The following is a 72,089-nucleotide window of genomic DNA, read 5'->3' on the forward strand; positions in this document are numbered from 1 at the left end:
TTTCAATTTGATATCTACAAACCAACACTTTTATCCAGTACCTTTCATTGTAAGCATACATAAGAATACATCATTGGCAAATTTTTTAATTTGTGAATCAATTTCCTTGTCAATCCTTGTCAATCCTTGCCAATCAAGTCGACATTATCACCTTCATTCACCCTTTGCTGAGATCGGTTTAAGTCTTCTTTTATTTTCTTGCCGAAGGCTCTGTGTTTTTAACTCTTTCATTTTTTTTTCTGCGCTCTTGTTTTTCCCAATTCTTAAGATTTTTTACAGGAACGTAATACTTTTTTACACGTTGTTTCTCGGATTTACTCTCTAAAGAAATCGAGTGAAAGTATTCACTCTTAATGGGGTGAATAAAAAAAAAGAGTGAATCTAGAGTGAAAATGTTCATTTTCACTCTTCAGAGTGACCTCAGGGACCTCTCCTAAATCTTCGAGTGATCTCTGAGCTCACCCCAAAATGAGTGAAAATGAACTTTTTTCACTCAAAATTCATTCCAATTTTACTCTAAATTCACTCTTTTTTATATTCACTCCATGAAAAGTGAATATTTTCACTCATTTTTTTTTTAAGAGAGGAAGGAAGGCTTCTTCTCCAATCTTTTCCTTTATCCTTCTTCAGTAATCGGCCTGAATCTTGGCTCTGGATTTTCCAATTTTGACCTCTTGGAACCCAAAGAGTAATGATAAGATTCCCTTAACAGAGAAATAAGAAAATCCATACTGCAAATCAGAAATAAGATATTCTTACATAATTACGTAACCTACGTTACCTCTAATTACAAGGACTGAAGTGTCACATAATGAATTTGGTGGGCTACAATCACTATAACTTTGAAGTAAATGATATGATTATTAAAATGAAAACCATTATTTTCATCATTCATATATATCATTAACGTACATATTGGATTGATTAAGAGTGATTGAAACCTACGTTACCAAGGTATTCAGGGCCTCATTAACAATGATTATTGCCAAAAAGAATGGATAGTGCAAGCCTAAAATTGAAATATGTTTTTCATTTGTTTATTTATGGATATAAGTCTCTTTTAGGATAAAGCTTTGGTGAAAAGTACGACAGTGTACATGCAGATGTGAAATTGAAACCTACGTTACCTTAAGTGAAACCTACGTTACAATATTGACCCTATGTTTAGGTTCCTTAATGTTGTATAAATATCTGAGCGAGATGGAAACTTGTTATTCTCCTCGACAAAACAAACACCAAAGTACTTGCTTATAGTAAAAAAGTACCAATATTTGAATGTAATTACGCTAAACATGACTTTGAAAATATATATACCGTTCGCTCATATACTGAGAAAGATCTCGTGCAGTCCATTCCCTGTGAGTCGTCAACGAGATGCGCCATTTTGTCGCAAGGACTGTTTCTAAGGAACTATGGGGTAAGATGGCTCTAGATACCACTTTTTATCAATGAATGGTTGCAATGTTAGTGAATCTAATTAAGATTATTTTTTCGGGGCTAACGTATGTTTCGGTAACGTATGTTACATCTGACCTTCGATGTGACTTTTTCAAGCGATTAGTAATGGCTCATAATTGAAAACTCAGTGGAGAGATTGGGGTACCGTATGCCTATGTTTGGTATCTTCCTTGTAACATTTTCATTTTTAATTTTCCATAGCGGTGGTAACGTATGTTTCATTTCTTAACCATACGGTCTGAATCATGTTAGTGCTTGTAGCTTTTTCTCTGCAGCAGATAACCAGGTGGCACAACTATTGTTTACAGCATTGGACGAGACATTTTTTTAAGTTTTTAGGACGGATAATTCACAATTTCAACCCCAGGGAATGTTTTAAAGGAAAACTTGAAATCATGGTAACGTATATTTCACAGGCCTTTGCGACAAATTTGACCTGTAAAATAATTCAACTGAATAGTTTTCAATTATATTTCTTTTTATTATAACCTGTAGACAAATGGCTTAATTTGCCTTAGAACAAGTTTTAATGGAAAAAAGATCATGCTTTCATTTGCATAATAGTAACATATCGGCAAAACTATTAATTTGCGACATGCTGTTTTCGGCGGGTTTACCATCTTTATGAATGCATAACTTCTGAAAGAATCATAACTGGATGTTCAAATTCTCGGAAGTTCTAGTTAACAATGTACTAACGGTAAGTATTACCCGAAACTTATGACAATCGGTCGTTGCTTTATTTTTTCTTTGGTAAAACTATTGCGACAAGTATTTCACTGAATTGTACATATTTAGTGGTTTTGAACCTGTAACACATTGCAGAAGCGGCCTACAATGTACTAGTATTTGGCGAAGAGGTTTCACAGCGATTTGGTAAAGTATTAGCCTTTGGACAAGGCCTGGCGCGCTGTTTGCCTATCAGCAGTGTCTGAAAATAGAATAATGCAGTGAGCGTGACAGCAGTAATCACTGGACCGAGCCGCGTCACACCTGCGGCCCCTCCGACCATGTTCGTTGCTGTATCGCAATTAGTCTCGATTCAGACACGCCTGGGATATAAGCCCAGACCGCATTGGCTAAAGGCTAGTAAAGTATCGGAGGACAGTGGCTGCCGTAGAAAACATTAGCGAGCTTTTGATCTCGATCTGCGACGCGAACGCTACGACGAGTTAACGACGCAGCATACCGGCGGGTTGAACAATGGAAACGGCTGTCTTGCGCATGTGCAGAACACCATTTTCTTCTGTTGTTGTTTTTTTTTAAAGCCTAATAGTACCGTCTGTAGCGTTCGCGTCGCAGATCCAAAGCTCGCTGCTATCATAAATCTAGTATATGTACAGTAATTGATGGTCGAAGCACGGACGAGACTCTCTCAAGATGCTTCTGTGCCACTGAACGAAGTGAAGAATGAAAAAAATATACTGTAATCACAAACGTAGCTGGCGCTATGAATGTTTTGATGCTGTCTCCCAACCACATAAACACTGCTGCTGACTATTTTAATAGCTGCCGTTCATTCAGTTCTTCACGACAGCTGCACATTATCATAGGCCTCCATGTACTCGAAAGGTATAACCCTGTTGTAGTAATACTCTGCGTAAATTTATTGATAAGTGGATAGAAAGGACAGACTAAAGATAGATGAACAAATAAAAGTATGATATAATTACAAATTGCACGTACAAAATTTAAGGGAAACTGACGTTATTAAAAACGAATGGAAGGGTTAATTGGAGGCGAGAAAAAAAAGTTTGCATTTAAGCATTATTTCGCACAAGCCACAAATCTTATGTTTCATATCAAATTTTGTACTATGCAATAGCTGAAGTGGACGGATTTCTTTCGCATGTTAAAGACCAACAAAAAATAACACAAACAGCAAACCCAGAGGGAAACTTCGGAAACTTTTTTGGCTGTGTTTCAAAACTTGTTGCGTATAATTTCCACTATATAGTCACTACAACCTCCTGAAATCCTCTCTATTCCTGTCCCCTCTCCCTCCGTCTCTCGTCTTATCTCTCCTCTTCCTTCCCTTTCTTTCCTTCTCTTTCTCTCCCTCTCTTCGTCTTCTTATTTCTTGTGGTACTTTTCTTTTAAAATTCCACGTTCAAGTTGACATGTCTTATCTTTATTCGACATCTCTTCCCGCCAAGTTTTGTTCACTCCTCACGCACGGCTTGACTCCCGCCGCTGGGGACGGGAAGCGTCAATCTCCTCCCAATAGAAAAAAACATAAAACTGTGACCCCTAGGAATGACGTCATTTTCTTCCGCCGTGATGCTATTCTTGCTCCTGCCTTCGATCCTCCCATATACACAACGAGGCATGGATATCCCTTGCAGAATTCCAATCTGTGTGAAAGTCTCCCGACTGTTACATCCTGAATCAGTTTGTTGGCGTTACGTTAGAGTGAAAATTCACTCCATGTTCAATTAAGTTTTAATGAAAAGAGTACTAGCAAACTCTCCAGACATCTAGACCCTACTGCCGAGGGGAAATATCGACAAGTTTGCCTTTGCTCAACGATCAATACCTGAGTGGAATGATCTACCAAGCTCTGTGGTGATTTCTAACTGATTCGAAAAATGGCAAGATCTCCTCAAAGGTCGTTTCACAACAACCTCTGAGTAGGATCACGTTCCTTCTCAAAACAAACTCGTGGGTCAAGTTCATCTCCGTTATAAGCCGCATAAGCTTTTTGTTTTGAAAAGTAACAAAGAAAAAGAAGAAACTAGAGGGCGGAAAGAAGTTTCATCAGAATTGGGTATGTGGAAAAGTTTTGAAAACCTTGCAAAACAGCGATCACTGTCGCATATTATGCAGTTTGAATGAGTTGATTTCGTCGCCTCTGACATTTAAGCCCTCATTTTTCTCTGTACACTCACATCTTTACTATTTAAGCTTACCGCGTTTTAAAGGGAAATAAAAGCGAATACAAGTAGATGATATCCCTCACCATTTTTTTTTTTAACAGATGTAATGAATAATCAAGGTCTGAAGAGAAGAATTTAAGAATTTGTGATGATAATTATATCGACCAAAAGTATGATTACAGTGGCAGCTTTATGTCTGAACCAGTTTGTTGTGATCTTTTGAGGTGATGGCAGTAAATACCTCGTCTAATTTGCTCATGTAGCAGAGATCGACAGCTCTGTCTATCAGTTTATAATGAGAATTTGTCGAATGTTTAGAATTTTCCATACCTTCAATTGTCACCTCGATAGTTTAAAAAAAAAGTGAATGATGTCTTGGCCTGACATTATTTCCCACTGGCTTGCAATCAAACTGTCTCTCATTTCACGATGTTTTGACAAGGAGGTTCGAGAGATGGAGTTACAACTGACTACAATTATTCAATCAGCTGTCAGTTTCTATGGATGGACAACAGAATTATACAGGTGCATTTATTTTGTGCCTTTGATGGTCGATGCTTGAAGCCGCCATCTTTCTGAGTAATCTGAAGATTCATTTTTAACGCTAACATAATGTCGGGTATATGCTGCTCGTTTATATATCAAATGCAATGAAATTTCACCTAATGATAGGGCATATAAAACAAAAGTCAATTCCGTTAGAAAATATGTGCAAAAGTGTGAATCTGAGCTGTATTTTGTGAAAGTGTTAGTAATTTTACCCTCATGGAAAGCCGGTTTTATCACTTTTCTCCTTATTTCCGCCAAATGAAACTGATATGGTATCATCTTCAAGTATAGTTCTTTATAAATCAATATGTCAGATTAGCGTACAGACACGTACAGTCGAGTAATTTTGATATCTATTTCAGCAATATTTGAGCAATTTCTATTCGCGCACCCCCGTGCCTTTACCATTGCCTACCGCCCATCGTTTGTAAGTAGGGATAGCGAAAAGTAATTACCATCACAAAGACATATCTTCCTTGGAAAGTGGCTGGTGATTATGCAATGAGACACGAGTCAATCGTCTTCGCATCTGAGCGGCAGATCCAGTTTGACACATACTTCAAATATTTTTGAGTGGCGGCTTCGAGCATGGGGTCAAAGCGAATAAGACTGTTGTGACTCCATTTCTCGAACCTCCTTGGTTTTGAAATGAACCAAAGAATAACGATAATGGCAGTGTCCTTTGGTAGAGCAGCGTCGACACTGCAGATACTATACCGTATATATATATATATATATATATATATATATATATATATATATATATATATATATAAAACACCCAAATAATTATATATACATATCTTATTACCTCTGTGTCTCTAATTACTATTAAACCTGTACCGACCTGTGGTGTGTTTGGTTTTACTCTATTCATTCAAGTCAACTTGAAGATCGAAAAGTTTTCTATTTTAAGTTGAAATATTGCATGTCTCGAGTCAATCCGTAACTATTTTGGTTCAGAAAGAGACGCACCTTAATACGAAAGTCAGACGCAAATAAGCTGCTCATCATAAACGGAGCAAATTACCGGTAATAAGTTTCATGTGGTAATAGCGTTATAAGGCCCGTCATGATATCCAAGGAAAGATGCCAAGTTTCTGCACAGACTAGAGAACGGTGACCTTTTAGATTAACATTCAATAAGAGTCAGTAATACTACATTGATAATGCAATTTTAAAGAACTGAGAGGCCGCTTCACTTAGTCTTTCTATTCCTCTATTCCTACTCACGTCATTGTGTTGTTGTCTAATAAAATGTCGCACGCTGGACTTTATAAGCCTTTTGTTTCATATTCGTACGTGCATGTGTGTGTGTGTGTGTGTGTGTGTGTGTGTGTGTGTGTGTGTTTATGGGTGTGTGTGTGTGTGATTGTTTTACTGACTCAAAACATCTGTCAATAATTTAGTTATTCCCGTAATTGGTCAAACTTCTGCCGAGTGCAAGAAGATCGTGCTCGTGAGAAAAACAGAAACAGTTTATGTCTCGATACAGTTTAAGATTATGTTATGTCATGACCACCACATGACTGATTGTACATGTTATGTTAAGCACATTCAAGCACAATCCATGATAATTATTACGCGTTTTATCAATGTGAATTATTGTTATTATTATCATTATCATTATTATTGTTATTATTATTATTATTATTATTATTATTATTATTATCATTATTACTATTATTACTATTTCATTATTATTATGTAGTAGTAGTAGCAGAAGTAGTAGCAGTAGTAGTAGTAGTAGTATCATTATTATTAGGGTATATGACAAGAGGTGGCTGAAACCTTTATGAATGCTCAGCAACTCTCAATTGCAACCTTATTTTTATTCTTTAGTATTATCTAATTCATCTCAGCTCTGCTCTCTGCGAGTGTGGTCACAGTTATGTGTTTCCGAGTCATTGAGAAATCTTTGTAAGGTCATGTGAAGTTGTTACTTTTGAAACTTTCTTGTGTTTGTTTATTTATTCATTTATTTTGCGAGGTTATGAAAGTGCTTAATAGACACACAGCCAAACTTTATGCAAAGATCGTAAGTACATATCACGCGCTGAACTTTATAAATGGTGGGCGCGCGTTTGATAAATTTGAGGAAATGTGCTAGTCGTCAGCCTGGGGCCCGTTGCATAAAACTCCAACCGGATTTTTTTCCGGTTGAAATCACAAAATTCCGGTTGAAGCTCCCAACCAGAGTTTTTATGCAACGGATTTTACCTTCTTAGGTTAGCAACCTTAAAAAATTCAGGTTGGGCAAATACCAACCTGAATTTTTGAAGGTTGCTAAAAAAGTTTTATGCAACGGGACCCTGGTATTGGGTGGGGGTGATACTTTGAGAAAGAAAAAAAAATAGTGATTCAATGCAGGACGTCTGAGATTTTTTTTTACTTGCTCAGGACAAATTTGACAAACCAAGAAAAAAAAAAAGGTAGTGGGGGGGGTGGGGGTGGGGGGTGGGGAGAAGAGATGTTCTGACTACTTGAATATCAATAAATCACGTGACACCGAGTCCCAGGGGCACCTCAGAATAACCAACTCTCTCAGGTGAATGCTTGTTTTAAGTGTTTCTACTTCATCGGCTTTGAAAGCATCAGAAACTTTTATCTTTACGCTGCCTTTCATATGCCAAAGACGTTCTTTCTATACCAGGCCTACCATATTCCAGGCTTTCAGCATTCTATGACGTATTTATGTTTTAAAAGGTCTTCGAAAGTATTAAACATTTTATCATTGCTCTGCCTTTCATGACAAAGACGTTCTTTCTTTTTGTACCAGGCCTATACACTCCAGCCGAGAAAACCAAAGGCTCAAAACAAGTTTAAGTGTTCAGCACATACTTTTTTTTTTGTTTTCATTTGAAAGCTTCTTGATGGATGCAAGGGAAATGAAACACTCAATGCAAAATTAATGATATCGATGTCACGTGTGCAATGTATGTATGCTACTTTGTTAAACGAATACCTTTTACCCATCTGCCGCTTCAGGTTTTATGGCCTTCCGGGCTTTGAGGACGGCGACGGCAACAACAGCAACATTTACAACAACAACAACAACAACAACAACAACAACAACAACAACAACACCAACAACACCACCACCACCACCACCACCAACAACAACAACAAGAACAACAACAACAAAAAACAACGACAACATAAACAACAACAGACAGCAACAACAGCAGCAACAGCAACAGCAATAGCAACAACAAATTTACAGCAATATCAACAACCACAACGACATCAACAACAGACAACAACAACAACCAAACTAATTAATTGTCTCTATCTGCCCACCTCCCATCTCTCTCTCTGTCATTCAATCAAACTTTGCCATTATGATTCGAATTAAACGTAGGAAAAACAACCAGAAATTTGAAATGTCAGTATTGGGTAACACGGAATTCAACAAAAACTTTGTCGCTCTTTTTTGTAACTTTATGTTTATTTGTTTACAATGTAACATAATATAAACAAAACTGAAAATCAGAACACAGGCGTTGTAGATATACATTATCTCTTTATTCATATCGTGATAGCCTATTTACATTTTGATTTTCACATAAGAATCCTGAATATACAGTAATATATATAATTATAATCTATTCTATACATTCTTCTTATCTATTTCAAGTAGTACATACAAACAGCTACACGCTAAATGCTATAAAAGTCAACCTGGCTCTATATAGATTTTATGATACTAATATTGATAATGCACTGTCCCTGATAACTTTTTTTTCGGCATTCATTAGTTTTAAAGACACTGGCCACACAGTCAAGATAGACATGTAAAAAGGGGAGAGGAAAGAAAGAATTGCTTAAAAAAAGAAAGAACACACAAAAAAAAAACCCACCCCCACAAGATTATCTGAATGTAAAGGGATGGTAAAGTTTCGGTTGAAACGGGGCTTCAGGTTTCCAACCTTTTTTGATAATGATTTTTTTTGTTTAAGATAATGAGGAACCTCTTAAGATAATAATGAAATAGCAAATTCTAAAAGGAATTCAAATTTTGTTTCAATGAAAATTGGTTCTGAAATGGCTGATATATCCAAAACAAAGCGATCCTAGTAATAGGTAGGACGCACTTTTTAATAGGATCGCTTTGTTTTACCTTGTTTGTTTTTTGATATCTCAGCCATTTAAAACCGATTTTCATCAAATGAACTTTGGATTTCTCTTAGAATTGCATGCTTCTTATAACATTTCATGAACACTGATAAAGGGGTTTTATATGTATCTCTCCAAAAGTCAAAAGCTAAATCATCACCTAAACCAATACTATACCATCCCTTTAATATAGCGTTTCACGAAAAGCACAAAAACAGAATATGCTAAACTCTATATTGTAATATCTGAAGGTTTTAACTCTATTGTTCTTCTGACGAATGTTGGCAAGAAGGTGCACAGAGCAACAGAAACATTGGACAGATGGAGACGACTTTGCTGCATACATTCGTCGGTCCTGTGATTTTGTTCAACAGATCGCACACCCTCTGAGCGTTGTAAATACATTATGAAGGCAGAGTGAACGTGACAATAGTATTAGGAAGCTGTAAATTATCACGCTATGGTGGCCTTAAATCAGCGGCCGGATCTTCATCTCCGTTGAGCGCAGCGAGTAGCTGTACCCGCGCCACTGGTTCCACACGATGCCGCGAGCATACTGCCGATTCGCCCCCTTCAGGTAGCCACCGTTCAGGTTGGAGTTGTGGCAGCTGGTGTACCACCACGCGCCCGTGTACTGGCGAGCGCAGTTTCCACTCCAGCGGTCGTTGTCGCGGTCGATGGTGGTGAAAGCTTGGTTGTTGTGGCCAGTCATGGCGTCCCCTGTACGTGTAAAAACGCGAGAAGAAAACAAAACAAAACACGTGAATGACTCACTGAATATTTCATGTAGGCCCTAACAAAATAGAGACATTATCAAGTTTGAGAAATATTACTAATCATAATAATATAATATCTTATCAAAAAGCTTTCTCAAATTTGCTTTGTTCCTTTTTCTTTCAAACAGTGTCGCAAAGTAAAAGCCAACTTTGTGCAGTTACAAAAAAAAAAAATCAGAAAATAAAGCAATTAAAACAATGCCGTCACAACAAACCTGTTCGATTACAGGCATAACGTACATTTTGTGTTTGATCTTTGTCAAGTAACTATTAAATACACTTTGGTCAAGAGGAACACAATGTGTGAAAAGTCGAGGGTAAAGGTCCCCGCCCACTACACGACTTTGCCACTATACCCCGATTGTTATACGGCCTAGCAACCGGAAGTGTGACGTCACTAGACTGCCAGTTTCCGGTGGCGCCACTGAGTTGCAATGTAAGTGGTGAAGTTTCGACTTGTCGACTTTTCACGACCTATCGAGGAACTTTCAGCCAATCACAATACAGTGTGTACTGACGTCATGCTATGACGTGACAAAGATAAAGTGCGCATGCTGTGTGGTCTAATCGCAAGTGTGCGGTGTCGAGTCGCGCGACTGGTTGTGCGACCCGTCGGATCATGTAGTGTGCGGGGGGCGTTAAGGATGTCCGCGTCGGGCAGGATTCGAACACAGGACTCTCCTGTTTAAGAGTCCCAAACCGTATCAAATCTACCCACAGCCCACCAACTGAAACGAGTCACGGTGTGGCCTTGCGAATCGAGTGAGCAATGCTCTTCTCACCTGCATTGGAAGACGCATCGTAGCGCTCCACTTTCAACGTGTAGTTCGAGCGCTCGTCACCCACGGAGAAGACTTTGTACTTTGCGAACCGCTCGTTCATCTGGAAGTCGCCGAGGTCGACCCTCAGTTCGTGTGGCCCCTGCATGGCGATCTTATGGATCCAGTCGTTGCCGAGCCAGAATTCGCCATTGAGGAAGCCAAACCCTTGCTTGTATTCTTGCCAGTTTCGCAGAAAGTTGAGGCGACCGTCGACCCGGCGCTGGATCACCTGTTAAGACAGACAGGATCGGCATCAAAGAAACCCACATCCATAGACCCCAATAAAAACTCATCACTGTACAATGTCTCTGCGATCTTTAAAGGCCTAAACTTTATCATGCTGTATCACTTCAGTATAGCTGCTCTGCGTTTTGTTAGTACTTCAGCTAGTTGGTGTAGCTGTGTGTATCTATGCGTGCATGTGATGTAAATTGATAAACAAATTGAATTACAGAAGTAGCAATTTTGTAGGGAAATTAGCGTGAAGGAACGAATTCCGTCTGAATACCAAAAAAAAAAAAATCACCAAAAAAACAAAAACAAAACAAAAACACAACAACTTTGCAGACAAGATGCCTTATGACCGGCTTTTAAATACACCTGGCACTTTAATTTTCTAGCCACCAGATTCACATTTAGATACAGAGTAATATAAATTGACTATGTTGATCGATCAAACGGTATTATCTTGACGCTTGAAAAATAAATCAATATAATCGCTCTCGCTCAATCGACGCCGTCCTTTAAAAAAGTTGGACGTCGAATTGGAGGTTAAAACTCACAGTCCATCCGCCGCCGTCCGTCGTCTGGTCGCAGTAGACGTTGACCTTTCCACACGAATTCAGCTCGGTGACGTAGATGGTGTAGACACCGTCACGAACTCCTCCGAGTTCCCGGATGTCGAGGCAATGTTTGGCCATAGGGATCGGCGCTGCACAGGTTGGGATAAAACAGGGGATTATTCATTTCATGTTTTCTTGCGCTTTTCATATCAAAATAGCTAAATACATAAACGTGTTGGAAGCGTGGTTGATGGTGCCTTAATATGTCGTGAACACCCGGTAAATTTGGGGATTCACGGGTGGCCATTTTTTAATTGATCTTCATTCGCTGCACCTCTAGAGTATATTCGAGTATACTGGGGAATTTTCGTCAGCGAAAATTATGCGCATCGAAACGTACGCTCATCGGTATACGGTCGACTCCAGTCGAGAATCTTCGGCTGTGTGTGTACTTACAATAGAGATCAGTGATAAAGCTATACACAATTCGTAACGGGGATTCTCGAAACGTACGTAGCCGAGTCGGGCCGGCTTTCCACTCCTTGGTATCCCTACGCTATCGGGTCTTTAAAGAGCCCTGACACCATCGCTACCTAAAATGTCTTCCACGAGATAATAGGGAGCTTTAGATTTTCGCGACGGAGACATTCAGAGGCAAAAAAAAAAAACTGTTCTGAGCATGCGCAGAAGCGTGCGTCAAGTCGATCTATTTTCAACTTGCGTCCCCAGAGTTTTTCACTACGCGTACTGGACTATTTTTACGTCCGCACAGTTTGCAACGTAGACAACTGCTTCATGCACCGATCATATGGGGGCGCCATTTTATTTTCTATACATTGCGTCCCAGCGTAATCTAAAGTTACTTTTCAACGCGACGCAGGGGAGAGGAGAACGTCCAGCGCACTCGTTGTCTCAAACGTCCGCGCGTCAAAATCTAAAGCTCCCTATTTTCTAAATGCACGATACACAAATCTTCACGATCACGACGATCAAATACGCTACATTGCGAAATGTAAAGGAAACGTTGCTCTCGATTATCAATTTCTATATCTCACTCTTTTTTATGCATCTTTATCAATTCTTAAAACGTTCTTTTATTTTTCTTCAGGTTCTTGTTCAGCGTTACCATGATTGTGTTTGAGATGACATCTGATCGTTCATTTCCTTCATTCAAAGGCTTTACAAAGCGTTGAATAACTATAAGCCACTTCATGGACGTAAGGGCGGTCAACAAAAAAAGGTTTATATTTGACAGTGACCTTCCGCGCATGCCTACGGTATGATATGATCAAATAACGACTGCTCTCTCAGTGCGGGGAAGCAATTCGGGTGCGCCCTTCCTGCCCTGTCTAGGGGCTGACAAAAATACACACCTGTTTGCAGGCTACGGGGAGGGAGCGCGAAGTGAAAATTGATGGGTTATGAATCGTAGTTGATGAGATTAGACGCCTTTTTTCGGTTTTGTTTCTCACGTCTTTTAAGAGAAACACAAATTACGGACAATTCTTGAAACGGAAAAGGTGCTTTTATCCGTTCGAAACACTCGACTGCAAATCCTTCCAGACTGTACTGAACGAAGCGAGGGTAACCTTCAGTCACGACGTGTCTCGTTTAAATACCTACTGCCAACCTCTTTCTCTACCATGAAAATATTTCTAAGCATAAGAGTAGGGAATGCACCTGTATTATTGCAAACGTTGAATAAATTAACATGAACAACGTCGAAGTTTTAGTCTGTGGTCACTGGCAAGATCTTGGTAGGCCTATAACTTTGGCCAGTAAAATGGTAGATTGAGTGAGAAATACCCTGCACACAATAGTCAAGTGATGATGACCGTCTTCTGGTTCTAAAAATTAATGTTAGGATCATCAGTTACTTAGTAATGTTACAAAGTCTCTTTTTATAGAACGAGGTACCATCTGTTGTCGTGGCGTCTCCACGGAGACCCTCAAATTGTAGCTCCTCGATTGCAAGGGATTCCCCTATTTTGACCCTCCTAAAACGTAAAGCTGACACGCATGATCATCATCATTATCATTTTGCTATGCACAGCTCTTAAAATGCATCGGAGTTTATACTGATAGTGTAATGTTTATGTTGAGCGACACTTATGATGCTACCTACTTTATGAGGTATTTTCATTGATATGGAGCGGGATACTTCTTGTAGAAGTCAATTAGCAAGAATACAAGCTCGTAAAGTTAAATCCAGGTATGAGTCAGCCCTGTGCGTCAAACGGTATCATTATGAATGTGATCAAAATGTCTCTTAACATGAGAAGATGAAATATGTTATATCAAAGCATCCCCACGTGGTGACATAAAATCTTCTTATCAAATGACTTTATTCGTTTTCTAAATATGTACCGCAGGTTAGTCACTATTATTGACATGTTCTATTCCTCATGTTCTGTACCAGAATTATGATATGAAGTGCAAGTTTTCATGCTGCCGTTACCCATTTATAGTGCTGGTGCATGGCGGAAAAGAGTTGTGACATCGAATTTCACCGCCGCTGTAACTTGTCACCGAAGCATAACGTAATTTACTCTCCTGAGCCACTATTCCGGTAAAATAATTTCCCCCACTTCCTCTGTATTCCTCCCCTTCCACCCTCACATGGGAGCACTGATGACGTCATTCTAGTCACCACTCCATACAGCGCACACCCCCATCTCCAGCCAAGCATCTAAAAGAGCTGTTTTTCCTGCATCGGCTTGAGTTAATAATAATAATAATGATAATAATAATAATAATAATAATAATAATAATAATGATAATAATAATAATAATGATAATAATAATGATAATGATAATGATAATGATAATAATAATAATAATAATAATAATAATAACAATATAAAAAATAATAACGATAATAATAATGATAATAATAATAATAATAATAATTATAATGTAATAGCAACACAGGCGGAAGACAATTCTAGTGATAAGTAAAAGTACAGATGGATAGAACTATCATTTCTTTCTGGACGTCAAAGATCTCTCGTTAGGTTGCTGCTCCACCTTCACTGTTCTTCGGATTAAAGGGGAAATCCAGTCCAAATGTAAGTTAGTCTGATCAGGTGAAAAATAAGGAAGTTATGACATTTTGAAGTTTCACTAATTCTTCAGGAAAAAGTTCTTGAACGGTCAATATGAATATGCAAATAGCAAAGTGAGCATGTCATCCTCTCACAACTTGCCATATGTAGTTCGTACATAAAATCTTGAAATTTTCAGTTTTTCATTCAAACCAGTTTTTCATTCATGCCCGAGGCTCAAATCCTGGTATATCTAACTGATTATTATTCTGAAGCTATTCATCCTGAAAAAACATCTTTCAGACTTCAATGACAGAAACATTGAATTTTCATCATTTTTGACACGATCAATGGGAAAATGTGAGTTTATGACATGGTTAGCTCACTCATTTTTGTATACATTTAAATTGCACGAGAACTGTTTGCAGAAATTAGCAAAACCTCAAAATGTCATAACTTCTATATTTTTCATCCGATCTTAATCTAATTTTTACCGTTGAACTCGTAAGCTTTTTCTCTTCATTGTGGTCAGTTTAACATAATGTCATGTTTGGACTGGATTTCCCCTTTAATGGAGATGGATCCTCCACACACCCCCTTCTATCTTAAGTCCAGACACTGAAGTGGTATTGTCTTCTCGCCTCATCACGATGACAGGGCTGGAATCTATTTCAGCGTCTTGGGAGTGTCTTCGCGTCTTCCCTTCTTCCTCGATGATGGACCTCTTCCTTATCTATACCCTTTTCACGTCTGGGTCACATTTGAACTTTTCCAAAAAGGACTCAACTTCCGGCGAAGACTTTCCGGCGAGGATGGGAAGGGGAGGGGAGCGGGGGGGGGGGGGGGGAGGGGGGGGGGGAGGGGGATAAAGGGGCGTTTGAGGGGATATGGGAGATCATATCTGTATTAGAGAGATCTACACATTGTACAACCAGTTAGTATGGCATGTCCTTGTGCCATTTATTCCACTTGCACGCAGGGCTTAGTTCGGTTCTCTTCTGTTTTCTTATATCTTTATTTGTTAATATCAACTAGGATATATCTAAATCATCATCAATCTAAAACACATAATACATACTTTCCTCTCCGTGAGACAGAATTAAGTGTGCATTTGGTATACCATCAAGCTTTTAATCATTTTTTGCGGTTTCATGGATTTGATTATGATTCTTATTCTTTTCAGCGATAAGTCCCCAAACCTCCAAACTTCTGAAATGCACTCATTTACATTTTTTTTTAGGGGGGGGGGGTCATTGTATCGACATTCAACCACTAAGGCGTTTAAGATTGTATACCTATTCATAAAATAATCGCAAACAAAGCAACATCGAATCGGCTTGCGCACTTCACGCACAACGCTATTCATATTTCATAACAATCTTTTAACGCTCACTCTGCACTCCAGACTGTCTGTAGTGCATTTGGAGTTTTCTTTGTTTGTGTTTCAGGGTTAGAAAATCTTAACGAACTTTTACCGAAGTTTGCCTCGATGTGTGCTTGGCTGTCCCCGAATTACCGAGTGTGTCGAGACAAGCTAATTAAACACATGAGCGGGCTTAAGCTCTAACGCAAGAGCATTTATGTTGAATTATTGATATATTTTTTTTTTTTTTGTTGAAAACGAGAATTCTCGCTCATGTCATCGGCTATTAAAAGAAACTGGGCTCAAACGTAGAGAGAAAAAAATGCATTTTAAGTTTCGTCAGTTCTGCACCACTTGATTATCAATTGAGGGCATCTGGACTCTCACGCGTCTGTGAGGGAATGTCATAACGTGCTGATAGCAGACCGATTTCAAAGGGAAATTCCCCTCCTGAGCAAAAGTTTGTTTGCAATGAGATTGGTGAAATAAGAGCGAGAGATCAGTAAAAGCGTTATCCCGATCTAGGGGCCGAATAGCAAAGTTTACGAAAGATTTCATAGAGAGTGAATCAACGTAAGCCTACATAGCGTTCTCAAAGAAATTAGAGAAATGATTGCTAGACTTCGAAACTTAATATCTTGGAAACGCTCGTGTTTTTTTTTTTTTTGTGTGTGGATAGTAGCAAAATAGAAAACATAATATTCTTTGATTCTCTCTTTTTCTTTAATTCGAGCTAAAAATCGTATTTTTTCTCGTCCTGGAGAAAGCGTAAAACTAAACAACAACAACAACAACAACAACAACAACAACATAGTGTCCCTGGAATTACTTGGACTGACGCACGACCAAATTCTTTCACGCAAGATTGGGAAAAAATTGTAATATTTCATGGACGAACGAGATGAGATGCTTAGATCTAGGACATCACAATCACATTCGTCATGTTCCAGCTGAAAATTGTGTTTTTCTTGTTCTTGAGAAAGCGTAAACAGCAAAGTGTCCCTGGCATCACTTGAACTGATGCATGAGCAAATTATATCTTCCGTAGAGTCGTAAAAAATAGTAACATTTCATGGACGAAAGAAATGATGAGGATCAATAATTTGGGACGTCACAATCACATGACCAAAATCGCAGGTGCTTATTGGAGGCCATACACATTGATGTTGAAATGGTCGTAACTCACAGTCATTTAAGTAAGCTACTTGTGCTGTAGCGTCATGGTCACAAGTTATGTTTCCTTCTTTTAATGTTTTGCTCAAGTTCTTGCTTATCCAGCTGCATCTTTCTCACTTCAAGTTATTAGATGACTGAAAGTTCTACTGGGTCGGTGCACAGAAATCATATCTGGTTCCTGTGACATAAAAACTACGCATTTCCACGCGCTGAGCAGCCGTCAATTGCTTCCATCTGTTTTTTGGCTGCTCCCAGACATGCCATCAATTACCCCTACTTCCTCATCCCGCGGGGACTCAGCGGAAACATCGCATCCAGATTATGTTTTAGGGTTGTTCTATTGGACGAAGGGAGGTGAGTGTGTGTATGTATACAAGTGTGTGTGTGTCTGTGTGTGTGCTTGTGTGAGTGTGAGGGAGGGAGAGAGAGGTGTATTTTACTTCTCTGATTGGACGCTTGTTTCAATCGATGGGAAACGTAGTTGAAGTCGGCATTGAAGTATGTTTCGTTTTGTTTTTGTTTTTGTTTTTGGTCAAGTTTTTGGTTAAAGTTTTTGGTTAAAGTGAAAAGCCACCCTGACGCCCCGTGACGAAGTCGACATCGTAGGGAAACCGATTAAATAGGGAAGCTCAAACAGTTGAAGTTTCAATAAAACTTTGCCATACAGTAGATAAATATAATGATTGAGAAATCGCCTCTCACGACTCCGATTGGCCTAAAATATCGCTACCAACTTTCATTATCGAAAAAAAAAGAATAAACAATAAAACGCAGAAAAAGAATAAATCGTGCCTTTTGCCAATCCAATCGTAATAAGTAAATTATGGCGACTTGTACTGGGAGAGGGTCGTAGTTGGATAATTATCGACAAATATTGTATTGTTTAATTCATCAAGTTTTACCATAATATATACACAAATTTAAGATATACCATTATTGTTATACAAGTGTAATATTAAGACTTATTGCTATATCAATTGGCAAGATTTCAAAAGTTGTCACAATTCTACATTATTAAAGTTACAAGATGAAGATGACGAAGACAAGTTAGATATGGATAGATAGTGTATAGTAGAGGGAGTTGAAGAAAGGTTCAGAAATTGCCCAAAATACAGAGGGATAGAGAACAAATGAAGTAAAAGAGAAGATAAAGAAAAAGTCCTAAAGTGAAATCAACAAGGCGGAAATAAGTGAGTTAAAGCGGAAGAGGAAGTAGACGTCTTACAAAAGCGTAAGAATGTAGACACAAAGAGGTAAAAACAGTGTAGATGAATACAGTAGTCTCCGTTTAACCGGGTACTGTCGGGCAGAGCACTTTTTAAAACCCGATTAAGAGGTATACCCGATTATGCGGAGACTACTGTACCACAAACGGGAAATGGGAGACAGAAAAAAGTGGTTGGTTGGATGAATGTCTAGACCTTTTCTTGAAGTTGTCTTTTGGAGATATCTTATCAACCATGACATATGATCTTGGAGGTCTGCTTTGTAAGTTTTGGTAACAGGTACTTTTGCTTTGATTTTAATATTGCTTTCTGATTGGCTAGATGTGGATTTGCGTCATCATTTGCGTCTGAGATTTTTTTAGTCATGCACGACGAGCTGAGCCTCAGATGGTTTGTATTTTTAACAAGAGCTTTGGACATACTGTCAACATGTTATCAAAGACCGTGCCAGGAGAATAGTCCTGGAAGAAATAATTTCCATTTTTATTTGTTGTTTGTTTGGTTTTTTTCTGGCTGCATGGATTTATCTTCCAGATGGCCAATGAAGATAGTTGTTGCAATGTATCTACTTAACTTGAATAGGGTGTCTAAAAATAAGCTCAGCGTGAAACGACAACTGACTATCGGTAAATCTATTACCTGATTCTGTTACTGCAGCGTTCAAATAGGAGATAACACTATTATCTTACCAATCGAACTTTAGACGCTGAATACGCGAAAGAATAAGCACACAAAGCAGTGCCTACGAATCGCCAAAAATATACAGTATTTCCCCTTCATGATAATTTCTTTGTTCTGTTGATTTTAGGTTTATTGCGATCAGATTCATCATCTTTTTAAACTTTGCAAGTATTTGTTTCTTTCGTGAAAAACCGATGTTATGGTTGTGACGTCTGCTCCCTATAACCAAGCGCCTTGAATGTTGCGACAATGCTCTATCTACAAACACACACGTCCTGCGCCGATCCTAAATGACAGTTGTGATTCAACTCGGCGGTTTCATTGAGTTATTCGATCACTGCATTGGCGGGAAATGGGATTCGACGCTATGACGTAAAAGATGGATCGTCATACGGTCTCACCGCTTTTGTTCATACTTTGGCTTCTTTCCCCTTACTATGATAATAGTCTCCAAGGATGCAGAGTGTCTAAAGACAGCCATGATGCGTTATCGGACGGACATGAACTGGGAGCCCCTGAGAGCTTTTGTCAACGCCATCCAGACGTCTGCCCTTTAACCGTGACTTTTTGAAAATAGCTATTTGGACCCTCCGGATCTCCACGGAGCAATGCATCCCCCATCAGTTGTGACGTATCTAGCCTGTGTTCCAGACTACTTTAATTGCTGTCTGATGTTTTTCACGAATATTATATTTTGTTAGCGTGATTGATAAATTGCTTGCTTGCTTGCTTGCTTAATTGATTGAGTGAGTGAGTGAGTGAGTGTGTAATCGAATGTGTGTGTGTGTGTGTTTTGTGTTTGGGGTCTGTTTTGTGTTTTGTGTTTTCTAAAACTGATATAATCATCAGTCTGCGAGGAGACTATGACTGCCAGCGGTGCGTCACGCTTGGCTGCAGGTACCCGGGGGGGGGGGGGGGGAAGCCTCCAAGGAATACTTTATCTTGGTGTATGTCATACCGACATATAATTCATCTGGTTTTTGTTTTTGTTTTTGTAAAGAACACAGATCATGCGTATAGATTGCTGAGTCTACAACGTTAACGCCTTAGATCAGAAGCGAGAGGAGACATTTATTTTAACTTCAAGATAGACAGGCCTAGTCTACTCATCATCTTGTAAGAAAATCTTCTCCAAAACATCTTCTCTACCGGACACCCAAGCAAAGCACTTGTCTATAAGAATCCAGTCTGACTCGTCAGCACACAAATACCGATTCGATTGTGTAAAATAATGACAAGAATAATGATGAAAGCGATGATGGTAAGTAACGTGATTGAGAGATTTTGTGTCATCTCCATCCTTAAGTAAAACGTAAATCAGATAATTCTTTGATCCTGGTTTAGTAGGACCAGCGTCCGGACTTTGAATTGTAAGGGCGCAGGTGGATGAAGGATCTTCCAACATAACAACTTCATCCGGCGCCCTCCTGGCAACCCCTGAACACCCCGGGGCAGTATAAGTCGCATAGATGGCCGCATCACGCACCCTTACAGTTAGAAATGCCGCCCGACAAAGTCGTGGACAATTTCTACGTTAAATATGATGACGAATTATCTGTGTGATTACCACTGCGTTCAAATGTTGTCAGAATGACAAGCAAACCATGAATAACATTCCAGAATGATGACAGCTCAAACATCCAACTTGGATTTCAAAGGATCTGAAATCTGTCGTGACAATCTTAAAGAATTTGAATTGTTTTAGCAAAGACACAGTATCGAAAAAGGATTCTTAATATCATGTTAAACTATAAGTATCCACTCTTCGTCCATGGTATTTATTTTCATTTGAAGTACACATAATCATGTAAAAGTGCACGAACACAGTAGAGTGCATCCAGTGACGTAGCTTGCCAACCGCACTATCTATTTCCACCCTTCTGCCTGTGGACTTGTTCACGGCTTTAGACGTACCTATTCTCGTTGTGTCGTGTGAGTGCCACAGGACACAATATTATAAGACAACACAGCATATATTGTATAGTACAAATATAAACAATAATTGAAATGAATTATAAATTTAGGATTCACTACTAGCGAGCGCAGGTTATGTCTTCGGTTAACAACATCTTTGCCCTCACTTTTATAGAAACTGTCATTGATGACTGATACATACCACACTGACTTGCTGGCCGAGAAGAGGTTGTAATTCCCAGGATAGCGATCGAGATCTAAGTCTTTGTTAACATTAAGACAATTTCCATTTCTTTTTTATTAACTCATAAAAAAAAACCCAATGTAAACGTGTAGAACCATCTTCAATATCATCTGCCATAACAACAAGTGTTAGATAACATTGTTGATGCCAATGGGGATTGTAACGATTTAGATAAAACGGGGCTAAAAGGAATGTTAAAAAGAATCTTGATAATGAAAATGGTCAACAGTCAAGACAGTCTTGTTAGTGGTCTCCGATTGAAAACATCGATACTCTAAAAGTGTGAGGTTCCAAAGGACGGGGGGGGGGGGTAGTAAGAAGGAAGTGGGAGATATGTCTAATGAGAGTGGCTGTTAGGTATAGGGCAACTAACTTTGATATACAATATGCATCCTGACTTTCACCATGGTTGGTATAAATACACGAATTATCAAAATAGAACGCATTTTCATTCACCGATAAGGAGTAAAACGTTTCGTTAAATTTCTATTATGGAGTTTAACATATAAGTTTTGAGTTCTTTTTACACAGCTGGTGGCGTAGTGGATGAGACAGATGCCATGTCATGATTGTTTAAAGCATTACTACAAAGAGAGAACTTACTGGTTCCAGCGGCACCTCCGTAAAGGCTGACATCACCGCATGTCATCATTGGAGTAAGGGGCTCCCGTCGAGGAATGAATGGCTGGTTCCATCCTGGACCACCCTGTCCACCACGCCCCGCTTGGCCCCCCTGGCCACCCTGTCCGGGCCTCACGCCTGGTCCGATCCGCCCTCCTTGCCCCTGGCCTTGGCCCTGACCGGGATTCCACCCTTGTCCACCCTGGCCTGGTCTAGCCCCTTGTCCACCCTGGCCTGGCCTGGCCCCTTGTCCAGGTGTCCAGCCCTGTCCGCCTTGCCCCGGCCTGGCCCCTTGTCCACCTTGCCCCGGTCTGGCCCCTTGTCCAGGTGTCCAACCCTGTCCGCCTTGCCCTGGCCTGGCCCCTTGTCCACCTTGCCCTGGCCTGGCCCCTTGTCCAGGTGTCCATCCCTGTCCACCTTGCCCCGGTCTGGCCCCTTGTCCACCCTGGCCTGGCCTGGCCCCTTGTCCAGGTGTCCATCCCTGTCCGCCTTGCCCCGGTAGGGCCCCCTGTCCACCTTGCCCCGGTCTGGCTCCTTGTCCAGGTGTCCAACCCTGCCCCGGCCGGGCTCCCGGACCGGGCTGTGTGCCGGGTCCCGTTTGCCTCCACTGCGCCGACGCGAGGTGTCCTCCTAGAACCAGACATGCAATGATTGCAGTCAAGAAATGTTCCCTTTTCTGGAGCGCCATGGCGAAGACTTCTAAATTTCACCGGTCCCTTTTTGTTTTCAAAGAAAAAAAATCCCCAGTCAAACAGACACCTGTCAAATTCTTTACGAATTACTAGCCACAATTCACTCTAAGCTGAGGGATGCTCCGACTGAAGTTTGCTGAGATGTCACAGAGGTTTTCAAGTCTTCCCAGTGCTCGCTCAGTACATCCCAACTTTTAAGTCCGCAGATAGCCTTCTGAGAGGCAAGCGGTCTCTTGCAACTTGGAAGACCAAGTTCACATACCCTCTCCGAGACTCTGAAAGTTTGTGAACTGTCTGGTTAGACTCTTTGGACAGTCGCGAAATGAATTTCCACCATACTCCTACTGACACTATGGTAATCGATGAGCAATCGTGCCACGATCCCCTGTTCCTCCGGGAACCCAACCACGTCACAAGCTACCTGTTGCGTTGAAATCTGCACGCCTGACTTTCACTCAATGTTCCCTCCCCTCAGTGTCTGTTCATGCAGGGAGTATGATCTTGGAAGTATCAATGAAAGAAAAGAAGGTGTGAAATAAGGGGGAAATGAAGCAGGATGTAACGGGGAGAAACGGAATGTTGCTCCGAAAAGAGAGAGAATGACAGGGAGATTGGGAAAGACGAGGAGACAGAGGAAGAAAATGTGTGAGGTTGAAACAAAACATGATTCGATCATCCAAAGAAAACTTTGTAAATGAATCGTATCAATTAACGAATTTGTCGAATAGCATCAACACGGTCACTTATATTGACTTTAAGGATGTAAAGATGCTGTAGTACATTGTACCTGTAAGTGTGTATTACTTTTACCTTTTTTAAACATCGAAACTGCAGTGAGATCTTTTATAAGATGTATTACGGATTTTTGAAATTAATTCTTATTATGGAATGATAAATTTGTTATCATTATTTGATAATAAAAGTAATCAAGGTCATGCAAACGCATAAAATCGAAAAGAAAGAGGGTGAAGGGACGGAGGGAATGAGTTCTCACTTACAAAAACAAACTCTTACTTTCAAAAGAATTAAATGATTGGTCGCGTATAGACGACTGGGCCCGAAGTCTGTCATTGTTGTTTAAATTGACGTTGGATGACGAGAGGCGGAATGACAGTGAAAGTGACGATCGTCGCGTGCCAAACTAGGTCAATCTAGTTACCCTATGTCACCTCGAATCTCTCACCCTGGGCTTCGGCCTCTGTTCTTTGACCCTAAACCTTTGTGACGTCATGTGTCCGCTTGCATGACATGAAATTCTTTTAGATCGACAACCTCTTATCATTTTTTTTCCAAATCTTGGTGTCGCGAGCTTACAGTCAATCAAATGGTTGCATGTTATAGGATTCATGTATTTCAACTTTAAAATTCGCAATATCTCTTTCAGAAAGAAAAAAAAAAGAAGAAAAAGAATGAACTATACTAGTAAAAAAAAAAAAACCGATGCTACTGTTACTGATGATGATGATGAAGGTGATGATGATGACAATGATAATTATAATAAAGATAATAATAGATGTTGAAAACAAATAGTGATGAAGACTAAAAGACATTTATCATCAATAAAAAACAACAACAAAAACTCCTTCTCTCTCACACACACAACACAAAACAAAGAAGAACACAACTTAACATTAAGCAAAGACAAAATGTGTGTCAAGCTGTAAGTATCAAGCCTATGTTATCTCCTTGTAAATAGCACAAAATAGTAGGTTGAACTTTTTCCACCAGGACAATTTTGGTCAGGACGATTGTATGCATTTCAACACATCCTCGGACATGCACGATGACAATGCGATTTACTACAGAAAAAAAAACTAACAAAACAAAGCAAAACCAAACCAAAAACAAAAAACACCAAACCGAATATAATAATCAAAGTTTTATTGTTTATTAGACGCCAACGAATATCTAAGATCTTATCTTACTCAGAGGAAAGAAAAGAACGGAGCCATCGAACAGAGTGATAGACTTAAAGGGATAATCTCATCTTTCGCTCCTCACGCTGCGCCATACCTGATTCATTTCCTCTCCCGTTTTTAGAAAACTCCTGCCAAACTTTGCCGATTAAATCTGATATTCATTCATAATCATCGAAGCTTATACTTGTCGCGATGATCTCATTTTTTGAACACGTCGAGTGAAATGCGTTCGTTTCTGGGACAAAGTTTGTGTGACTATTTACTTGATATTTGTTTGTTTATATATGTTTTTGTTTCCCTGTATAAAGAATAGCGTCGTATTTATGACACCAAGTGAGGACATTAAACTCCAGAACTGAAGTCGTTAACGTGACCGAAATTTCAACCCTCTATATTGAACAGCTAATCTACAGTCTCATGTCTTTAAAACTGATCTACTAGAATGAAGATGATATGGATGTCATACTGGTAGATTGATATTAGTAGTAGAGGCAATATTGACAATGATTATGGTAAAAACCAACATAGAATATCGACATAATATCACAATGACAATGATAATACTAACGAAATATCACATAAACCAATATATTATCATTGTTAAAACTGTGATTGTCATTATGAAGGAATCGGTGTGGCAGCGGTTGCAGAAGAATAATTAAAAAAACAAAGTTTTCTTTATATGTTTTGTACTTGTTTGTACGTTTGTCTGCTCCTATCCTACTATTATTACTATTAGTTGTAAAACATCTGCCTTGACAAGAGCCCAGACGGCATCAAAATATCACGGAACGTTTTGATACTGACAGCTTATAAAAGACCTTGACACAATTTGCTTTCGTTTTGAACGTTGACTTTTCGCTAAGCCAGAGTTTGAAGAGAACTTCAAAGCGGAAAGAAACCCTACACCCCGCTGCGCTCAGCCGCAAAGCGGGTCGCGTGCTGACGCCTTGAGCACGCCTATCTCGAGGACCGATCGCAATTTGGCGGGAAACAGTTTCAATTATTTAAAGATGGGACGCAAATTACGACCTTCGTCAGGATTTCCGAAAGACATATTGCATAAATATCTCACGACCTATCTGCCAACTATAGGGTAGCACAAAAAATCCAGCTGAAACTTTACTGCTACTTTCTAATTTACTCTTAACTGTAGATGACGCAGGTTTTTTTTTTAAGTTTTGATGATATGAAAAACAAGCAGTAATATCTAGTTCTGTACTACAGAACGGACCACGCCAAACAGCAGTCGTCACGTCGTGGCAGAATAATGTGACGCTCACATACCCATACCACAGTGTCAAATTAATCTTGGTCAGAGTACAACCAATCTTTCCAACTCCCAAGTCAGACAATAATAATGTTGTACTTATTGTTTCATCTCTCCTTCTTTTTGAGACATCGTGTTCACTTTAAAGTATACCGGCAATGGCTACTTCGATATGCTGTATCATAACATATCTATATCTTCTATATATCTCGATATATCTCCAAGTCCCTTTTGATATCATCGCTTCTGCAGACGGAAGCAAATCATCACTTGGACAACGAAGTCGAAAGGCCGTTCGGATTCGGGGGTAAATCCATTCGCATCTCCTTCTTCTCCGATGAAGGAAATTTCATCAGATACTTATCAGAATCTAATTTACGGACGCTTATCCCCTGTCAATAATTCGGTCGTGACTTTGCAAGACTCTCTAACTCTAACACCTCAGTGGTCACATTTCGTACACTCTCAAAGATCGTGCCGCATCAAAAATCATATATTATGTCTATGAATATTATGCGTTTCATTGACGAAATTCAACACACATACACATTAACACACACACACACACACACACACATACACACACACACACACATATATATATATATATATATATAGCGAAAATTTATGAGCAAAGAAAATATGTATATGATATATATATATAAATATGTATATATATATATATATATATATATATATACATATTATGTATGTATACATATGTGTCTAGATAGAATACAGTCATACACAACAAAAAGGTAGCTATCTTACTTCCGAATCAGAATAGCATGAAATTTTAATTCAATTCATTCATTTTTCATTCTAGTATATATTTCTTCCAACAAAACATAACTGAGAGTAAATCAGGAATTATATTATAAGCATGATTATACATTGGAATGTGCGAAAGATAAACAATGATAAACAAAATCATAGAGATATACATACATACTGGCAAAATACTAAGTTTATGTTTAGAGGGGGAAAAAGAGAACTGAGAGGTCCACTAAATAGCAATGCTTGCTTATTGTGAACCAGTTCAAGAATTTCTTTAAAAATACTTACTGTAATTACAAATGAGATGCAAAGTTTATTAATTTCTGTGTGAGAATAAAAATTATTGATTCTGTTCAGTCATGCATGAGAAATTACACGTTTCAGACAATAAATGGTCATTTTTCAAAAGCCACAAGAGTTACTTTTTTTGGGGGGGGGGGGGAGGGCCTGTGGAAAATTGCTTCTGGTACATGACTTAACAGATCACTCTCGTTTTCACTGGAGTTATGCTCTGTTGGAAAGTTTTAAACTTGTATAAAAATAATGCCACGTGCTTTAAACAAAACCCCAACATTTTGATGTTGTATTTCAGGACTCTAACGGTGCAAGAACTTCTAAAATCCACTTCATCTAAAATTATTTCACAAATTATGATTCGCCAAGCACCAAGAGAAATTATGTTCACACGGTATCTTTTTTTTTTGTGTGTGTGCAGTCCCTTTCCTTAATCGGATATAAGATTTAAAAAAAAATTATCATATTGATCACACAGACACAGACACCATACGCACACACACAAACAGACAGACACACACACAAACACCCACACAAACACCTACGGGCAGCTGCTTAGAGGAAACAGAGCCGCAGGGTGGTCTACTGTTATATTGGCATCAGTATACCTACCACAACGTATTTCACCTTTTCCCAGAAAAAGTGTATCATGTATACGCGCTTAGAAATGTCTGAAAACAGCTGTTTTACATGTATTTATGAGTTATATAGTGGTGTATTTCATACGTGTCATCGCATCTATCATCCAATGTCAAACAAAGAGGGCTTATTATTAAATATAATATCTGCATATGTATCTATTATGAGTATATGACTGTATAATGTATAATTGGGAACTTTTTTCTATGTAAATATGTATGTATGTATGTATGTATGTATGTATGTATGTATGTATGTATGTGTATGTATGTACGCATGTGGCTATCCCTATTTGTATAAACGCCAACAGAAAGAATTTCCTATATCGGACAATATATCTGAATGGGAATCTGAATATAATATGGTCTGTATAATTACGTGACGTAAGATACTTTGCGGATAGGTTATGTGCTTCCTTACATTTACGGAGGAAATTATAAAATCTTTCTCATATCTATTTTTGATATAAGATAATGTTAAGAGAGTAACGTGGATATTTTTCCCCATATCATCCCCAATCAATGAAAATTCAATCACTGTTTGATCTTAAAGCAATGGTTGCATTTATCTGTTCTTGTCTCGTTTTCACCCTGTTCATACTTTGTTCAATCTCATTCACTCATTCATTCAGTACCATATTACTTGCAGTCTTTATTCCATTTATTCTTGCATTCCTTCATTTATCTGTTTGTTATTTATTTATTCACTCATTCATTTATTTATTCATTCGTTCATTCTTCATTTATTCATTATTTTTCATTCACTAAAATGTTATTTATTTCTTATTTATTTATATATTTATGTATGTATGTATTTATTTATTTATTTATTCATTTATTTATTTATTTATTTATCTATTTATTCATTCATTCATTCATTCATTCATCCATATACATGTACACTTGTACTACCTTATTCCCTCTACTATAACTATTTATTCCCTTTCTTTTATCCCCCAGTAGATCGTATCATACTGTCAAAGAGAATAACGCGAACCGTATTTTTGAAGTGTGTAGATGGACTGTCATCATCTCTCCTGATTCTTATCACAGACCAAATTCCTGCCTGACTGCAGTTTCCTTGGGGAAACCAGGTCAGACTTCGGGTCAGTGCACCAGTCTCGATGTGTATCCACACTACACACATTTATCGTCCACGAAGGTTTATGGACGGTCACCCTTTTAAGATTTTCTTCTGTTTTCTGAATGCTTTGCAAACAATCTCATTTAGAAAAACAAATTCCAGTACACCCGATGAAACATAAGCACTCCGATTATTTTGTGATAAAACTTTACTTTGAGTGTTTGCTCTCTTAGTACCACCATGATAGTGTTATATAATGTTGTGTATTGTTATGTATGTATTAAAGGTACTGCATGCCATTGGGTGCAGTGATATAAAAATATTCAAGTTATCACTTTTGATGCATAAGGGTAGATCAGTTGTATCACAAAACATCTTACCATTCAAAGATTTCTCAATAAAGCCTAAAATGGTAAATAATACCTTTAAGCATTATGTACAGATATATGTATATCAATTTTGCATAAAATTGCGCTGACACTGTCAATTTCTACTTTGTGATTGTTTTATTGCTATGGAATGTGGAAATGAGAGTGAAGTGAACTGAACTGAACACATTTTAGTAGAGTAAATAACTTGGATTTGAATAAGCACTACAGAACTTCACGTGAGATCAATGCACAAACTCGATGTTCTTAAGATCACTTGTAATACTAGACGGGGTTATTCGGATGCTTAGATCTACTACAGAAGAGGAGAGAAAATTCTCTGATAACCGCTCTGCTTCAAGATAAAGTTAAAAAAAAAGATTTTGAGAAAATTAACAAACCAATAAAAGGGTCAGCGAAATCAGACAAGAATAACAGCGAGATCGGACAGGAAAGAAACAAACATCATCAACAACTATTTAAGTTTTCGAAATTTACAGTAAGTTCTCACCTCGTAATGTTCTCATAAGTATTTGTTCCTGGATATCATATTCGAGGCAATCATATTGACAACAATTAGGTAGCTCTCCACTTCAAAATGGAAATACAACCACTCGTCGATTCATGGCAAATCTTAAATAATTCAAATTGAATTCAAATTTCAACTCATACTACTACTGCTACTACCACTAATGAGGCTACTACTACTACTACTACTACTTCTACTACTACTACTACTACTACTACTACTACTACTACTACTACTACTACTACTACTTCTACAACTGAGCACATCTAGAATGATATTATCTAATATCATGGAACTGATATGATTTTTAAGGAGAAAAAATCCCTTCAAGATTTGTGTGGCAGCCATATAACGGAGAGACGTGTGAGGTCATGATATCGACAAGATTGCCGCCAGTCATCACTGTTTCAGAAAGTGATGTCAGTTTCAGACAATGTTACAAACAGTGTACTTGAATGACCCACGAATATCTTTAAGGGAACAGTTATTAATCGGATATGTTATTCCTATGATTTTGACGCCATCAGCATTGACCATCATCTGGAGAACATAGAGTCCTATCCGAGGGACAGGCTGTTGATCTCTAAAGACACTGCAAGAGAGGGGGCTACTTAAAGGAGACCTCCGGATGATTTTCAGACTTTTACATTTGAACAAATATAAATTAGTTATACTAAGTACAAAGTATCAGAATTTATAGTGATTGGGATGAAGAATAAGAATGTTTTCAAAATGTATGACAAATTGCAATGAACAAGGATGATGACATGGCAGCCTCATCATAAGAATGCATGAGTTGGGTCTCAATGAACCAGAAGAAAAGAAGAAGGCATGCAAAGAATCTACATAGGTGAACTTGTTGAGCAAGCGGTATTGTAATGGAATTACACTGCTACATTTCTGAAATATTATGAGGCTCATATGTCATCAACTCTGTTCAGTGTAATTTGTTTAAGATTTTCAGAGTATTGGTGTCTCTGCTCAAGGACCACAATGAATTCCACAAACCTATACATGGAGCTGTCGATTTATGTACTACATGATGTGAAATTATGATAATCGTCTGGAGTGCCCCTTTAATAACACACCATCTCGCTCAGCAAGACTGGGGTGCGAACCCGAGCCATCTGATTGCAAGGCAGACGCCAAACCACTAGTCCTAGCACCCTAGCCACCTTCGTAGTCAACCACTGAATGATTTTCACGCACGACATGAGGTGTTAATTCCGACTGCTTGCCAGTAGGACGCCCCCTTCGTTAAAAAGATTTCTCGGGTTCATGCATTTGCTCACTTTGACCTTCATTGAATTACTGTCAATGCGGACTGTGGTGATCAAGGGGTAAACATTCGAGACTCTGCATCGTGAAATTGTCGCCACAAGAGCGATAGATGGCGCTAAGCAATTGGAACCAAGATTAGGCGTTGGGTATAAATGACGCGTAAGCGTAGATACACCAATTAATTGGGATCACACAACTGAATATTATGATTATACACACATGCACACATATTGCTAAATACGCATATCCATCATGATGGTGCCAAATTATGAATAGTAACGAACGAGACAGAAAGAAAATATGCAGTGTCTGAGATGAGATTTCATATAATAACATAATACGTGTTTATAAAGTTAAATCTTCTTCGTTATAATTATCCAGTATATACATGAAATTTTAGAATGCTTGTCGGATTTTGTACAACTTCTTTTTTCCGTGTAAGCCGAAGGAAATTACAAAACTTACAAATCATGAAAAGAGAAAAGTGCTTTCTTGAAATCCGCACTGTCCTATTATGCTTGGATTTACCGTAGACTTTATGCCATATGCCTCGTCTCATTCTTATGGTTTAAAAGATGCTTTTAGAATTTGATTTCAAACAAAAATTGAACAGAAAACTAGGAGAAATTATTTTCTTCTAAAATAGAGTGACGGTTTTGCTGCCCAGGTGTCCACAAATTGTGGCGATTACAAGGTGTAGACAGGATGTGCGAAAATATAAGCTTTCATATTCTTCTTTGATTTTTCAGTACATTATAGGATTTTCTCTACAGTTCGTAAACGGTCCATCACTGTGCATTGTTTGATTTTCGTTTGAAAAAGAAATCGAAAGAAAGAACAACAACAACAACAACAGCAACAACAAAAACCCTCTTCCAAGACTTGGTGGCAACAAAGTATTTTTCTAGCAAGATTCCGTAGAGGGCGCTTTGTATGTTTGTTTTAAATCCTGGCATTACACAATAACTCACATCATGGTTTGATTTAAATGAAGCAGCAAGGCAACTGCATGACATATGATTTTAGTATGCGTTGGTTACATGACAATAGATGTGCGCAGGTGTCACATTTTACCATCTCTTACACAGAGTTTGGGGAATGAGAGACCATTGAGTCATTTTGGCAGCCGAGTCTTTAAAGTCCATCTAGAAATTGAAATTGAACTTGAAATTTGAATTGAAATGCCAGACAATGAATTCTAAAGAATGTAATATACACATGGGTTATTAGTCTGCTTATTTACATCTTTGGTTCAATCATTGAAAAAAAAATGCTGCTGGCAAAACCAGTGAGATGCCGATTTAAGGCAATAAATAATCACTTCACGTTCAATCTAGTCCAAGTCCACTGATTGATAGTTATGCCCTGGTATCACGGCAATGGGTGTGTGGTCGAGTCTGTACACCCCATTAAAACGGCGGAGGAAGCGGTCTGATCTTCATCTCTACGAACTTGAGGGAGTAGCTGTACCCCTTCCAGGGATTCCAGACCACGCCCTTGGCGTATTCGCCCGTGGCTCCATGGAGGTACTTCCCATTGAGGTTCGCCGTGTGACAGCTGGTGTACCACCACGCCCCTGTGTACTCCAAGGCGCAGTTGCCGCTCCAGCGATCGCGGTCTCGGTCGAACGTCGAGAAGGGCATACCGCTATGAGGGCTGAGGCCGTCACCTAGGTAACGGGACGCAAGCGAGGGGGGGGGGGTGGGGAGAAAGATGAGGAAAGAAGATGTAAAAAGAGAGAAAAAGCCAAAGATGAACAAAAAATTATGGATATCCATTGATTGATTCTATTTTTTTACATACACAATGCGTACACTTTTCACATTGGACTGCTCACTATAAACGCAATAAGAAATTTTTCTGTAGAATTATCATGTTTGAAATTTCATGCAATTGCCGTGGTTACATTAGGGTTTTTTTTTCATCATTGTTACTTCCTTGATCTGCATGGAGCCAGGCACACAATTCATTTGACCTTTCTCATTTCTCGAGTGATTGCTCTACATAAATAAGCAAGCATTAATTTCTTTTGTCTTTTTGCCTTTTTAATTTTAACAACATTCTGTAGTCATAAGTGCAGTGCAGGACATCACGCATTTGCTGAGAAATTAATATTGATTATGATAAATTCTATTATGAATTATAATAGTTTTATAATTTTATTATTATTCTTATTTTTTTTTTAATACCAGCAGTCTTTAAATCATTGAAGTGGCTGCCATAGACTACCAAATGAAAACAAAAGAGAAACAACATCACATAAACAAGTTTTGACCACAAGTCGTATTGCAGCAAAAGCACGAATCGATCGAACCAATGAGAAGGGCCTCTCCCCTTGCTGCATGATAATAGGTCCGTTCACACACAAAGGAAAAAGTGAGATTTAAAAATCAATTTTCTTATCGCGATCAACATTTCGAAATTTTTTCCTGTGTTAACAGAAAAATCTCACTAATTTTCGCGATCCTAATTGCGATCCAACTCGCACTATTAGTGCGATTTTTCAGAAAAATCGCGATTATTTTGCCAAGCGCCGTGTGTGTGAGCCCGATCGAGATTCGGAAATCGGTATTTTAATCCCATCGTTCGTAGCGCGTGAACGTCAACATTATTGGGACCGCGGGGTCAGTCTTCGGTCATGCAAGTTTCGCGCATGCTCAATTTGGCCACAGCTTTCCTTGCTGTGAAGTGCGATTTTTCCCTGTGTATGAACGGTCGAAAAAAAAAAATCGAAATTTGGATCGCGATTGTGATTTTTATTTTTGTTGTATGTGAACGGGCCTAATGTTGCACCAAGTTCAGTTAGACTAACCTGCGCTGGATCCCGGTTCGTATCGCTGCACGGTCAGCGTGTAGTTGCTGGTCGCGTCGGAGACAGAGAAGAACTGGTAGTGGGCGTAGACCTCTTGGAACTGGAAGTCTTGGAGTTCGACCCGGACCTCCGTGGGTCCCTGGTGGGTCAGCAGGTGGATCCACTCTAGGCCCAGCCAGAACTCCCCGTCCAGGAATCCGAACCCCTTCACGTAGTCATCCCAGCCGCGGAAGAAATTCAGGTTGCCGTTGTATCTCCGCTGGATCACCTGCCATTGCACAAAGGGGTTGGGATGGAATGGTGGAAGAGCGAAATTTAGCACAATCTTCTCAGTTCATTTCTTGAAACAGTGTTCTCACAGCAACAACGGAAACAAGTCGATTTCTTGTCATGCCAGTGTATTTTTTTTTATTTCATGGTTCTGAAACAATGTTTGTGGTTGTTGAAGATATATCATGTTGTGCCCTGGAATGAAATTGATATAAAAATCTTTAACTTTTTAGCATGTAGGAATATTTTGATATGTAAATCACATCAGACTGAAATAGTTACGTTCAAAGGTAAATGAAAATTTGCTTCTACATAAACACTCCATGCAAAAATAAATATGTCAACACTATACTTTGGAGGATTTTTCTTGGTCCACAAACTTTCATCTACGAATCAATGTAACCTCGTAACTTTCTTGATACAAGCAGATTCTATAGATGCAGGAAAACTTGATATCTTTCTCTTCTTTCAAATCGAAATTCTTCTCATAACACTCCAAATTCTCAGCCATATTAGTTGTGGTACCCGTGTGGGACTTTTTAGCCTTGCAGCTGCGGTTGCTGCCCAATTTTGTGGTCTCCAAAACAATGGCGCCCTCTATAGCTGTCATACCGCGATATTTGACATCAAACATGACAGTGAAAGATCTTACATACCATACTACGTAATCGTGATACTCCGCGATTAAAGAAAGTAACTTCCATTAAAGAAAGTAATAGTTCCTGTAAGGTTCAATAATTGATGTTTCTCTGTTCAAATTTACATGCATTATCATTGCCACTGAAGAAAGTGAGATTTACATTTACATAAATCAAACAAACAAACAAACATATTGTTTTACTGTGGAAAAACGAAACAAATTTGAATTTGAATTTGAATTTGAATTTGAATTTGAACCTCTTCAGCTGACATCGACTTACGGTCCACCCTCCGCCGTCTCTCTGTTGGTCGCAGTACACTTCCCGCTTGCTGCAGCTCTCCAGGTCCGACACGTAGATGCTGTACACGCCGTCCCTTCCGCCGCCGAACTCGCGGATGTCCAGACAGTTTTTGGCCAGCGGGACTGGGGCTACATGGTGTAGTACAAGAAAGAAATACGGTCATACATGACGACTGAGAGTGCTGGTGATAATCTGTAAAACGAGGAATTTTCGCGTGCACTTTAATTTCGCGAATTTCGCGAGCGCCAAGATTCGCGAAATTAAAATGCACGCGAAAGTCCTTGTTTACACTATATGCATTGAACGCCAGTGGCACTTCGCGAATATTTCATGCCACGAAAAAAGGCTGTCGGTTCCAATTCGCGAAAAATATCATGCCGCGAATATATCATGTTTTACAGTAATACTATGTTGACAGTAACGCTCTTCTTTTGATGAGTTGACATGATTATGTAATCGTCTACCGAGAAATAAATCAGTTGATCTGTGTTTTACTCAAGCAGAATCTTTTACATGCTACATCTTTTTTTTTAATCTTCAATAAGTTCTTGATGCTAATACTCCACTGAAAACTGAGCACAGTTTTCTTTTTATCTCAATTACCATCACACTTGTTTACTTCCTTTGTTTTTTGTTATCAGTGTATTTACATGTATTTTATACAATATTTTGCATGCTTGTGCAAGTCTGGTTGTTATCACTGAATTGAATGGCTTGTACATGATTTACTTCACTGAAATATGAAACTAATCATATACACAAACAGGCAGGCAGATATACAGACATCATAGCTCAGATTAACATGACTGTATTATTCTTCTTGACTGAGAACACGTTGATTATGATTAGTTTAAATCCATAACTAAATATTCGTGCCTTCTTTGTTTTAATTAGTTATCATCAGGTTTAGAATGATCCGTAGAAACGGAAAAGATGAAAAAAGAGACAAATGTCCTGTCTTGATATTACGATAGCGCTCTCTCTCTCTTTAGAATAACAAATACAGCATACAGAGAAGTATAAATCAAGCCAATTTTAATGCTTACAGAGTGTAGCAATGTCATGTGATACTTGGTAATTTATGAGATGTTGCTCAGTCAATGCTGCGGCATACTCGTTGCTCAAACTAAATAGTATGCTGAAGACATTGTCAGCTTTCGTTTTAAAGCAATATGAACGTGCAATTTGAGATGCTGGTAACGTATAGTGAAGAAAAGAATGCTACTATTTTAATGACGAAATGATAATAATGACGAAGCAATACGAATTAAATCATACACAATGACCATGATGACTGACACTCGGAAGAAGAAGAAGAAGAAGAAGGAAGAAGAAGAAGAAGAAGAAGAAGAGGAAGGAGAAGAAGAAGAAGAAGAGGAGAGGAGGAGAAGAAGAAGAAGAAGAAGAAGATGGAAAAGAAGAAGAAAACTTTAATACAGTTACCTGCGCTTCCTCCATATCCAACACTGCCGCGACAGCAGGAGTCTCTCTTACGGGACGGTGGCCTCGTTCCCCAGCCGAACCGCCCGGCTCCTCGACCTCCGCCGACGTCTCCTCTCCACTGTGCGGCGGTTCCGCTCACAGTCACGAGTAGTACTGTAACGAGGATCGACATTGGTAGTACGCTTGTCATTGTTTTTCAGTTTCTTTGGTGAACGATCGCTGAAAGTTCTCTCTGTAAGACAAATAAATCACCCAATTCTCTCCTCACAGTACACATGAAAACGCGAGAAGGCACACCAAACTTGAAACTCTCGCATGCTTTTAACCAAAACGATGTTGTGGAAAGTTTCTTAGCCTGTTCCCATGCACGTGAACAGTACCTCGTGTGTTGCGGGATATTTTTTCATGACTCACTGTAAAAGGGGATATTCTAATTTGCCTCTTAAAAAACGCGACAGTCCTCTACAATAGGCTTAATGCTATTACATACACCTGCAAGGTAGATGAACAATTTTTGATAATTGATATCCATATCCGGGAAAATTTGCAGGTGTCACATAATACTTACCACAACGTTAATTTCTTCCATTTTCTCTGTGTTCCGCAGCGTTAAAGCCAGTTAAGTACGCATTGTATGCTCGCGTCAGAAATTAGACCGCTGCTTCACGTTTAAGTTCAGTTTTGCGAAATAAGTATAGCAGCGAACTAACAAGCTTGGAGAAGTTTAGTCAAATATCTAAGATTCCATATGTTTTTTTTTTATCCCTAGCACGAAACAATCATTTCAGTTGCAACGAAATTTTTTGCAAAGGAGTTGGGGGATACTTACGGATGTACTGCCTAAAAATTTTCTAATTGCTTTTGAAAAAAAAAAGATGAAAAACATAAATCATGATTTGCAAATTAGCATGATTACAAACCTTAAGAGCCATTCCCCATAAAAGTGAAGTACTCTTCAACATGTTATTTCTGCGATTCATTTTCTTTATTTCTTAGAAATGAAATGACCTTACCAATACTTACTTGTAAGTCACTAGAAATCATGACAGACGATGACGTCATCAACGCCTCGTTCTCTCTCAGTGAACTGGAGGAGACATCGCCGTGACTCGTGTGACACGAAAGACCAAAAGAACGGCTTGCGATCTCACCAAGAAGGCGACTCCATTTTTCTTCTTCCGAGATGTCTGCAAAGAAGGTGTCAACCTTTTTTTTTTCCCCGGAAGTCGCGGACACGTCGTCGTCGCGACGTCTTCTCAGTTGCGGAGACATCTCCACATTGTCGCCGGTGGGTCGCTGTGAGTCTCCGCAAGGTTGCTGAGACGTCGCTGAGACATCTCGGAGAAAAACTATAATTAGTCTCATATGCAACTTATGAATAAAAAATCTCAAAAAAAAAATGAGCATGTTCAATTTTTAAGCGACCCCCAGAAATCCGGCCATAGGCTTCAGGAGACATCACCGCAACCAACGAGACGTGAGAAGCCACTAGGGCCCCATTTCATTAATAAAAAAAAAGTTGCCTTGATGTCAACTCTTGGCTGAAATGGCGGTTGCCATGGTAACAACAAGAATCCAGCTTCCTGAATGGCTGTTGCTACGGGAAGTTGCTATTCTAGCAAGAGTTGCTATCCTAACATCTTTTATGAAATGGGGCCCAGGTTGCCACCTAATCTCCAAGCCAATAATACCCACTTTTGAGACTGACATGTTTGTTTGTTTTTTATGAAAACACGCGAACTTCAAAATCTTCTATTTTATCTGTATTTTGAAAACATATTTTATCATTTTATCTTATTGACAGTAATACACTTCCGGATATTTCAAATTGTTCCATTGTTTAATTCATATTTTACTCATTACTTAAAAAATTGTAAAAAAGAGAAACACTCTGATATAATGCTGTACCATAAAGAAATCCCCAGACAAACTGCCGTGTCCAAGAATTACGCATTATTCTTCATGAGTGTGCATGTTAACATGAGTACGCAGACATTGTCATCACCGGGAGAAATTATTTGTAAGTCATCAGCAGAACTTTGATAATGTACTAATATAAAATTACAGAGACATTGTACAAATTTGGACAAATTAAGATCATACATTTGAAGGGAAAACCCTTGCTTTCTGCGTTCTATTTTGTTGTTTGGAGGTGATATGTTTAGAGTAATAAACCACGGTGATCAATCTAAATCTCTATTGCTAAATTATTGTGGAGCTCTCATTTCACCAGTTTTTATCCCGTTAGCGCAGTAGGAAGATGATGTATCGAGGTACCTCCGATTGTCTCTTTATATACTTGAGTCGATATTTTTTTTTTCTGGCATCGAAATTCAGAGCAGCGCAGTCTTAAAAACTTGCGGATACTGAGTATCCGAGAATATTTTTGGGGAGGAAATGAATCTAGGAAATCTGTGGGCTTGTGCGAGTTTTCAAGAGGGGAAATAAATGACGCTAATATGACGACCTTTCTTCACCAAAAAAGTGTGTGTGTGTGGGGGGGGGGGGGGGGACTGCCTACTCGTTCCTCATATAAGTTTGTGTTCGCTAACATCTGAAACTGAAAATTAATGACAATTTAGGCAATGGCAGCAAAAACAATCGCGCCTAATATCAATGCCAGATGTGACCTCCAAAGTCAAGATTCAAGATTCAAACTTATTTTCATTTCCATCAAATAAACAAAGAAATTATGTACAATGTACAAGCAGCTCATATTTGTAATAATTGCAAATTTACATGATTTGGGTAACAAAGTACATATGAAAATGAGTAAGAAATGAAGAAAACAAACCAAATTGGCAGCATATCGAAATTTTGCGACGATGCCATTTCTGGCGCTTGACTGCAATGTCCTTATAGAATGATACGCTGTTGTCACTCCGGCGTGAAATGTCAATCATAATATGACCTTCCAGAGAAACAATATTCCACATTATTGTGTGTGTGTGTGTGTGTGTGTGTGTGTGTGTGTGTGTGTGTGTGTGTGTGTGTGTGTGTGTGTATGCATTTTTTCCTTTATGGTTGGTTTACTTATTTGTGTGTGTGTGTGTGTGTAAGGGGGGGGGGGTGTACTTTGTGCATGTATCATAGAACTGAAAACTTAAACAACAGCGTTAACAATGCAAAGGTCATTAATACATAGATTGAGAGAGAGAGAGAGATAAAGAAAGAGAGGCAGATAAAGGGAAATATAAGTGTATATAATTGTACATAGAGAGAGAGAGAGTGAGAAAGAGAGCGAGAAGGATAACGAGAGAGAGGCTTTGCAACCTGCTAATTGTTTGGATATCTTGTGTGTGTTTCCCCTCTGAAGAAACAAAGTAATTATTGAATTTTCATCTTCTTTCGGCCATCTCCCCTTGCCTCGGGGACCAGAGGGAATGTTCACCACTCCCTTCCCCCCCCCCCCCTTTCTGTCCGGGAAGTTATCTAATTGCGCCTTTAGTGGAGGAGTCTCTCCAATCAATGCCAATGCCAATCAACTTCACAGTACTCATCTAATCATGCGACCTGTACGGGTTATAGCAAGACAAAAGAACGAATTTGATGATTGTTATAGGCAAAGGCATCTTTGCACGCGTCCCTATATCCCCATTTCAGACATGATTTGTTTCTCAATATTTTCATATTTTTCACATTTCAACGGTTTCTTTTTTTTTATTATATTGTGCCTCGAAAGTCTTTGACCTTCCATTAAATGTATGAATTATGAGTTATTTGTTTCCGATCAGTTCAAATCTGTAATGCAGCTTCCTTCTTTTATCGAGGAAGCAAAAGACCTGAGGGCTTCTCCATGTCCTTTTTGCCTCATTGGCCCGAATTCACGAAGGTGGTACAAATGAAACCATGGTTTAAACCACAAAAACCGTGGAGCTCCAAGTGTCGCGTGGAATATTTCTTTACGAAATCAGTCATTTCGTCCATGAAATGATTATTTTGTAACGAAATATCAACATTTTTCAAATAAATGTATATTTCGTCCACGAAATGATAATTTAGTAAACAAAACTGTCATTTTGTCGACAAAATTATCAATTTCGTAACGAAATATTTCGTCCGACGCTTGGCGCTCCATGGTTTTTGTCCATGGTTGAAACCATGGTTTCATTTGTACCACCTTCTTGAATTCGGGCCCTGGTGTCTCCTGGGTTTTCTTTTTCCTCTTGCATATATCCCTCATGATTTTATACATTTTTGTTATTCGTGTTAATACCATCAAATTGACTACCATTATTATCATTAAAGAAGTAGTTAAAGTATCATTATTACCGGTTGCAGTTCATTATCCCGGAAAAAGGAATAAGGTTCACTATTCCGAAGGTTCGTTAATTCAAAATTGAAATAAGGTTCTGTATTCCGAAGGTTCGTTGATGCGAAAATGGCATAAAGTTTATTATTTCGAATCTTCCTTAATCCAAAACATGATTAATGAATGAGGTTCACTATTCCGAAGGCTCGTAATCTGAAAACGAAAATAAGGTTCGTTATTACGTATCTTCTTTTCATTTTAGGATTAACGAACCTTATTTCATTTCCGCACATCACACATAATTATGGTGGGCACTTTTATGGTTGTTATCAATATCTTTATTACTATGATAGTTGCTAGTGAAGTTTTACATTAATGTCACCTTCCACGTCCCTAAACTTATAAAGACTTATCCTCTAAAGAAATAAAGGGGGAGAATGTAGTGTCATTTTATGCTTACTTCGGGTAAACATTCATTTACACATTGATTACTGGATCCAGGTAAAACCTATGGACAGTCGATTGAGAATGCATAGATACCGTCGGGAAAAGGTTAATAAAGAACACAACAAAGCGATCATGAAACAGTCCATAATTTGTTGTATAATTTTGTAACCATTACAACTCTACACCTCTGTCAAGATATATAAGATATGCACATAAGAAACATGTTAAAAGTTATCTACTATTCAGAACTACATTGAAATTATGCTTACGCCTCCACTCATGAAATTGAGTTACTGGGAAAAGAAGGAATAGAAGAAGAAGAAGATGATGAATATTAGAGCACACATGCATGACTTGTCCCACCCCTAGTAGACGAAAAAAAAAGTCATTGCTTCAAATTGTCTTCACAACCCTGCAGATTGATCTGTCAGCAACCGACCCGATTACCGTATAACTCCGGAACGTATTTTCTTTTCCTTCCTTCTTTCTTTTTTCCTTTCTTTCCTGGGCCCTGGATAATTTCCAGGCATGATTCATCTTCCTCCTAGAGTTCGTTCTTCTAAAATTAGTCCAACTTTGGAACCACTATTCGAGCCAGCGTCGCGATTCCTCTCAAAAAAGTCAAGACGGAGGATGTTCAAAGGGGTAAACAAGCCCGAAGGATTACGTAAAATTAACGTTTCCTCGACGTCCCACGATGACTTGGAAGCCCTCAACTCTCATACTTTCTCTATAGTACATGTACATACTCGCTTGGAACGTTCGTGTTTGCCAATGAAGATTTCATGTGACCCCCTAACAACTGTTCTAAAATGAAAGTATAGAATTTCAATGAAAATTCTCATAGCCCTATCTCCTTCCGACACGGCTGAAGTTGTAATCACCGTGAGAGGAAGATCAGTCGTTTTGCAAAACCGTCTGCTCAATAAAGTAGCTATTATTAAATCCAATGTAGCATGAGCAATGGTCTCTTCGAAGGAAATTGTCTTGAAACACTTCTACTGGAAATCTCCGTGTTGGAAAGCGTAGATTTTCTCTTGCAACTGCTTTCTGGTTGCTATTGGTTTTGATTTCACCCACGTCGATATTCGTCGTTTAAACAAAATTTCGATGACTTTTTTAGTAAAGTTGCAGGACGTATATTCAAAGACTTCTTTGTTGTTGATAATTTGTCAAAGCTTTAATAGAAATCAGCTCTTGATTTTTTTCAGGATCAGTTTGTTAGCAATGATCAAGTCTTCATGGGTTTGCACCCATTACATTTCTGCTCTGTTACGAGTGAAAGCACAGCTGTTGCACGTATCATTTTGCTAATGCTATTTTATATCTCCAACACAGGCGAAATTACAACCAAAATGATACAAAGTGGTTCTTGTCAATTGTTTATTTTATGACCAAGTAGAGCGTACGGAAATGCATAGGTTAAAGGATGAACATGTACATGAATGATTTGCACGTAAATAGCTGGCTAATCTACAGTCTTACAGGCCTACAATTATATAGAAAAAACACTCGATTAGATCGGGAAGGAAAAAGAACAATAACAACAGAGTGATGTTGTACAATAAGGTTGGGTTATTTATATAATTCAAGAAGATTTCACAAACATTTACATCCTCCCCATCTCCCCCTCTCTCTTTTCTGTGGATTTTCACTTTAATGACAGTTTTCTAGGAAATGCAATATGCCATCTCTTTATTATTGAAAACCAAAGTATCACTGAAGAATGCTTTCGCAAAGAGGACGGCTTGTCAAAATATTCACTCACTTTGGACTGAAAAAATAATGTCACACTATAAATTGACGAGAAACCAACTCATTCAGACAATGTCAGAGTGGGAGTCTAAACTGGGTCCAAGTTGGCATCCACGAGACGAATTGAATTAAATCATTAAAGTAAAGTAATTATGTAAAATTCATCAGAACTGCACCTGAAGTAAGGCGAGTTTATCATGTTTCTCGAAACAGTGATATGAGTAGTAACAACATTGTATGCACATTGGATAATGCGAAGATATCACCGCTTCACAGTTCTCTCATTGACCATGTTGACTTGCGCAGAAATCTTCACTATCTCTTCTTTTTTTTTTAATTTGACGTGGAATCGAAAAGAACTTGAACCCTTCCTTCAAATTAATGTCTATAATATGGAGAAAAGAAATGTGTAGGACCATCGACAAATAACAGTATGATTTAATAATTTTCATGTTTACTAATCAGTGAATGATTTGTGAGTCAATAACATCATCTTTCATGCTACATATGCATTGACTCACATTCTTTTCTGGTAACAATAGTAACGTCACATGAATATAATAATCATCATAATGTCACAGATTATTAACTACAGAAAAAAAGACTTGCTGTATATAGGCAACAACCACGGATATTCAAATCACTGAACAGTTATTATACTAAATAGAAAACAAATTTCTTAAGGCTCTGAAAGTTCCGAAAAGGGCACAATCACCCTTATTCCACACCATAAGCTGTGATTTAGTCAATTATATGTGTCAACCAAGATTATCTCTTGTATTTTTGTACTCTTTTAATGATAAAAAATGGATGCACCAGTGACATTTCACGAGTAAAATGTGAATATGCAAACCTATCGATTGCAACTGATTAACAAATTGCCCTTCATCGACGTAAATAAGCACTGAACACTAAACACTGATCAATCCAGTGCTTATTTAAGTCAATGTGTTTAAGGGCATTTGTAGGGCAATTTGTTAATCAGTTGCAAGAAAAACAACTCAACGGAAGACTTTCATGAATTTGAAACCTATCGATGGGTCACCATTGGTCTTCCCTACCTTCGGTTTACAGTCTCTATTAACCTCATTGCGAAGAGTTTCCCTTAAAAGTTTTCAGTTTATCTTTCACTGGTAATTATCCCTCAGAATGTGGGTAACAAAGAGGCATCTCTGTAATCTAGTCTGTATTGTCTTCAACATTTTCTTGCAAGAGACTTTGTATTATGTGTACAAAGCTATAGAGTTTTCTATGCCAGTTGACACTTTAACCACATAAAGGGTTAAGACATCGCTTTATCATCAGTCACAAAGCATTTTACAGGAAGAAAATATCTTAGGTAATTGTGATGTAATTAATTGAAGCCCCCAAATTACGAAATATTCAGTTACATCCTGTTTAGTATATGTAAGGACTTCGATAGCTGTACCCGATTTTACATGGTATTTGTACAACTTTAGATAAAAATTGCTGATAGGCATGGTAGATAAGAATGAAAGTGATAACTAGATTGATATCAACCCGTTGAGGACGGGCTGATTTTGCTACAACACGCATTTCCCCTACACACTTGCGCGAGTTAATATAAATATGCGGATACTTGCGTGACTGGGATTACTGTTTTAAAACATATCCCTGAATAGTCATGTATATTACATAATGATTCTTCTTATCAACGACTTTATTGTGTGAAAGTTTCCAATTATGGTATGTATCTATTTTTTTTTTTTTAAATCCGGCTACGACACTCAAGCGACGAACGCTGAGGACCTGGTCTGCCTCTTCATTACGTAATATTGAATACAAATGAGATAACACGCAATCACTAAATATCGTCTTTGGAAAGTACTTTCTGTTCATAGACATAATCAAAGCCATGGGCTCCTTTATACTAGCGGTCGGATCTTCATCTCGACGTAGGGGTAATAAACCCTCCTCCCGTGCTGCCCCCAGGCAACTCCAGCGGGCCGCCTTCCGGCGCCAGTACCCATGAAGCGGTAAGCCATGTTCAGGTTGGAATCGAAGCAGTTGTTGCCGCGGTACCACCAGCCGCCGCCGTGTTGACGCGCGCAGTTCGTCCCTGGCACGCGGTCGTTATCGCGGTCAAACGTTGAAAAGGGCGCATTGCTGTGTTGCTGTAGCCCGTTACCTACAACACGATCATAGGATGAAAAATAAAAACCTAAATCAATTGTCATGCTGGTTTCAATCATTCTAATGTGTTATAAACATATCAAAATAAAATGAAGCTTATCCAAACATGGTTAGAAGCCTTGAGTGTTAAATACATTTAGTCATGGGTTTAAGGCGTGGTATACCAAAATAAAATAGGCGGTGAGTCGGTAGCGCGTCTGCCTCCGACCCAAGACGACCCGGGTTCGAACCCGAGTCTGAACTGAGCAATGTTGTGTGTAATCATACCGTCCCCTCTAGCAAGAGGCAAAACACTCTGTCCCTCAGATAGGATATAAAATGGAGGTCCCGTGTGTGAGAGAGTCACAGCTCATGTACGTAAAAGATCCCGCTTCATTCATTCATCGCAAAGAGCAGGATGGTCCTGCCTCACATCAAACACCGGATCCCATGGAAGACCAGCTTAGCATAGCTGAATATGGGCTATCCAGCTATCTTCTCAGATGGAAAACAAACAAACAAACAAACAAACAAACAAACAGACGTTTTCATAGATTAACGGCTATATCATGCACGTATTTGCTCGTGACTCGAGCTGGAAGTTTCAGACTGACATTTCAACTTACCTCCATTTGAATTTGGGTCCATCTCAGTCACTTTCATGGTGTAATTCTGACTTTCATCACTCAGAGTAAATGTCCAGTACCTGAAAACCAACAACACACACCAATGATAATGAGGGAATTTTAAGGAAAGCATCCTGTTAATACAGTATAGTCTACAATGTTCCGCATATGTCTCATAGAATTTTTAAAATTGTTAAATATTTTATTTTTGGTTATCATCAATCATGCAAACCTGATGTTTTGTGTATGATGTTATGTAGTTTTATTGGAGCAGAGGCAAACCAGCCGTCATAGTAATTTTTATAAAGTTTTGATTGTTTTGACAAATGTGGAATATGTTCTTATCTTGCATGATATATTATATCGGATAATGCTCAACTTATTGATTTGCTTAATTATGATATTTTCCCACTCAATTCTATCACACGTGCAAATGCTTTACTCTGTAACCGTCTGAATGTTTGAATTTGTATGTATATATTTTATGTAATATTAAATGCAATTTAGCCCTCGGGCTACGAGATGTGATATGAATAAATAAACCTTTCAATTCAAAAATAATATAATTTCTAAAAGCGTGTAAGAGGAAACAAATGTCTTGTGCCAAATTGAGACCTCTGACATTTTCAACCAAGATGTATTTACAACAAATAGTTATGAAAAGTTCTTAATTTATAATTATGTACATTTACAGTGCATTGTTTGTTTTCTCACCTTGCTTTTATGCTTTTCTCCGTTTGGTTCATGTTTGTAAGCGAAAGTTTATAAACGAACAACGTTGCGATTGTGCAGCTGGAAGTATGTGATTGAATTGATGGGGGCGTTTTCCTTGTTTGAGGGTTGGTATTGGATATGCACTTGATTGTTTGCTTAGCTTGTTTATTCTTAACAGAAATAAGCTTTCTCCATAACCAATGATATTTATGTTCCTTTCTGGTGTCCGAATAAACTCTCGCACAGACAGACAAGTCAGAACGAACAAAGACTGACAATTTTCACGCCCTACCTCTAATGACACACTGCGAGTAGACCTACATTTTTCTTCTTCTGTTTTCCTATTACATCCATGTCTGAAAATAAACCTGCAACCTTCTGATGTCAGTCTTGACTTACTTTGTGAAGGTCTCGGTCCACTGGGAGTCCCTCAGTTCGATCCTCAGCTCGTGTCTCCGCTGCATGGAGATGCGATAGATCCAGTCCAGCCCAAGGAAGAACTCCCCCTGCAGGTTGCCGAACCCCTTGACGTAATCGTTCCAGGGTCGGTTGAAGTTCTCCCTCCCTCCCCATCGCCGTTGGATGACCTGTATCAGTGGTGGGGGCGCAAAGGGATCATCAGAGTCTAAACTCCGAAGCTTAAAAGTACTGAACGATGATCACAACTGGTTAGCAAAAAAAAAAAAAAAAAAAAAATGACACTGAATCTCATTTATGAATCAAAGTTGTGTCAATGACGTTCTTAACAAGAAATGGAATTAAACTTTTAAGAGCGTCAATAATGATAAATAATAACTTGTCAACAAGAGTGACTGGCACATTGAGGAATGTATTATGTATATGCAACAAACTGTGACCAGGCGTATCTCGCATTGAACAATTGGTGATTTGACTAAGGTGCATTGGGCAGCACGCGTTTGACACAAGTCATTGCAAGTGGCATTGGGTTGGAAATTAATTTTAACCCTCGGCCCAAACTAATGATTAGGACGACCACAATGGTAGTCAATATAGGACAAATCGATTTGGCAATGCCACTGATTTTGACGATTCCAACGATGACAGTCATTGACATAATGTTGATAATGATGGTGACGGGAATGACGACTGTGATGTCAATGATGCCAATGACCAGCGAGGTGTGTGTGTATGTATGTGTGTGTGTGTGTGTGTGTGTGTGTGTGTATGTGTGTGTGTGTGCGTGTGTGTGTGTGTGTGTGTGTGTGTGTGAGGGGAGGAGGGGGTACCTATCTAGTAATGACAATGGTAATGGGGATAAGGTTAGTGCCACTTGTGATGGGTGATAGGAATGATGATGATGAAGATGGTGGTGGTGATGATGATGATGAGGAGGAAGTTGTACAATAATGTAGTGATGTGATGATGACAACGATTACAACAGTCAAAATGCTGACAATAAAAGCGTTTTACGTTTGTACAGTTTTATAAACATTATGCTAACCTGTTCGATTATGCGCTGAAAGATTTCACTCAACACGACACTACTGCAGCAGATACGTGACCACTCTGTCGGTCGTTTTGAAACTCTTTGATTCCCAAAGCATCATCGCCACTGGTCATGATTAATCACCATATTACAGCACAAGATCCTCGCTACCGACATCTCGCTCCTTACGGTCCCCGTGGCCATTTCATCCGAAAGTTCATCTCATGAATAAACCTTGTTGCGTAAAAGTGCTATTTCAAAACAACCTGATCTGTTAGAAAACTACTGGCTGTCCGACACTCAAATAAAGCAGTCGTGTACGATTTCTTGTCTCGAAGTAATTTACTTACAAACGCACACACACACACACACAAATGTGTGACAGTTATGGTATTGATTGAAAGCTGTAAGATATGTATTCGTAAGGATAACGATGATCATGGTTACACTGAAGAGTATGGGGACTGTAGTCTTCATGGTAAGGGATCGGTGACTGTGTTGACGAATCTGTTTTTATGAATGAACGTCCTGTTTTTTTTGTGTGTGTTTGTTTGTTTTTAAGACTCAGTTTCTAAGTGATCATCTGACTATAGACATATTCAGATAATTATAAACATGGTCATTTCTGTTCTATCTGGGGTAAAAGGTGAAAGGTCAACTCACCGTCCATCCTCCCCCATCCTGCTGTTGCTCGCAGTAGACGTCCTTCCGGCCGCACTTGTCGATGTCCGACACGAAGATGGTGTAGACCGCGTCACGCCCTCCTCCGAACTCCCGGACGTCGTAGCAGGTCTTTGGCAAGGGAAGAGGCGCTTGGTGACGAGAAAATTCATCATAAAACATGAATTTGCTAATCCAGCAAAGATTGATAATGGTAAGTCAGCAATTAAGAATGCAGAAGGTCAGGTGTCGCCGCATTTCATGGAAAGAACTTTTATAAACTCTCCTGCCATCAATGTTTCAAGGTTTGTCACTACATGACATGCACGTAAGAACAAAATTCATATCAACAACCATAACAAAAATATGACAAATTCTTTCTAGCGAATGCTAAAGCTATGGATACGTTTTTCCTATAGAGACATGGACTCATGTATAGATATGCGATTGACCCTGATGAAAGAATTGGCCACTATTTTACAACCAGACGAAAATTTGAATACCAGTATATATAATTAAATGTGCACTGTCTTTTCAGTCACGTGTTTATTACATTCACCATATTTAAAGCTAACATCTAAAATTATGCATTTGGTGGCATTGCAGATCTGTTCCTTGTAGATACAACATCAAAGCAAGAACAAAGTCCTAGCAACAACAACAACAACGATAAGAAATTCTATTCTTGCCACTTTGTTTCTTGTTTGATTGTTGTTGATGTTGTGTTCTGTATGGTTATTTGTTTCACAACTGCATGAACTCACTTGTTCCACTGATCCCACCGAATCCGCTGATACCGCAGCACGGGTCGTCTTCGAGGGATTCCACCAGCCTGTTGCCGAGTGGCCACAACCCGTCGCACCCCGCCGCCAGTAGCATCAACAGGAACAGTGCTCCGGCAGTCTGAGGGCCTACCACCATTTTGTTTCTTGTTTGCTTAATGGTAAGCAAACAGAAGCAGTTTGGCAGGTTGGAAGACGTAATGATATACCCTTCCTGATACTTGTTCTATCGGTAGTTTGTCAAAAGACTCTACAAAACTTGTACTCACTTAACTTTCAGTGACGCAACGTTCTGCGAGATCCTTATGATTGCGCGTAAGCTCGATACGCATACACAGCTTTCCTTTTCGCTCCCTCCGTTTCTGTTTCTCTATATTTCTGTTTCTGTTTGAGCTAAAAGGGTAATTGCTGCTGATTATTATGAATGGCATAAGCGAAACACGAACGGGTGGAAGGAGCGAATCAAAGTGCCGTCTATCATTAACCGCTCTACCTAATTTTGTGCCCGGGGTAAATGTGGGTGCTGAGTCCCGCATAGGCTTGGGTCTGTGAGAATCGCTGCACTATACTTCAGAGCTGTCGCGCTGATAATAGGAACTAATTAATCTACTACCTGCTTGTAATTGTACTGATGTCATCACTTGTCTGGGTAAATATTTTCCCCTTGACAGACAATTCAGGCCAAAACAATGAGCACCGTTCTAATTAGTATTGATGATGTGCACTTCACACATGTCACAATTCGCGTTGCGGTTTGATTTCAGGTCATTGACCTTGCGGAGTTTGTTGAAGTCTTTTTTGTCTCAAAGAAGAACAAAGAAAAAAAAATGAAAAGAATTCTGAGTCATGTATGAAATTATGTCGAAGAAAAGAAATCAAACAAAGAAACAAACAAAGTAGATGTTCGAGTGCATACCCCCCCTCCCCCGATTTGTATTATGGATGAGTGTAGATACTGAAATTAATAAAATATATTGTACATGACATACTAAAGATGACTTTAACAGATTGATTGTAAGATTTATGTTGATTAACTAAGGTATGGCTAAATATTAATATTCCTTTATAATATATGAATAAGTCTTGCTAAGTATCGAAAATTTCAATTTTTATGATTTACTAAATTCTTTCAAAAACCTATCGGAAATAGATGCAATGACTACAACAAGAACTTTTCTAAAAATTATTATAACAACGATTAAAAAAAAAAATATGACTAGCTTTTCTCATAACATTAACTTATCTATTTCGGCAGCAAAAGAAAAGAATCAAATCCGTCAAAAGATGATGACTCAAACTTTTAGAAAAATAGCAAGCAAATCCCCAAATTTCTTTAAGAGCATGTCAGCATATTTTGTGCAAAGAAAGACGTAAAATCAAGTTAGAAGTTAAAGAGAGAGAGAGAGAGAGAGAGAGAGAGAGAGAGAGAGAGAGAGAGAGAGAAGCTGCACAGGTAACTGTCAGATGCTCACAAATACTTAGTATCGTGTGGATTAGCGCCCTCTTTTGGTTGGTTCTTGTCGCATTCGTAGGACGTAATGCCCATTATTTCACTGATCTCCACCACCGGGAAGGTCATTTTCGTTACGATGCCTTTTAATAATTATACTGCACATGCAAATATTTCGCGGTGTTTCATCTTTGCGAATTTCGCGAGTCGGTTGCTACTGACGATTTTATCTTGCCAAAATTTTATTTCCGATCTCAACATATACGTGAGGTGCAAGTGTATAATTATTGTCAGTTTACTGTTGTACTCCACAATTGCGAATTTAACCACTAGCGATAATTATTGTCAAGAACTTGCGACTCCCGAAAATATCAGACCAGCTAACCAACAGCGTTTTAATATCTGTTAAAATGAATGTGCGCACGCACCTCTCTCTCTCTTTCTAAACCTCTCAGTTCACTCATGCAGTCCGTATGTGTTCTCAATGGAGAGACTTACGCTACCGACAACGAATCCCCTCCCAAATTCTATTGTCTTGTAGAACGGGTGAGCTTGGATTTGAAAAAAGTGTGTTTATGTGTGTGTGTGTGTGTGTGTGTGTGTGTGTGTGTGTGTGTGTGTGTGTGTGTGTGTATGTGTATGCGTGTGCATGTATGTGCTTGTGTGTAATAATTGCTTTGTTTGAATGATGCAAAGTTAACGTTAATATATATTTTTTTCTTTTAATTTTAAAAGAGTGAATAAGCGTATCCCGGTTTAAAAGAATACCAACAACGATAACATTATTTCATCATAAAGAAAACCCTTTTATAGTTATGAAAAAGATGATAAAGATTGTAGTAATGTCAATGATACTAATGTTACCACGGATTGGTGACAAGGATTTATATAATGCTGTAATGATTATGAATAAAAATTCAAATAGTTAAGAAATTGGGCAAGAAAGCAGGAAAAAAGAGACTTCGAACGAAACTGAAGTTCATGTAACAGATATCAAGCCAATCTGTAAGGTGTAATAGAGTACAATGAATCTGTCTGTATTAATTAAAATCAAGTTGATCTAAACAAGCAAGTAAAATCAGCCCAAATGACAAAATAAAGAAAAAAAACCAACCCTACATCAACACAATCATTGTCATCATCGTTGTTGTCATCATCGTCGCCATCCTCCTCCTCATCATCCCCCTCATCATCATCATCATCGTCATCATCATCATCATCATCGTCGTCGTCATCATTATCGTCATTATCATCATCATCGTCGTCGTCATCATCACCGTCATTGTCATAAATAATCATCACCATGATATTCATTTTTATCATCATCATCATCATCATCATCAACATCATCGTCATCATCGCCATCACCAACATCGTCTTCATCGTCATCATCACCGTCATCATTATCATCGTCGTCGCCATCGCCATCGTCATCATCTTCATCGTCATCATCGTCGTCGTTATCCTCATCCTCATCCTCATCGTTATCAGCAGCAACCAAATTAAGCCACACAACAGAGACGAACTGTTGGCCATGACTGTCAGTAGGACCTTAATCTGCCGCCAGCGAAATTATCTACTCGAGCTGTGCAGCTGTTAAAAGCCGAGTCCATCAAAACGTCGCCAGTGCAACCGCGGCTGGGATAAAGAGAGGCTTCAGACCCCCTGCAAGATCACCTCATCGATAGTAATTGAGAGCGTCAAATCGCATCATTCAGTGTCAACAGTTGAGCTATATCTGGGACGCTTTCATCCATTTTAAGGAATATTCCTCCCCAGTGCGCAATAATGAAAACAACAGCTCGCAAAATTAGAACAGTGATTATAGGTATATCTGCGCGCGCTTTTAAAAGCTGTCTCCGAAACTATTGCAAGATAGATGAAGCTTTGAGGCGTGAAATGGATTGACCGGTTGAGTCGAGGGAATTAGGAGCCACGAATAATGATGTGATTGTGTGTATTCTGTGCCTGTGGGTGCTTGTGTGTGTGTGCGTATGTGTATATACATGCATATATACACACATATATAATGCGTGTGTGTGTATGTGTTAACCTAGTTTCCAGTTTTGGATCGGTTATGGAGGAAATAACTCCAGACGGAGTCCGATTGGTGATGCCACAATATAAAAACATATTCATTTTGATTGGTTTCTGTATATGGTGTTCCAGTTTTCGTGTGATTGTCACATTACTCTCTGCATAAAACGAACGAACAAACAAACAAACACACACACAATCATTCGTTATCAAATGCAAAGAGGAGATGGGGGTAACCAAAAAGCACAAAAACTTCATTTTTGAAAAGAAACCCAAACCATACACGACAACAAGAAAAACAAGAACAAGATTAACAACAACAACAACAGCAGCAGCAGCAGCAACAACAACAGCAACAACAACGACAACACGAAAAATCATAAGGCTGCATCACCGCCGAACAATAAGAATCGACAACAACAAAACAGCAGCAACAACAACAAATACAACAACAGCAGCAGCAACAACAACAGCAGCAGCAGCAGCAGCAGCAACAACAACAACACCAGCAACAACAACAACAACAACAATATGACAAATTGTAAGGATGCATCACCGCCGAACAATAAAGAAAAGAATCAAAAACATGCACCTTTATTAATTTTCTCAATTGCGATAGTGCGTGGTCTCCCTCTTTCCATAATCTCATCATCCACGTGGGTTTCCATGAATAAATGCATAAATACATGCATTTATATATATACTTATTCATAACCTTACAGAAAAAAATCATAGATAAAACTTTTCTTTTATTTTTCTATGATTTTGTAATGATTTATGGGGCAAACGTCATAAACAAAGTATCCCTGATATATTGCACCCTATAGGTATAGGGTAGTATTGCAATATGAAATTTTTAACATATCAAGTCCAAATAACACACATCTCATGAACAATTTTTCTGACTATTTAGCAAGATAAAAGTGAAGGAAGAAGGAGATTCCCGCAGTAGACCACCGTTTATATTAAAAACAAATATCAAACACATAGAACAAATAAATCATTTTAGCATAAAGCTATTCGAAAACAAAATACGATTATATCCCCCAAATGTGCTTTTATAACGATGACGACCCACTTATATAGATAATCGATAGAATATTAAGATTGTTTTCTTTTTTTTTTTGCCACTGTTCAATGCAATCTATTTTCCACAGAACATAACACAATATGGAACAATTACAAATGATCTTGAATTTAAAATATAATCATCATAATTGACTGTATGATGAAATTAGAGGTGATATTGTTGACTTGTATGTATGTATATATCCGGCTTGGTATATATAATTCCAAACCAAACTTATTGCATTATCCATGCTCTGTGGAAAAAAAAATGAAAGAGAGAGGAAAAGTTTGAGGCGTCCACTGAAAAGATGGTGGCATTAGAAGGGTTAAGATGCCAGAAAGTCTTTGCTCCTAGAACACCCTGCAGTGAGTAATAGCCGTGAGTACTCTCATGGGGTAATCCAAAATGGCTGATTAACCCAGTAAGTCCGACTTTTCCCCCCATTGTGCCTCTTCTGTCTGGAGCCGGGGTTTTAGTAGGAGTAAGTAGATTACTACAAAATTCCATGATGGAACTGTCCTGATATGCCCTTTCAGCTCTAAGCATAGGACTCGTTTGCAAACGCGTTTAGGAAAAACATTTCGTGGTAATCGAGTAATAATTGAATCATGCCTTCCTCAACGCGTTCCTCAATGGTATTTTCCAATCGAGTTGGCGTCGATTTTGGATGTCCATTTGCATTAGGCGCGATCTTGACCTCGACACAGCGCGTTTAAGAAGGAGTAACATAGCTTGACCTGGTATTCACTTCCGGCATCTTTCATACATTTGTGACTGACAAAGCATTTCGTATGTGATTAAACTGTTACATGGAAAGTCGTTTGCAGTTTCAGTGAATATATACTAATGTTTGTTGACTCTAAGCTCGTTGCGAAAAGGGATTCAGACGAGTTAGAGGTAAATATGAAAAAACCCTCACATCCGCAGTGATTTTCCCCAGCACCATAAGTAACACACGCCATCTCGACCAAACAAACGTCAACGACCCCTTCTTAGATGGAGAATATACTTGAATTATCCATGAACTATGGAAACCTCTAGAGGGTGGGGGAGGGAGGGGGGGGGGGGCACGACGGAAGAGCAGTTTTAGCTCTCAGCTGCAGAAGGCACATTCTGAACGGCAAATGCTTCTTTATGTCCCTGTTGAAATCAAAGTATGAGCATAAGAGATTATATCCTGCATCAGCCTTCCAATAGTCATAATGATAAAAGACATAATAGCAATCATATTTTCAATAGATTGGTATACGAATACTGGCTTTGACCGATGGCGATTTGTCTTTTTGTGTGTCTTTTGTTTCTTTTGTTTGCATCGTTGTTTTTCACTCCGATTTTTAAATGCATACAATGTAAAACATCTTGGACATTGATTTACAATCTCCTTGTTCTGTCTCCATTGATGTATTTCAAAGAATGCGAGATATCTACTGATAGTTCGCTAACGACTGTCCATCATTTAATGACCTTGTGTTACGGACTCTCCTATTATGCTTGTTTCCTGCAAAGTTGTCTACAATGAATATACTGTCTTGTCACGCTTGTCGTCAACTTTGTTTTCATCGTGTGTGTGTGTGTTTGCAGTGGAACAAGGACAGTATACTTTATGACGTTATTATCTTTATCCAAGCGATTTTCAAAAGCTCCACTGTCACAAATAACACACTTACAATATGCCGAATATAGTCTAAACAAAAATTAAACACGGAATTGATGAAACCATAGTGAACTCAGTTTGTTTCCTCGTGCAGTTACATTACATTGATCTTTGTAAGAAGTGTGAAGAGAGATTAACAAAAGATTGCTATGTAAACAGCCAATAAGACTACGTGTTGATTCTGCATGGAAGAGCGTTTAGATAGTAACTTAGGTCTATATGATACAAGTGCACATTACTAGTTACAGCCATCAGACACTAACCTTTTTTTTAAACTTCATCTGTTCATGGTGTAACGTTATGCACGGGACATAGGTTTGACCATCATTAGCAGGAAGATGACCATATGCCCTTTTATGTAGTGATATTGAGAAGTCAAACAAAATCTATTCAATAAAACGTCATGGAGATGATATAAATAATCTAGATAAGACTTGAGACTTGCTGTTGAGTATGATCCAATTGTGACGTCAGCACTTCATTTTAGTCACATGGTGTGACTTCTTCGATATTACCTCTTCTCAAAGTGATTTGAACGACATTCTTAAATCAATGTACGCATTTGTTAATGTAAAAATGATTGTATCATTGGCCACATTTCCAATTACTGCACTGATTTGTTTTCAGCCATATATCTTGCAATGAATGCTCGACCTGCAAACGCGAGAAGGTCAAAAGCTAGACGTAATACTGGACTTCTACGTTTCCTCCTTTTCTTTTCACGTTTACTATGACTGTGCATTAAAATGGAGTAATCCACACCGAATCCATACAGAAGTCAATTTGTGCATAAAGTCAGGTTGCGTATTGATATCGAACTGTTCACCCCGAGAACCAAAAAGTAGAGATTTGCCGAGGAAGAAATGAAAAGGGAGAAAGAGAGAGAGAGAGAGAGAGAGAGAGAGTCAGAGACAGACAGACAGATAGACAGACAGTCAGACAGACAGACAGACAGACAGACAGACAGACAGACAGACAGACAGACAGACCGACAGAGTAATACTTCGGCCGCCACGGATTTTCGCAGAAGCAAAATTGCCGAGAGCGATATCGGCAATCGATTCCTGGTTGATTGCATTGTTAAACCTATCCCGTGTTATCAAAATTTGTAGCAGTATATAGAATCATACACACCAGGGCCTACAGAATAGGGCAAGCTCCCACTCTTGGTTCTAGAAAGAAGTGAAAAGGAAACTTGAAAAGAAAACACAAAAGAAAGACGATATTGTACCATCAAAGGGGGGGGGGGGAGCTCCACCACCCCATCCCCTATTCCGGTGGGGTTCCCACACAGTTTAAAAAAAAAAAAAAACAACGAAAAACCGAAAAAAAAAGAAACAAACAAACACACAGAAAAACCCTGTAATAGCACGTAATAATGGTAATGATATGGCCTACCGGTATATAAACATCGAGCAATATGCCTGATGGTCAAAATTGTCATATCGCATCTCAACCTGTAAAAAAGATGTGAAGATTTTAATCGCAAAAGGAGTCAACTCTGCTCTTGCTAACTTGAAATATTTGTGATAAAAGCTTCTAAACAACCGAAAAGAAATAAGCGAGGTATCCCTGAAAATGATTCATGTTACTCCATCTGACGATGGACTCATAAAATGACGCTCAATTCGTTTCGCGAACAAACTCTCCATGTTTAAGAATGTGTTTTAAAAAAAGGGAAAATACACTATGCCAATCTAAGTAAAGGAGACCTTGTACTCGATAGTTCCACGGTTATTACTGTTGTCTCATTTCATTTCTGTGACTAAAACCTTCAAAGTTACACTCTTTGCATCCTTCGTCTTTAAATTTCCTTTTATCAGCGTAAAAAGTCAGCAAAATTATGATTGTTATCAGTGTTTATCATATGAAGGCTCCAGTGATATCAAACTAAAATATTATGATTGAATGCACATAGTTTTACTGATTTGAACAAACGTCCTGCTGATGTCAACAAACCTTGAGGAAGTATGAATACTTTTCGCGATCATGCAAGAAAAATAAGGACAACAACTACTTGCGAAATGAGGGTATCGTACAATGTGCAAGTATGTTCTTAATTCAAGATTAAAATTTGGGAAATCAATTTATTGTCACGTCATTCATTTCTGACACCTTAAAAAGAAAAGGAGGGAAAAAATGACTCCTGTCATACCATACGTCCTGCTCAGCGATGGAACTTTACCGTTACATGATTCATCGAACTTTTTATCACTTTTCAGCACAAATTTAATTCAACCACTTCAGCGGCCTTAAGAGCGGCTTTAAAATCGCTCGTAAACGACACTCTAAAGTCACACTGCGCATCGGTCCTTCTCGATGCTCGAAAGGCGGGAAAGTGTGAAGGTAAATAATTCGAAATGGGATCGAGCAGACGACAGATTCATGCTATTAGCGTAAAGAAGTCGGAAATGATAAATACAAAGATTCATCATCTGCCGAAAGGGGGGAGGGGAGGGTGAGCTATAACGGACAATTTAAGAGAGAGTGTATGAAGGGGAGAGAGAGAAATGTAAATGGAGGATATGAATGACATGTATGGAGATAAAAAGTAAATTGATATTGTGCCATCAATCACAAAGCATTAAAGGTCAAATCTGAGTTGAATGCGAAATTGTTCATTGTTGTTTTTTTCCTTGTCAACGCGTTGTGTGTGATTGGAGGTCTATCTTTCATTTTCCGATGTATGATGTACTTATGCAGTGGCGGATCGGGGAGGGGGGGGGGGGGGAGGGGAGAGGGGGCGCACCGGGGCGCGCGCCCCCTTTATTTTTTGTTAGAATAAAAGAAATAAAAAGAAAAAAATTTGCCCCCTACCCCTTTCCGGAATTCCTGGAACTGCCCCTGTTATGGGTGAAACTAGCTATAGGTAATAAGGCTGATATTGCAATGTGTTGTAACAATGACTTTGTATTGGTGAGTAAATATGTGTGTGTGTCTGTGTGTGCGTGCTTGTGTGTGTTTTTTTGCGTGTTTGTGAATGTGTGTGATGGAGAAAGAGAGAGTTTATGTGTGTATGTTCCATGCGCTGAGTGTTCACCTCAAACACTTGTGATCTTAAAATCTCGCAATTCCGGTCAGAAAATATAAAGTTTAAGTCAACAGTGAAAAATTGTTCCAAAATTCGCATTAACATTGTACCCCGATAGTTCAGTAAGAGCAGTAACTTATCATTGAATTGTCTACGAAGACTTCGATTTTTGAGAGGTTCCGTGGACTAAACGTCAAAGCATAATATGCTGCTTATGCTCGTTCGCACGCTAACTCTTCCGTTTAGTTGACCTCCAAGAATTGTCGTGTGGCGGCGCTCTGAACCATCTCAACCTTTGTTTATCAAGTTTAGATGTGAAAATGGCAGTCGACATTTGGATATCAATTTGAAAACTTAACCCACCTACAGTGGGAGTCAAATGAGTGCTGTGTTCATTCTATTGGGTTTTCAGAATCTTGGGGAAAAAAGAGTTAAACTAAAAAAAAAAAAACGGTTTTGTGAGACAATGTATCCTGTTCTCTAAATTCAATTAATGCTATTCAAAAGAAAAATGTCATACCATCTCCAAGTCGCGTGAGATTAACTTTTTTGGTGTCTTTACTCGATGTCTGTGAATGAGTGATATTTTAGCCTGTTTATACCACTTTTGTGAAGCCACGTTTGTGAAGCTAGGGCACGAAGAATCAAAGAGAAGAAGGGGGGGGGTTTAGATATTTCATGTGGGGAAAAGATTTCTGCAACAAAGTTTCTTTTCTCTTTTTTCATATTTTTCTCTTACTCTCTCTTCCTTTCTCACACTCTCGCTCTTGAACCTCTCACACACCCTCACTCACATACCCCTACACACACCCACACCCACACACCCCTTCACACACACCACTTGCACACACCCACCACACACACACATATACACACACACACACACCACCACCACCGCCACCACCACCACCAGCACCAGCACCTAAACCACAGGAAGCACACACACTTGAACGCACACAGACACACAGACACACAGACACACAGACACACAAACTCACGCACGCACGCACACACACTCATACACACGTACACACAAACCATCACCACCACTGCCACCACCGCTACCACCGCCGCCACCACCAACACCATCATCAAAACCACCACAAGCACACCACAACAGTCACACGAACACGTGTTGACACGTACAAATGGAGTGACACACACCATTCACCGTGTTTATGATTTCACGATCTTCTGTCCGGTATAGGGCCCACACCTCCCGTCGGCGCTGCCGTGACATTCCGCGGATGGGCACCGCGAAGTCAGGCAGCGGAGCCTTTCATTGCCGTGCTTGACACCTGTTCGTAGTTAATGTGCGATTTAACGACATCTTCATCGACGGATACTTAGACACATTTCCATCGCTCTATTATTTCAAGGAAGTAATCAAATTTGTGACTATCCCTTTTGGACATCAGGAGCAGAGGTGAAGGGAGACTAAACCTCATCATCTTTATTTTTTTTTTCACGCAAGTGTACCCACAAATTAGCATTGGTGGAGGAGGACACGCTACGTCATAATGTTTCTCCGAAACGCCTCAACGGTGAGTAACATTCATGCCTTGCCTATCCAGTCTGCATTCGTGTTGTGGCCAGATGATGGAACACTGGTACATGATCAAGTTTTCTTTTGGAGAGCAAAATTCTGTTCATTTTTTTTTTTTAAGTTTGTACTGGTAAGATTTTTCGGTATCTGCCCTTGTATCACGCTATCGTGGATATATGTGTGCGTGTGTGTGTGTGTGTGCGGGTGTGGATAAGTGTGTGTGTGTGTGTGTGTGTGCGTGTAGACAAGTGTGTGTGTGTATGTGTGTGTTCACATCTGTATTTCAATCATTTATTTTTTCCGTATGTAGTTCATCTCCTTTTCTGAGGGACCTTATAAAGTTACACCACACACGTTTTAAGCTTTTTATTAGGTTCCCCCAGTACGACGAATCTTAGATCCTGAGAAACAGGTTGGACTCGTTAAATCATTCTCTCACCGCAGGTACGTTGCGTCACCGTGATTGATCTCTTGAACTTAAAAACCAAAAACACCACTCTGTACGACTGTACTGATAGTCTCTCACACAAATATTATGAAGATTGGTCGTTTTGTTTTCCATTGTTTTCCATAATATACACTTCTAATTTATACCTGCTACATGAAGTCATTATGCCATGTGTTATTTTTATGTCATTTTCTTTTTATTTTCATGTTTTATGTGACACGAGAAAAAAATATGAATGTGATATATTTTTGCCTTATATATGCTTATATAATCTAGGATTTTTTTAAACATAATATATATGTATAAAAAACTGAGATAATTCACATCAAACATATTATGCCTGTATGAGCTTAAATAAACTAGATTAGCGAAGCATACTTTAGCATGGTTGACCTTTGTGCAACGTCCACGCGACAATTGTCATAACTGTGCTAATAATTATCATGAATCATCAGACGGTAGTTCGTGAGTGTATGCCTTTGTGTATATGTGCAAAGTTAATGTTCTTCCGACGAGGAAGCATCTGTGTACACATCTCAAATCGATCTGGAAGGAGAGAATGAGAGATTGTAATGGCATGGACACGACGGAAGAGACTGTTGCGCTAATTATAGTCTCGCCTCCAGATATCGAGACGCGAAATAAAGATAATGTGCCAACATTCAATCCACACGCCCTAATTCATACAAGAGGGTGCACACGGCGATTTTAAGTAGGGCGGAAATTCCACAAATATACAGAGACGTTTCTAGATTATCTACAACCAGAAAGTGACGACGAACGAGTATCTGTTTAGATGTCTGTTACGCTCGTGCCACGAAAGAGGTTATCAAATTGAAAAAAAAAGAGTATAATGTATGATGTTTAAAGTCACAGTGCTAATGAATTTCATTATTTCAACTTAGTGTTTTTTATTTGTATGATAACGCCAGTATTAACATTTATAACATATTGCTGGATAATGTTGACAGCGTCGCAATCTTTCTTTCCACCATTGCTACGTGTGATCTTTTTTTAAATACTATTTTCCAAATGCTAAGGGGCGAATTATTAATCTCTTATCACGGTGCCAGAACTCATATGTGTCCACCCACTTGAATACGCCATAGTCAAATGCCTAAACTTAAACCATCATCCGGAACAGCTACGAAGCTATTGGGGAACCCATCTTTGATATTTTTATTCATTTTCCGATATTGTGTCCTCTCCTTTTAGCTCCATATGCACACTAACCACTTGAGCGTACATCTATATGGGAAGACATTTTCTTCCCTCCCCCAGTATTTCATTGAAGTGAAAAGAAAATTTCACTGACGTTCTATTCTCAAATATGATCACGAGATATTTTTTATGTTTATCCTTGTATGTGGACCTTCTGCAGCTTCGTTCGGCTTAATTACGTGAGCATGTCCTCCCCTATATATGACAGGAGCTTGCGTATCTTGTATCAACATGTTCCTGCCTACACTGACATCTTTGATGCAAATAAGTGAACAGCCGATTGAATCGACATCACTCTTAATAAACTGTTGGTTTAGAGCGAGCGAGAGAGAGAAGATGTAGGTAGACAGAGAAAGAGAAGAAGAGAGGTATATAGAAAGAGAGATACATATATTATAGAAAGAGTACAAGAGAGAGAGGGTGAGAGATAGAGCAGAAGAAGAAGACATTACAATGGGAAAGGGGAAGACGAGAGGAACTGATGACATACGGTGACAACTGTGTAACTAAGATATCAACCCTTTGTAATCAACTGAGTCTCCTCACGTATGCACATCACCCCTTCTCTCTCTCTCTCTCTCTCTCTCTCTCTCTATATATATATATATATATATATATATATATACATATCTTTCTCTCTCTCTCTCTCTATATATATATATATCTTTCTCTCTCTCTATATATATATATATATATCTTTCTCTCTTTCTCTCTCTCTATATATATATATATCTTTCTCTCTGTGTCTGTCTGTCTGTCAATATGTCTGTCTCCATTTTTCGTATTCATTTCAGATTCGTGTTGCTATATTCCGACCAAGAAATGAATAGTGAAGTGTTATGTCATTGGGAGAGTGAGCATGCATCTCTGGCCTCTTTCGGATTTCGTAATTCTATGGTTATATCAACACAGGTACAGCGATATATGCGGAGAATATTCATGATTATGCATGAGACCTGGTTGACAGGTCCCATTCATGTATATCTACGTCATGGATGATCGCCACGTTGAGTGGAGTTGGAGACATGAATTTGTTATGTTGAGTATATGCGTATGTTCTTATGCTTGGAGATAGATAGATAGATAGATAGATAGATAGATAGATAGATAGATAGATAGACAGATAGATAGATCGACGTGTAGATAGATAAGTAAATAGATGAACAGATAGATAGGTAGACAGAAAGAAGATTAGATAATTATATGGATAGATAGATAGAGAAATAGAGAGATAGAAACGTGGAAAGATAGATAAGTAGATAGATAGATAGATAGATAGATAGATAGATATGTATGTATATATGGATAGATAGATAGATAGATAGATAGACAGATAGATAGATAGGAGATAGGTATAAATAGATACACATAATTATAGGGAGGGTGAGAGAGGGAGAGATTGATATGGTAAGGTTATACAGCTTGTTTGACAGGTCATGCAGGGAGCAACCTACAAACGACAAACCATGAAGGCATTATAGATGATAATGAACCAAAGGGGGACAGTGGTGGCGAGGTGGCTCAGTTGGTAGCGTATCTGCCTTGTAATCAAATGGTTCGGGTTAGGGTTCGAATCCCAGTGAGTCTCTCTGAGCAATGTTGTGTGTTATCATGCCGTCCCCTCTAGCGAGGCAAAACACTCTGTCACTCGGATAGGACATATTAGAAGTCTCCCGTGTGAGAGAGTCACAACTCATACACGTAAAAGATTCCGCTTCATTCATTCATCCCAAATAGCAAGGTGCGGTGTCCGGTGAAGTGGTTCGCCCTATTATAAAAGTAGAATACATGCAACTGGACCACATGGACAATGATGGAAAACCAGCTGAACATGGACTATCTAGCCATCTTGTCAGATGGAAAATAAAAAACAAACAAACAAACAAATGGACTAACACTGGAGGGTGCGTCTGCAAAATCGTCACCGACTGCTCGCATATTGAAATAAAATGTGGCAACAATTAATAAAAAATGGAAACAAACAGACAAACTATTGTGCTTGATAAAGTGGGGGTAGGGAGACGTTTAAAGACGCGTGTAGCCCCTTTAAATGGCGGAGACTGATTAAGAACAATTTCGCGGTGACAATTTGATGACAATTTACAACAGGGCCCTGATGTTGACTGCCTTCGTGCGGGACTTAGTACTGACGAATGCACGGTGAACACATCGTCTTCATGCATTATTCCTGCTTCTCCGATAATACCAATCCGTACTTGGAGCATGATTGCCGTATCATAAATAATTTGTCCAATCCCCTACTTTTGCCACCCTGTTATCTCTCTCTTCTTCCTTCAGAAATTACAATCCCGTCTTACTCTTTGCATACTTTGTAGGGATATCACGAAAGTCTCCGGATTATAACTGCTTTATGATTGTATGTTAGTCGTGTAGTGCATATCACTGCAGCGTTGTCACTGATTCTGTGATCACTTCGTGGTCTCTCCCTTGAAGCCGATGCGGCGCCCAGCGACCCTCTCTGCTTATACTAGTATAGCTGAAATATGCGCGTATGCATTATTGAACATGACCCCCAAAATTCGGAATGTGGATTTGATTCAAAGAGAAACGTGTATGACATCTCAATCCTTGACAAGCGTATCGCTATCAGTGAATATGGAATGACATGATTGCTAAACATTTGTACCCGTGGTACTCGTCTGTAGCTGGAATGTGACCCATCACACTGATGTCTCCATGGCGACTTCGTCTTTAGCTCCTCCTCCTCCTCCCCCCCCCAGAAGAGCGACATCTTGATACATCATTTCCTTTTAACTTCCCCTAATAAAAGAGAGATTCAGATTGTCAGCATGCTAAGACCAAACTGTGCCGATTGCACTACACTCAAAGCATCATCAGTTCATTGGATACAGTTTGTTCTTGTGAATTATTGTCTCACAACAAGCAGATTATTATTATTTTTTTTATAACGTGCATTTGTTGGAATTTTTGAAAGTTAAACACGCCTGTAGGGATAATGATAATGACTTGTATCTTAAATGAACATTGACATTTGAAGCGCGTTTGTATTTTGATTTTTTTTCTTCTTCGTAGGATGTGTGTGTGTGTGTGTGTGTGAGTGTGTGCGTGGGTGTGCGTGTGTGTAGGAGGATCTCTGTCTATTCGGTGACACCACATTTGCTCCTGCGACAATTGCTCGGGTCTTATTTTCTCTAAGGGTTAGAATAAGGGTGTGATATGGCTTTAGGTTTAGTTTGACGTGAGGATCAGGATTAGGAGTAGGATTGGGGTTATGTTTTTGGGTAGAATTTTTTTTTGACCAGCACGTCAAATGTGATAACTCGAACCATTTTTTGATCACTGCTTCTTATGGTAAACAACACCTTTAAACCTATATGTGTCACATTTATTACCTGTCCATAGGTTTGTGTGTGAAATTAAAGCGCATTCAACTCACTGGCATAGAAAGGGTTAAATACCGAACAAGAAAAAGGCGGCAAACGCAGACAATCGGTTTCTCTATAGGGTAGAGTTTCGTCGACTCCTGCCGCCCCAGCCTTTGCGCGTCACAATCATCAGCTGTCTATCTTCAGTATCCCTCTAATGAACGCCGGTGCCGTCGGCAGTGACACTGTTGCTCCCTTTTTAAGTCGCCACCACAGGCCCAGTTGCGCACACACGGTGAAGTTTATTTTGTTTACAAAAATGTATAGTCGCAAAAGTATGATGCTGGACTATTTACTCATTTTCGTTTACTGGTGTTAACATCAATTCTTTATAATCGTTCTTTTGTCCTTTTTTTTTGAACCACAATGATTTCATTGATAGACACTTTCCGAGAATTTCACACTGTATTTCCAAGAGGTTCAAGTTGGTTTTCCACTTTATTCACCTTTTCCATGATTTCAGTCCGTTTAGTTTGTCTATTTCGAACCCTGATGAACAGTTAGAAAGAATCTGAATGTTCACCGAATCTTTAGTTCCTTAAAGTTATATAACTACTCAACTACCCTACTTATTTTCATACATTTGTGCTTCATCATTTGTGCTCATAAAGGGGGGGGGGGTAGAAAGGGCACTCTTATGCAATGGCCTATTTTTCGAACTGTCCAAGAACACCTCTGATAATGTAATTTGTGTACCATTCTGTGAAGTTATGACAGAGGGAAAGGATAGGACAATGAATACTTACCCCTACTTCGTCTCTGAGCAAACTGCTGTGCGTAAAGATACATTGCAGAGTGATACTTACCCCCCCCTCCCCACATAAACTGTTTTATGTTTTTAGGTTCGTTCTTCTTTTTTTTTGGGGGGGGGGGGGAGGGAGGGAGGAATTCCAGCGCATTTGAAAGTTAGTCTGAATAGAAGTTCAATTTTCGTAGCACAACAATGAAACATATAAATATGTATCACCTTTATATCTCTTGCCATGGAGGTGGTGTGTAAACGACACGATTAGGATGGAGCACAATGAATCCTGCATGGCAGGGGGGGGGGGGAATGAGGAGGATGAGGATGAGGATGGGGTTGAGGACACTCAGTGAAAAAAGAAAAAAAAAACTCTCAATGTTTGGTACTCCACGAAGGCTCAGAGATAATCGTTAATGTGGCACACTTTAATCTTTGTGATCCATCATCGTCAGCGGTAGACGTAAGGCCCACGAAAAGAAGATTGAGTTGGGAAAGGTACGAATCCATTTGAGAGAAAGTCAAAGCCCGGGGGACGAGCCCTTTTTTCCCTTTGTTTTTGTTTTTGTTTTTGCTTGCGCTTTATCAGCGCGCAAACACTGCAACATTATGTCTGTGTCGCAATGTGATCACCGATGACTTGAACGATCAATTATATTATGGAATACGAACACCCACAGTCACAAGCAACTGACAACTTTTATCTCACGATTGAACCTGGGATCTTTCCATTTTCATGCAACCGCATGAAATGTTCTGTGCTTGGTTTTATTCAGTAATTCACCCTTAAATTCACCCTAAATTCACCCTTATTTTATATATGTATATATATATATATATATATATATATATATATATATATATATATATGTATATATATACATGTATATATATATATATATATATATATATATATATATATATATATATATATATATTCATATTCAGTGCCCATAAAAAAAAGGTTATCCAACTTTGGAGGGTTACTATTTCATAATTGTCAGCTATGGAGAGCGCAATGTTAGTTGTAAGGAAAGTGGTCTGCTCTTCTTGCCATTGATACCTAATTATGGTGACAGATGTCATGCATGACTGAGCACATGAACTTTAAAGACAACAATGACAAATTGCACTTTTTCCAAGTTTGAATGTTATGAATGTTTGAATGGACAATGAATGTCTCACGGAATGGATGAGATCTGTCAATGAAAGTGATCAAATTAACAGAACAGCCTCCACGACTGTAGGTTTGTGTTTAGGGTTTCTTCTAACCCTTTAAGGTCCATAACTTTTAACAGGGCCACATTGTTGAAATCTTGGTCACTCCCACGAAGGCTAAACCATTATCCATTTTCTCTCTTCATATTCAAAACATGGTTTGTTGCAGAAAACTAAAAAAAAAAACAAAAACAAAACAAAACAGAAATGTGGACTGTGTGGGTTGGACTTTATAGTGGGAATGACGAAGTTAACGCATAGGTGGCCACGCTAAAGGTTATGGGTTATGGACCATAAAATGCTAGAACACACCCTAAACTCAAACCTGCCTTCGTACAGGCTGGCCTATTTATTATTTATTTTGGTCACTTTCATTGACAGATCTCATCCATTCAGTGAGACATTCATTGTTCCTTCATGTGACACTCAAACTTGGAAAAGTGCAATTTGTCATTGTTGTCTTTAAAGTTGATGTGCTCAATCATGCATGACATTAATTTGTCAACATGATTAGGTATCATTGGAAAGAGGAAGAGTTCTCCTTTCCTCAAAACCAACATTGTGCTCTCAATAGTTGACAATTATGAAAATAATGATATCCTTCCAAAGTTTGATTAATTTTTTGATACGCACTATATAATGTAAAAAAATCTAAGTGTCGCTCAAATCTGATATTCGATTGTTCAAGTACTCCAACAAGAATATCACATTCTGCGAAAAAAAAAAGAACTGGTAGAACCCATCAACTATAGGTATTGTTTTGAGAAAGTGAAGTTTTTAAATTGCATCTGGAAACCTCAAAATCACATCGGATTTTTCATATTAGGAATGCTTACCACGATGGATGCGGAGAAAATTTGGGACCTGTTGCAGTAAAAGATGCAATCAAAAATAAGTCAGAAAATCAAACATAAATTAAGTATCAGCCAATCAGAATTGAGTATTCAGAAACTTCTGTTTGATTTTCTGACTTATGTTTGATCTCAGCTTTTACGTAACAGAGAGCCCATAGCAGTTATTTTCTAAGTACAATGTTCGCATAAAATAAAGCCATCAATAAATCTTATAGCAGTATATTTCGGACACTGGAGAGTATCAAGTAAAGTTTCAAGCGTACATGTAATTCGAAAGAAGAGTGGAATAGTTGTGCAAGTGGACATTTGGATGTGTTGGAGCGGTAGCAAGACGTGCTGAGGAATATTATTGCAGTCCTTGAAGTCGAGTCCGTTGATAGTCCAATTTATTGCACTCAGAATCTCCGGCTCACGCTGGTCAAAGACTGTAGGATTACGATGTGTTGATCGTAATCTTCTTTCATCGTCGAAGAAGCTCGAGAAAATAAAACTGCAAGATCGTGATTTAACCCTTTCAGAATCGCTACCTTAAAATGACATTGACATCGTGCATAATCATTTTACGGACAGGACTGAGAGAGTTAAAACACAGCAACCACAAGACGAAGCAACCAGGGACGAAGTACAATGATCCAACGGGATGCACCAACGTCAATGGTCTAAAGCCTCCTGTGTTAAATCTGCATTTTTATCAAGGTCGTGTTTTTTTAGATACTTTGTAAGGACGACAGTGTGCTGCATGAGCTGCGGAGAGAAAACAGACAGCGGGAAAGAGGGGAAAGGAGAGACAGACAGACAGACAGACAGACAGACAGACAAACAGGCAGACTAACAGACTGACAGACAGACAGACAGAGAGAAAGGATAACACTCAATCTAATTCTAATTCTACGTCCACGCCAACAGGTACCAATGCTTGGATGAATAGCCCGTTGCAACGTGTGTGTTGTGTTTGTGTGTGTGTGTTTGTGTGTGTGTGTGTGTGTGTGTGTGTGTGTGTGTGTGTGTGTACGTGTGTGTGTGAGTCTATGTGATTGAGGACATTACAATCTAATTACTTCATATGCGAGAAAGAAGAAGGGAAAATGCTCGTTTCTTTCTCTCCAACCAATGCTGCACAGAACAAACCTACCAGTGACGCTCCTTCAATGATTATACCAGTGACACAATAATTCATCGCAAAAAGAGAGTATCCCATGACATTTGCTCCTGCGACAATTGCTCCCATGAAATATCTGCACGCTAAGCCAAACATAAAACCTACCCACAAGCATAACCATTGATAACCCTCACCCTATAATCCCAATCCTCACATCGAAACAAACCTGAAACCCTATCACAACCCTATACCTAAGTCCTTGGAGAAACGAAGACCGGATCAACTGTCGCAGGAGAAAAAAATGTCGTGTCACCCCCAACACATAATCGACTTTACTTGCTAATATCAATAGGCGCCACTTCCAACTCCAGAGGATCGGGCCAGCTCTTGTTGGATATATCGGAAACCCTTATGGGCGACTCCTTCACCCCATCATATCATGAGAGATAGCAAATGAAGAGTTTGATCGCAAAAGGGGATAAGATGCATATTTGACAATTTTGAAGTAAGCTAAATATCAGATAGAGAGCAAACTAAAGTCTTTCCAATGACACCCATTTGTTGCATATAATACGTAATATTCCTTAAGTAATGATACAAATCTCATATCTTTTTAAGTTTTTCTCTTTTCCAGTGAGTTTAATCGCAAATATCTCATAGTGTTGAAATATGGAGTTAATTCGTGTTTTTTTTGCGATAAACTCAAAATAGTCTCTGTTTCCTCAAAGTTGCCCGCAGAAACAATTTTGCTACAAGGGCAGGGCTCGTTGAGCTTAGAGTCAGCTTATAGACTGGCGTGCTGACAAGTCATGCCATTAGTAAGGAAAAAACATAACATGAACAAACAATACCACAAAAGACTCAGGAATAATATCAATAATACGCTATCCCTAACCAGCAGCAGGTAAACGTGTATAAGCTTTATGTGCCTTCTCAATTTGATATTATGCTTGGGGTTTGCGTGTTTTGTTTTTGTTTTTTCAATCAAGTTAAATTCGCGTGATATGCGTTTTATGATGTATCGATCTGCCGTAGATGTGATATTGGCGATGGAGGAATCGCAGTGACCCATAATACTAGTAACCTTAGGAACTCTTTGCTCTGTAACAAGGGGAGGAGGAGGGGGACGGGGGAGGGGGAATATGACATGACATCCGCTTCCTCTTTCTTCAGAAATCTAAAAAGAGAAAATGCTTGATATTGTGTACTTATACTTATTTGAACTCTAAATTTGACTTGTCTGAAGAAGTTTGAAACCGACGTAATGCAACTCCCCCCTTTCGAACAAGAAAACAGAAAAAATGTGAGGGATACTTAGTATCAAGTTCGATTATAGAATGAGAGAACGAAAGAGAAAGTCATGTTGAAAACCCTTTAGCTGCTAAATATCGATTTGATGTCTTGCAGAAGAAGTTCCCATCGATTGTTTTCTCTCCCGTGTAATTACCTCAATAACCCACTCAAGGACATGAACGCAGAGATTAAAAAAAAAGAAAAAAAAAAACGAAGAGTGGGAGGGAATGAAAAAAAATGTTTTGGAATTTCATTGATAAGAAGAATCATGAGAGTTCGAATATTATTAATTATGCAGAAAACTCATTTTGAGCCTGTAATTGCATTTAAGACCGAATTACAGATTTGGATTAGTTCGTGAAGAGTACGTATAACACGACCAGAGGCAACTCTGAGTTTGAGTCTTTCCCTTTGAGCGTTAAAGACATTATCTACCATTTGCAGATGAAACCCAAAACCAGCTTTACTGCTTCAAAATAGTTCCAAAATGTGATTTCCGGATAAAACAACCAGTGTACAAACTTGAATCAGTATAAGTAATGTTAAGTATTGTTAAATATTCAAAATGTGAACAATAGTTATAATTAAAATGTTTCTAGACTAAATCGTCTACAGTTATGGTTTAGTGAAACAAATAGTGATATCTCCTTACATTTCTGGCTTTATTGTGAAATTTGTACATGGTAGGATGTTCTGTGATACAAGTGAGCTTTTTTTTTTTCTAAATCACTCCTCCCAATGGTAAACATTATCTTTAGTGTACTATTTGCCTATGATAGAATCATAGAGTGTACTCCAAGATAGCAAAGATGAAAATGATGATATACGTATATCTCGTTGTTGCAGGCATCTCTTTATTTGTGATACAATGACAGAATACATTTACATCAAACCTGGTTACACTACATTGCTCAAGATTCGCAAGAAACATGTGGTTAAAAGGTCGAATGCAGTGAAGGCATGAACAATGCTATCTGAAGACGTTATGTAAGGTTTCTATCTACACCCTGGGCGATATCTCTCTTTCTTTCATAGGGCGATTCCGTACCAGTTCAGAGTACAAACAGTACAAATTGGATCCAAACCTGATTAAGATTTTGGAAATTATAGAAGTTTCGATAATTTTTTGGCAAACAGCTAGTTCCTAGAAAGTTGATATGAATATGCATGCAATGATTTTTATTTATGAGCTGATAATGTCGTCACTTCACCATGCCCAAAGTTTGCAATTGATCGTATGCAAAAACAACAACAACAACACACACATACAAAAACAAACAAACAAACAACCACAAAAATTGATGAAAAGTTTCTACGTTGAAAATGTAAAACATATACTGTCATTCGTGACTGAATAACTTCAAAATAATGACCAATCAGATGTTTTTGGGATTTGAGAACAAAAAAAGGAGAAAATTTCAAGGTCTTGTGTTCAACGTAATTGGCAACTTGTGAGGCGATAACAACGTCAGCTCACTAATTTGCATATTCATGTTGACAGTTCAAGCACTGTTTTGTGAAAATTTTTATCCGGTTTTGATCACATTCAAATGTACTGCTTTTCAAATTTCACTTTTTTTTCAGACTAACCTTTAACTGGTCCAGAATTGCCCTTTAAAAGCAAAAGTTGGTGGATTTTGTCTTTTGACTTAATCCTCTTATGATGTGAATGCACAGTTTAGGATTTACACGCGAGGAAAAGAAATAAAACAAAAACAGCATAAGGTACCTCATATAAATGCTAATGCATTATCAGTATGTGATATATACATCCTTTCGCAGTATGTCCCTAAAATCGCCAAGGCGATGTCGATGCATTTAATGATTAAATGCATTCTGGTTAACCGAAGTTAGGCCGTAAAGTCTTCGGAACATTCTTGTATACTTACTACTTTGTTAATATACATCCATTTATAAGATGAATGCTCCTAGGTATGATCGTCTTCCGTAAACTGCAACCTTTAACAAGTCTGTGCTGCGCCCCAGAATCACCCACTTAGCTTTCTGAGGTCGAAATTCGGTCTCTGGATTCATGACATCATGCCATCATCCCCCACCCCCTAAACAACAACAATCCATAACAAAAATAAAGTGAATGAGAGAGAAAAAAAAACCCCAAAACACGGGAAATCCTAGGAAAATGATATTAGTGCCATTCCATTAGGCCGCTTTATCCACACAGACTTCCCTGCGCTCATGTAATGAAGCTCAGAGTTTTAACATGCATTATGGGACCTGC

The 72,089-nt window shown here is 38.8% G+C and overlaps 2 protein-coding genes across 2 annotated transcripts; both read right to left on the reverse strand.

Moving 5' to 3' along the window:
• Positions 1–9,447: 9,447 nt before the first annotated feature.
• On the reverse strand, positions 9,448–36,137 carry LOC139730140 (uncharacterized). The gene is made up of 10 exons (XM_071641041.1): positions 35,966–36,137; positions 34,502–34,650; positions 33,312–33,579; positions 31,916–32,168; positions 31,471–31,504; positions 21,784–22,277; positions 13,296–13,375; positions 11,379–11,527; positions 10,558–10,825; positions 9,448–9,719 (listed from the first exon to the last, which is right to left on the reverse strand). The coding sequence occupies exons 1-10, from the start codon at positions 36,135–36,137 to the stop codon at positions 9,469–9,471; spliced, it is 2,118 nt and encodes a 705-aa protein (XP_071497142.1). The 3' UTR covers positions 9,448–9,468.
• An 8,168-nt stretch (positions 36,138–44,305) lies between these two features.
• Positions 44,306–48,920, reverse strand: LOC139730141 (ficolin-1-like). Its single transcript, XM_071641042.1, has 5 exons — positions 48,764–48,920; positions 48,003–48,151; positions 46,292–46,479; positions 45,179–45,258; positions 44,306–44,568 (listed from the first exon to the last, which is right to left on the reverse strand). The coding sequence occupies exons 1-5, from the start codon at positions 48,918–48,920 to the stop codon at positions 44,306–44,308; spliced, it is 837 nt and encodes a 278-aa protein (XP_071497143.1).
• Between the last annotated feature and the right edge of the window lie 23,169 nt (positions 48,921–72,089).

The sequence above is a fragment of the Diadema antillarum genome, unplaced genomic scaffold, assembly GCF_040938485.1.
Source record: "Diadema antillarum isolate AM-2024a unplaced genomic scaffold, OU_Dant_1.0 seq00000293_RagTag, whole genome shotgun sequence".
Lineage (NCBI taxonomy): Eukaryota > Metazoa > Echinodermata > Echinoidea > Diadematoida > Diadematidae > Diadema > Diadema antillarum.

Coding starts and splice junctions, on each gene's coding strand:
- LOC139730140 (XM_071641041.1), bottom strand. CDS start 36,137: ATGTCGATCCTCGTTACAGTACTACTCGTGACTGTGAGCGGAACCGCC. Junction 31,505..31,915: donor ATCAGACCGCTTCCTCCGCC/GTTTTAATGGGG, acceptor TATGTCATGCAG/TTGCCTTGCTGCTTCATTTA. Junction 11,528..13,295: donor AGACGCCACGACAACAGATG/GTACCTCGTTCT, acceptor CAACCTGTGCAG/CGCCGATCCCTATGGCCAAA.
- LOC139730141 (XM_071641042.1), bottom strand. CDS start 48,920: ATGGTGGTAGGCCCTCAGACTGCCGGAGCACTGTTCCTGTTGATGCTA. Junction 48,152..48,763: donor CGGTGGGATCAGTGGAACAA/GTGAGTTCATGC, acceptor CTCGTCACCAAG/CGCCTCTTCCCTTGCCAAAG. Junction 46,480..48,002: donor AGGATGGGGGAGGATGGACG/GTGAGTTGACCT, acceptor CCACTGATACAG/GTCATCCAACGGCGATGGGG.